This window comes from Scyliorhinus torazame, chromosome 23, assembly GCF_047496885.1.
Source record: "Scyliorhinus torazame isolate Kashiwa2021f chromosome 23, sScyTor2.1, whole genome shotgun sequence".
In the NCBI taxonomy this organism is placed as follows: Eukaryota; Metazoa; Chordata; class Chondrichthyes; order Carcharhiniformes; family Scyliorhinidae; genus Scyliorhinus; species Scyliorhinus torazame.
In genome coordinates this window covers 76,406,543-76,478,631 of record NC_092729.1, presented here as the reverse complement: position 1 = coordinate 76,478,631, position 72,089 = coordinate 76,406,543, and positions in this window count along the sequence as shown.

Sequence of the window (72,089 nt, the reverse complement as noted above, 5' to 3'; positions counted from 1 at the left end):
TACTGTAAATAAAGATAAACCACACAGGGACCGCTGTAAATAAAGATAAACTGCACGGGGACCACTGTAAATAAAGATAAACCACCCAGGAACCACTGTAAATAAAGATAAACCACCCGGGGAATACTGTAAATAAAGATAAACTGCCCGGGACCACTGTAAATAAAGATAAACCACACAGGAACCACTGTAAATAAAGTTAAACCACCCGGGGACCACTGTAAATAAAGATAAACCACCCGGGAACCACTGTAAATAAAGATAAACGACCCGGGGACCACTGTAAATAAAGATAAACCACCCGGGGACCACAGTAAATAAAGATAAACAACCCAGGGACCAATGTAAATAAAGATAAACCTCCCAGGGACCACTGTAAATAAAGATAAACCACCCAGGGACCACTGTAAATAAAGATAAACCACACAGGGACCACTGTAAATAAAGATAAATGACCCGGGGACCACTGTAAATAAAGATAAATCACCCAGAGACCACAGTAAATAAAGATAAACCACCCAGGGACCATTGTAAATAAAGATAAACCACCCAGGGCCCACTGTAAATAAAGATAAACCACCCGGGGACCAATGTAAATAAAGATAAATGACCCGGGGACCACTGTAAATAAAGATAAACCACCCAGAGACCACAGTAAATAAAGATAAACCACCCAGGGACCACTGTAAATAAAGATAAACCACCCGGGGACCACAGTAAATAAAGATAAACAACCCAGGGACCAATGTAAATAAAGATAAACCTCCCAGGGACCACTGTAAATAAAGATAAACCACCCAGGGACCAGTGTAAATAAAGATAAACCACACAGGGACCACTGTAAATAAAGATAAATGACCCGGGGACCACTGTAAATAAAGATAAACCACCCAGAGACCACAGTAAATAAAGATAAACCACCCAGGGACCACTGTAAATAAAGATAAACCACCCAGGGCCCACTGTAAATAAAGATAAACCACCCGGGGACCAATGTAAATAAAGATAAATGACCCGGGGACCAATGTAAATAAAGATAAACCACCCGGGGACCACTGTAAATAAAAATAAACCACCCAGGAACCACTGTAAATAAAGATAAACCATACAGGGACCACTGTAAATAAAGATAAACCACCCAGGGACCACTGTAAATAAGGATAAACCACCCAGGGTCCACTGTAAATAAAGATAAACCATACGGGGACCACTGTAAATAAAGATAAACCACTCAGGGACCACTGTAAATAAAGTTAAACCATCCAGAGACCACTGTCAATAAAGATAAACCACCCGGGAACCACTGTAAATAAAGATAAACCACACAGGGATCATTGTAAATAAAGATAAACCACCCATGGACCACTGTAAATAAAGATAAACCACCCAGGGACCACTGTGAATAAAGATAAACCACCCAGAGACCACTGTAAATAAAGATAATCCACCCATGGACCACTGTAAATAAAGATAAACCACCCAGGGACCACTGTAAATAAAGATAAACCACCCAGGGACCACTGTAAATAAAGATAAACCACACGGGGACCACTGTAAATAAAGATAAACCACCCAGGAACCACTGTAAATAAAGATAAACCACACGGGGACTACTGTAAATAAAGATAAACCACCCAGGAACCACTGTAAATAAAGATAAACCACCCGGGGACCACTGTAAATTAAGATAAACCACCCAGGGACCACTGTAAATAAAGATAAACTACCCAGGGACCACTGTAAATAAAGATAAACCACCCGGGACCACAGTAAATAAAGATAAACCACCCGGGGGACCGCTGTAAATAAAGATCAACGACCCGGGGACAACTGTAAATGAAGATAAACCACCCAGGGACCATTGTAAATAAAGATAAACCACCCAGAGACCACTGTGAATAAAGATAAACCACTCAGAGACCACTGTAAATAAAGATAAACCACCCAGGGACCACTGTAAATAAAGATACACCACCCAGAGACAACTGTAAATACAGATAAACCACCCAGGGACCATTTTAAATAAAGATAAACCACCCAGGGACCACTGTAAATAAACATAAACCACCCAGAGACCACTGTGAATACAGATAAACCACCCAGGGACCACTGTAAATAAAGATACACCACCCAGAGACAACTGTAAATACAGATAAACCAACCAGAGACCACTGTAAATAAAGATAAACCACTCAGAGACCACTGTAAATAAAGATAAACCACCCAGTGTCCACTTTAAATAAAGACAAACCACCCAGGGACCACTGTAAATAAAGATAAACCACCCGGGGACCACAGTAAATAAAGATTAACAACCCAGGGACCAATGTAAATAAAGATAAACCTCCCAGGGACCACTGTAAATAAAGATAAACCACCCAGGGACCACTGTAAATAAAGATAAACCACACAGGGACCACTGTAAATAAAGATAAATGACCCGGGGACCACTGTAAATAAAGATAAACCACCCAGAGACCACAGTAAATAAAGATAAACCACCCAGGGACCACTGTAAATAAAGATAAACCACCCAGGGCCCACTGTAAATAAAGATAAACCACCCGGGGACCAATGTAAATAAAGATAAATGACCCGGGGACCACTGTAAATAAAGATAAACCACCCAGAGACCACAGTAAATAAAGATAAACCACCCAGGGACCACTGTAAATAAAGATAAACCACCCAGGGACCACTGTAAATAAAGATAAACCACCCGGGGACCACAGTAAATAAAGATAAACAACCCAGGGACCAATGTAAATAAAGATCAACGACCCGGGGACAACTGTAAATGAAGATAAACCACCCAGGGACCATTGTAAATAAAGATAAACCACCCAGAGACCACTGTGAATAAAGATAAACCACTCAGAGACCACTGTAAATAAAGATAAACCACCCAGGGACCACTGTAAATAAAGATACACCACCCAGAGACAACTGTAAATACAGATAAACCACCCAGGGACCATTTTAAATAAAGATAAACCACCCAGGGACCACTGTAAATAAACATAAACCACCCAGAGACCACTGTGAATACAGATAAACCACCCAGGGACCACTGTAAATAAAGATACACCACCCAGAGACAACTGTAAATACAGATAAACCAACCAGAGACCACTGTAAATAAAGATAAACCACTCAGAGACCACTGTAAATAAAGATAAACCACCCAGTGTCCACTTTAAATAAAGACAAACCACCCAGGGACCACTGTAAATAAAGATAAACCACCCGGGGACCACAGTAAATAAAGATAAACAACCCAGGGACCAATGTAAATAAAGATAAACCTCCCAGGGACCACTGTAAATAAAGATAAACCACCCAGGGACCACTGTAAATAAAGATAAACCACACAGGGACCACTGTAAATAAAGATAAATGACCCGGGGACCACTGTAAATAAAGATAAACCACCCAGAGACCACAGTAAATAAAGATAAACCACCCAGGGACCACTGTAAATAAAGATAAACCACCCAGGGCCCACTGTAAATAAAGATAAACCACCCGGGGACCAATGTAAATAAAGATAAATGACCCGGGGACCACTGTAAATAAAGATAAACCACCCAGAGACCACAGTAAATAAAGATAAACCACCCAGGGACCACTGTAAATAAAGATAAACCACCCAGGGACCACTGTAAATAAAGATAAACCACCCGGGGACCACAGTAAATAAAGATAAACAACCCAGGGACCAATGTAAATAAAGATAAACCTCCCAGGGACCACTGTAAATAAAGAAAAACCACCCAGGGACCAGTGTAAATAAAGATAAACCACACAGGGACCACTGTAAATAAAGATAAATGACCCGGGGACCACTGTAAATAAAGATAAACCACCCAGAGACCACAGAAAATAAAGATAAACCACCCAGGGACCACTGTAAATAAAGATAAACCACCCAGGGCCCACTGTAAATAAAGATAAACCACCCGGGGACCAATGTAAATAAAGATAAATGACCCGGGGACCAATGTAAATAAAGATAAACCACCCGGGGACCACTGTAAATAAAAATAAACCACCCAGGAACCACTGTAAATAAAGATAAACCATACAGGGACCACTGTAAATAAAGATAAACCACCCAGGGACCACTGTAAATAAGGATAAACCACCCAGGGTCCACTGTAAATAAAGATAAACCATACGGGGACCACTGTAAATAAAGATAAACCACTCAGGGACCACTGTAAATAAAGTTAAACCATCCAGAGACCACTGTCAATAATGATAAACCACCCGGGAACCACTGTAAATAAAGATAAACCACACAGGGATCATTGTAAATAAAGATAAACCACCCATGGACCACTGTAAATAAAGATAAACCACCCAGGGACCACTGTGAATAAAGATAAACCACCCAGAGACCACTGTAAATAAAGATAATCCACCCAGGGACCACTGTAAATAAAGATAAACCACCCAGGGACCACTGTAAATAAAGATAAACCACCCAGGGACCACTGTAAATAAAGATAAACCACACGGGGACCACTGTAAATAAAGATAAACCACCCAGGAACCACTGTAAATAAAGATAAACCACACGGGGACTACTGTAAATAAAGATAAACCACCCAGGAACCACTGTAAATAAAGATAAACCACCCGGGGACCACTGTAAATTAAGATAAACCACCCAGGGACCACTGTAAATAAAGATAAACTACCCAGGGACCACTGTAAATAAAGATAAACCACCCGGGACCACAGTAAATAAAGATAAACCACCCGGGGGACCGCTGTAAATAAAGATCAACGACCCGGGGACAACTGTAAATGAAGATAAACCACCCAGGGACCATTGTAAATAAAGATAAACCACCCAGAGACCACTGTGAATAAAGATAAACCACTCAGAGACCACTGTAAATAAAGATAAACCACCCAGGGACCACTGTAAATAAAGATACACCACCCAGAGACAACTGTAAATACAGATAAACCACCCAGGGACCATTTTAAATAAAGATAAACCACCCAGGGACCACTGTAAATAAACATAAACCACCCAGAGACCACTGTGAATACAGATAAACCACCCAGGGACCACTGTAAATAAAGATACACCACCCAGATACAACTGTAAATACAGATAAACCAACCAGAGACCACTGTAAATAAAGATAAACCACTCAGAGACCACTGTAAATAAAGATAAACCACCCAGTGTCCACTTTAAATAAAGACAAACCACCCAGGGACAACTGTAAATAAAGATAAACCACCCAGGGCCCACTGTAAATAAAGAAAAACCACCCAGAGACCACTGTAAATAAAGATAAACCATACAGGGACCACTGTAAATAAAGATAAACCACCCGTGGACCACTGTAAATAAAGATAAACCACTCAGGGACCACTGTAAATAAAGATAAACCACCCGGGAACCACTGTAAATAAAGATAAACCACCCAGGGGCCAGTGTAAATAAAGATAAAGCACCCGAGGACCACTGTAAATAACGATAAACCACCCAGGGACCACTGTAAATAAAAGTCAACCACCCAGGGACCACTGTAAATAAAGATAAACCACCCAGGGACCACTGTAAATAAAGGTAAACCACCCAAAGACCACTGTAAATAAAGATAAACCGCTCGGGACCACTGTAAATAAAGATAAACCACCCAGGAACCACTGTAAATAAAGATAAACCACTCAGGGACCACTGCAAATAAAGTTAAACCACCCGGGGACCACTGTAAGTAAAGATAAACCACCCGGGAACCACTGTAAATAAAGATAAACCACCCAGGGACCACTGTAAATAAAGATAAACCACCCAGAGACCATTGTAAATAAAGATAAACGACCCGGGGACCACTGTAAATAAAGATAAACCACCCAGAGACCACAGTAAATAAAGATAAACAGCCCAGGGACCACTGTAAATAAAGATAAACCACCCAGCGACCACTGTAAATAAAGATAAACCACCCAGAGACCACTGTAAATAAAGATAAACCACCCAGGGACCACTGTAAATAAAGATAAACCACCCAGGGACCATTGTAAATAAAGATAAACCACCCAGGGACCACTGTAAATAAAGATAAACCACCCAGGGACCACTGTAAATAAAGATAAACCACCCAGGGACCACTGTAAATAAAGATAAACCACCCAGGGACCACTGTAAATAAAGATAAACCACCCAGGGACCATTGTAAATAAAGATAAACCACCCGGGGACCACTGTAAATAAAGATAAACCACCCAGGGACCATTGTAAATAAAGATAAACCACCCAGGAACCACTGTAAATAAAGATAAACCATCCAGGGACCACTGTAAATGAAGATAAACCAACGAGGGACCACTGTAAATAAGGATAAACCACCCAGGGACAACTTTAAATAAAGATAAACCATACGGGGACCACTGTAAATAAAGATAAACCACTCAGGGACCACTGTAAATAAAGTTAAACCACACAGAGACCACTGTAATTAAAGATAAACCACCCAGGGACCACTGTAAATAAAGATAAACCACCCGGGGACCACTGTAAATAAAGATAAACCACCCAGAGACCACTGTCAATAAAGATAAACCACCCGGGAACCACTGTAAATAAAGATAAACCACACAGTGACCATTGTAAATAAAGATAAACCACCCAGGGACCACTGTAAATAAAGATAAACCACCCAGGGACCACTGTGAATAAAGATAAACCACCCAGAGACCACTGTAAATAAAGATAATCCACCCAGGGACCACTGTAAATAAAGATAAACCACCCAGGGACCACTGTAAATAAAGATAAACCACCCAGGGACCACTGTAAATAAAGATAAACCACCCAGGAACCACTGTAAATAAAGATAAACCACCCGGGGACTACTGTAAATAAAGATAAACCACCCAGGAACCACTGTAAATAAAGATAAACCACCCAGGGACCACTGTAAATTAAGATAAACCACCCAGGGACCACTGTAAATAAAGATAAACTATACAGGGACCACTGTAAATAAAGATAAACCACCCAGGAACCACTGTGAATAAAGATAAACCACCCGGGGACTACTGTAAATAAAGATACACCACCCAGGAACCACTGTAATAAAGATAAACCACCCAGGGACCACTGTAAATAAGGATAAACCACCCGGGGACCACTGTAAATAAAGATAAACCACACGGGCCCTACTGTAAATAAAGATAAACCACACAGGGACCGCTGTAAATAAAGATAAACTACACGGGGACCACTGTAAATAAAGATAAACCACCCAGGAACCACTGTAAATAAAGATAAACCACCCGGGGACCACTGTAAATAAAGATAAACCACCCAGAGACCACAGTAAATAAAGATAAACAACCCAGGGACCACTGTAAATGAAGATAAACCACCCAGAGACCACAGTAAATAAAGATAAACAACCCAGAGACCACTGTAAATAAAGATAAACCACCCGGGGACCACTGTAAATAAAGATAAACCACCCAGAGACCACACTAAATAAAGATAAACAACCCAGGGACCACTGTAAATAAAGATAAACCACCCAGAGACCACAGTAAATAAAGATAAACAACCCAGAGACCACTGTAAATAAAGATAAACCACCCAGCGACAACTGTAAATAAAGATAAACCACCCAGAGATCACTGTAAATAAAGATAAACCACCCAGGGACCACTGTAAATAAAAATAAACCACCCAGGAACCACTGTAAATAAAGATAAACCATCCAGGGACCACTGTAAATAAAGATAAACCACCCAGGGACCACTGTAAATAAGGATAAACCACCCAGGGTCCACTGTAAATAAAGATAAACCATACGGGGACCACTGTAAATAAAGATAAACCACTCAGGGACCAGTGTAAATAAAGATAAACCACCCAGGGACCACTGTGAATAAAGATAAACCACCCAGAGACCGCTGTAAATAAAGATAAACCACCCAGGGACCACTGTAAATAAGGATAAACCACCCAGGGTCCACTGTAAATAAAGATAAACCACCCAGGGTCCACTGTAAATAAAGATAAACCATACGGGGACCACTGTAAATAAAAATAAACCACCCAGGAACCACTGTAAATAAAGATAAACCATCCAGGGACCACTGTAAATAAAGATAAACCACCCAGGGACCACTGTAAATAAGGATAAACCACCCAGGGTCCACTGTAAATAAAGATAAACCATACGGGGACCACTGTAAATAAAGATAAACCACTCAGGGACCACTGTAAATAAAGATAAACCACCCAGGGACCACTGTGAATAAAGATAAACCACCCAGAGACCGCTGTAAATAAAGATAATCCACCCAGGGACCACTGTAAATAAAGATAAACCACCCAGGGACCACTGTAAATAAAGATAAACCACCCAGGGACCACTGTAAATAAAGATAAACCACACGGGGACCACTGTAAATAAAGATAAACCACCCAGGAAACACTGTAAATAAAGATAAACCACACGGGGACTACTGTAAATAAAGATAAACCACCCAGGAACCACTGTAAATAAAGATAAAACACCCGGGGACCACTGAAAATTAAGATAAACCACCCAGGGACCACTGTAAATAAAGATAAACGACACAGGGACCACTGTAAATAAAGATAAACCACCCAGGAACCACTGTAAATAAAGATAAACCACCCGGGGACTACTGTAAATAAAGATAAACCACCCAGGAACCACTGTAAATAAAGATAAACCACCCAGGGACCACGGTAAATAAAGATAAACCACCCAGGGACCACTGTAAATAAAGATAAACCACACAGGGACCGCTGTAAATAAAGATAAATCACCCGGGGACTACTGTAAATAAAGATAAACCACCCAGGAACCACTGTAAATAAAGATAAACCACCCAGGGACCACTGTAAATAAAGATAAACCAACCAGGGACCACTGTAAATAAAGATAAACCACCCAGAGACCACTGTAAATAAAGATAAACTACACAGGGACCAATGTAAATAAAGATAAACCACCCAGGGACCGCTGTAAATAAAGATAAACCACCCGGGGACTACTGTAAATAAAGATAAACCACCCAGGAACCACTGTAAATAAAGATAAACCACCCAGGGTCCACGGTAAATAAAGATAAACCACCCAGGGCCCACTGTAAATAAAGATAAACCAACCAGGGACCACTGTAAATAAAGATAAACCACCCAGAGACCACTGTAAATAAAGATAAACTACACAGGGACCAATGTAAATAAAGATAAACCACCCAGGGACCGCTGTAAATAAAGATAAACCAACCAGGGACCACTGTAAATAAAGATAAACCACCCAGGGACCACTGTAAATAAAGATAAACTACACAGGGACCACTGTAAATAAAGATAAACCACCCAGGGACCACTGTAAATAAAGATACACCACCCGGGGACCACTGTAAATAAATATAAACCACCCGGGGACTACTGTAAATAAAGATAAACCACTCAGGGACCGCTGTAAATAAAGATAAACCTCCCAGGGACCACTGTAAATAAAGATAAACCAGCCAGGAACCACTGTAAATAAAGATAAACCACCCGGGGACCACTGTAAATAAAGATAATCCACCCAGGGACCACTGTAAATAAAGTTAAACCACCCAGGGACCACTGTAAATAAAGATAAACCACCCGGGGACTACTGTAAATAAAGATAAACCACACAGGGATCGCTGTAAATAAAGATAAACTACACGGGGACCACTGTAAATAAAGATAAACCACCCAGGAACCACTGTAAATAAAGATAAACCACCCGGGGACCACTGTAAATAAAGATAAACCACCCAGGAACCACTGTAAATAAAGATAAACCACCCAGGAACCACTGTAAATTAAGTTAAATCACCCGGGGACCACTGTAAATAAAGATAAACCACCCGGGAACCACTGTAAATAAAGATAAACGACACGGGGACCACTGTAAATAAAGTTAAACCACCCAGAGACCACAGCAAATAAAGATAAACCACCCAGGGACCACTGTAAATAAAGATAACCCACCCCGCGACAACGGTAAATAAAGATTATCCACCCAGAGACCACTGCAAATAAAGATAAACCTCCCAGGAACCACTGTAAATAAAGATAAACCACCCAGGGCCCACTGTAAAGAAAGATAAACCACCCGGGGACCAATGTAAATAAAGATAAACCACCCGGGGACCACTGTAAATAAAGATAAACCACCCAGGGACCACAGTAAATAAAGATAAACCACCCAGGGACCACTGTAAATAAAGATAACCCACCCAGCGACAACTGTAAATAAAGATAAACCACCCAGAGACCAATGTAAATAAAGATAAACCTCCCAGGGACCACTGTAAATAAAGATAAACCACCCAGGGCCCACTGTAAATAAAGATAAACCACCCGGGGACCAATGTAAATAAAGATAAACCACCCGGGGACCACTGTAAATAAAGATAAACCACCCAGGGACCACTGTAAATAAAGATAAACCACCTAGGGACCACTGTAAATAAAGATAAACCACCCAGAGACCACTGTAAATAAAGATAAACCACACAGGGAAAACTGTAAATTAAGATAAACCACCCGGGGACAACTGTAAATAAAGATAAACCACACAGGGACCACTTTAAATAAAGATAAACCATCCAGGGACCACTGTAAATACAGATAAACCACCCAGAGACCACTGTAAATAAAGATAAACCACCCACGAACCACTGTAAATAAAGATAAACCACCCGGGGACCACTGTAAATAAAGATTAACCACCCAGGGACCACTGTAAATAAAGATAAACCACCCGGGGACCACTGCAAATAAAGATAAACCACCCAGAGACCACTGTAAATAAAGATAAATCACACGGGAACCACTGTAAATAAAGATAAACCACCCAGGGACCACTGTAAATAAAGATAAACTACCCAGGGTCCACTGTAAATAAAGATAAACCACCCTGGGACCACTGTAAATAAAGATAAACCACCCAGGGGACCACAGTAAATAAAGATAAACCACGCAGGTACCACTGTAAATAAAGATAAACCACCCAGGGACCACTGTAAATAAAGATAAACCACCCAGGGACCACTTTAAATAAAGATAAACCATCCAGGGACCACTGTAAATAAAGATAAACCACCCAGAGACTTCTGTAAATAAAGATAAACCACCCAGGGACCACTGTAAATAAAGAAAAACCACTCAGAGACCACTGTAAATAAAAATAAACGACCCGGGGACCACTGTAAATAAAGATAAACCACACAGAGACCACTGTAAATAAAGATAAACCACCCAGGCACCACTGCATATAAAGATAAACCACTCAGAGACCACTGTAAATAAAGATAAACCACCCTGGGACCACTGTAAATAATGATAAACCACCCGGGAACCACTGTAAATAAAGATAAACCACCCAGAGACCACTGTAAATAAAGATAAACCACCCAGGGACCACTGTAAATAAAGATAAACCAACCAGAGACCACTGTAAATAAATATAAACGACCCAGGGACCAGTGTAAATAAAGATAAACCACCCGGGGACCACTGTAAATACAGATAAACCACCCAGGGACCACTGTAAATAAAAATAAACCACCCAGGGACCACTGTAAATAAAGATAAACCACCCAGGGACCACGGTAAATAAAGATAAACCACCCAGAGACCACTGTAAATAAAGATAAACCACCCGGGACCACTGTAAATAAAGATAAACCACCCAGGAACCACTGTAAATAAAGTTAATCCATCGGGGACCACTGTAAATAAAGATAAACCACCCGGGAACACTGTAAATAAAGATAAACCACTCAGGGACCACTGTAATTAAAGATAAACCACCCAGGGACCACTGTAAATAAAGATAAACCACGGAGGGACCACTGTAAATAAAGATAAACCACCCGGGAAACACTGTAAATAAAGATAAACGACCCGGGGACCACTGTAAATAAAGATAAACCACTCAGGGACCACTGTAAATAAAGATAAACCACCCAGGGACCACTGTAAATAAAGATAAACCACCCAGGAACCACTGTAAATAAAGAGAAACCACACAGAGACCACTGTAAATAAAGATAAACCACACAGGGCCACTGTAAATAAAGATAAACCACCCAGAGACAACTGTAAATAAAGATAAACCACCCAGGGACCACTGTAAATAAAGATAAACCATCCGGGGACAACTGTAAATAAAGATAAACCACCCAGGGACCACTTTAAATAAAGATAAACCACCCAGGGACCACTGTAAATAAAGGTAAACCACCCAGGAACCACTGTAAATAAAGATAAACCACCCAGAGACCAGTGTAAATAAAGGCAAACCACCCAGGGACAACTGTAAATAAAGATAAACCAACCGTGGACCACGGTAAATAAAGATAAACCACCCAGGGACCACTGTAAATAAAGATAAACCACCCGGGGACAACTGTAAATTTAGATAAAACACACAGGGACCAATGTAAATAAAGATAAACCACCCAGGGACCACTGTAAATAAAAGTCAACCACCCGGGGACAACTGTAAATAAAGAGAAACCACACAGACACCACTGTAAATAAAGATAAACCACCCAGGAACCACTGTAAATAAAGAGAAACCACCCAGGAACCACTGCAAATAAAGATAAAGCACCCGGGGACCACTGTATATAAAGATTAACCACACAGGGACAACTGTAAATAAAGATAAACCAACCGGGAACCACTGTAAATAAAGATAAACCACACAGAGACCACTGTAAAAAAAGATAAACCACCCAGGGACAACTGTAAATAAAGATAAACAACCCAGGGAAAACTGTAAATTAAGATAAACCACCCGGGGTTAACTGTAAATAAAGATAAACCACCCAGGGACTACTTTAAATAATGATAAACCACCCAGGGACCACTGTAAATAAAGATAAACCACCCAGAGACCACTGTATATAAAGATAAACCACCCAGGAACCACTGTAAATAAAGATAAACCACCCGGGGACCACTGTAAATAAAGATTAACCACCCAGGGACCACTGTAAATAAAGATAAACCACCCGGGAACCACTGTACATAAAGATAAACCACCCAGAGACCACTGTAAATAAAGATAAACCACCCAGGGACCACTGTAAATAAAGATAAACCACCCGGGGACCACTGTAAATAAAAATAAACCTCCCAGGGACCACTGTAAATAAAGATAAACCACCGGGGACCACAGTAAATAAAGATAAACCAACCAGGGACCATTGTAAATAAAGATAAACCACCCAGGAACCACTGCAAGTAAAGATATACCACCCAGGGACCACTGTAAATAAAGATAAACCATCCGGGGGCTACTGTAAATAAACATAAACCACCCAGGGACTATTGTAAATAAAGATAAACCACCCGGGGACCACTGTAAATAAAGAGAAACCACCCAGAGACCACTGTAAATAAAGATGAACCACCCAGGAACCACTGTAAATAAAGAAAACCACCGGGGAACACTGTAAATAAAGATAAACCACCCAGAGTCCACTGTCAATTAAGATAAACCACCCATGGACCACTGTAAATAAAGAGAAACCACCCAGGGACCACTGTAAATAAAGATAAACCACCCAGGGACCACTGTAAATAAAGAGAAACCACACAGGGACCACTGTAAATAAAGATAAATCACCCAGGGACCACTGTAAATAAAGATAAACCACCCAGGGACCACTGTAAATAAATATCAACCACCCAGAGACCACTGTAAATAAAGATAAACCACCCAGGGACCACTGTAAATAAAGAGAAACCACCCAGGGACCACTGTAAATAAAGGTAAACCACCCAGAGACCACTGTAAATAAAGATAAACCACCCAGGGACCACTGTAAATAAAGATAAACCACCTAGCGACGACTGTAAATTAAGATAAACCACCCGGGAACAACTGTAAATAAAGATAAACGACCCGGGGACCACTGTAAATAAAGATAAACCAGTCAGAGACCACTGTGAATAAAGAAAAACCATCAGGGACCACTGTAAATAAAGATAAACCACCCAGGAACCACTGTAAATAAAGACAAACCACCCAGGGACCACTTTAAATAAAGATAAACCACCCAGGGACCACTGTAAATAAAGATAAACCACCCAGCGACAACTGTAAATAAAGATAAACCACCCAAGGACCACTGTAAATAAAGATAAACCACCCGGGGACAACTGTAAATAAAGATAAACCACCCAGGGACCACTTTAAATAAAGATAAACCACCCAGGGACCACTGTAAATAAAGATAAACCACACAGAGACCACTGGAAATAAAGATAAACCACCCAGGAACCACTGTAAATAAAGATAAACCACCCGGGGACCACTGTAAATAAAGATTAACCACCCAGGGACCACTGTAAATAAAGATAAACCACCCGGGAACCACTGAAAATAAAGATAAACCACACAGAGACCACTGTAAATAAAGATAAACCACCCTGGGAACCACTGTAAATAAAGATAATCCACCCAGGGACAACTGTAAATAAAGATAAACCACCCAGGGACCACTGTAAATAAAGATAAACCACCAAGGTACCACTGTAAATAAAGATAAACCACCCAGAGACCACTGTAAATAAAGATAAACCACCCAAAGACCACTGTAAATTAAGATAAACCACCCGGGGACAACTGGAAATAAAGATAAACCACCCAGGGACCACTTTAAATAAAGATAAACCACCCAGGGACCACTGTGAATAAAGATAAACCACCCAGAGACCACTGTGAATAAAGATAAACCACCCAGGAACCACTGTAAATAAAGATAAACCACCCTGGGTCCACTGTAAATAAAGACAAACCACCCAGGGACCACTTTAAATAAAGATAAACCACCCAGGGACCACTGTAAATAAAGATAAACCACCCAGCGACAACTGTAAATAAAGATAAACCACCCAAGGACCACTGTAAATAAAGATAAACCACCCGGGGACAACTGTAAATAAAGATAAACCACCCAGGGACCACTTTAAATAAAGATAAACCACCCAGGGACCACTGTAAATAAAGATAAACCACACAGAGACCACTGTAAATAAAGATAAACCACCCAGGAACCACTGTAAATAAAGATAAACCACCCGGGGACCACTGTAAATAAAGATTAACCACCCAGGGACCACTGTAAATAAAGATAAACCACCCGGGAACCACTGCAAATAAAGATAAACCACACAGAGACCACTGTAAATAAAGATAAACCACCCAGGGAACCACTGTAAATAAAGATAATCCACCCAGGGACAACTGTAAATAAAGATAAACCACACAGGGACCACTGTAAATAAAGATAAACCACCCAGGTACCACTGTAAATAAAGATAAACCACCCAGAGACCACTGTAAATAAAGATAAACCACCCAGGGACCACTGTAAATTAAGATAAACCACCCGGGGACAACTGTAAATAAAGATAAACCACCCAGGGACCACTTTAAATAAAGATAAACCACCCAGGGACCACTGTGAATAAAGATAAACCACCCAGGGACCACTGTAAATAAAAATAAACCACCCAGGAACCACTGTAAATAAAGATAAACCATCCAGGGACCACTGTAAATAAAGATAAACCACCCAGGGACCACTGTAAATAAGGATAAACCACCCAGGGTCCACTGTAAATAAAGATAAACCATACGGGGACCACTGTAAATAAAGATAAACCACTCAGGGACCAGTGTAAATAAAGATAAACCACCCAGGGACCACTGTGAATAAAGATAAACCACCCAGAGACCGCTGTAAATAAAGATAAACCACCCAGGGACCACTGTAAATAAGGATAAACCACCCAGGGTCCGTAAATAAAGATAAACCACCCAGGGTCCACTGTAAATAAAGATAAACCATACGGGGACCACTGTAAATAAAAATAAACCACCCAGGAACCACTGTAAATAAAGATAAACCATCCAGGGACCACTGTAAATAAAGATAAACCACCCAGGGACCACTGTAAATAAGGATAAACCACCCAGGGTCCACTGTAAATAAAGATAAACCATACGGGGACCACTGTAAATAAAGATAAACCACTCAGGGACCACTGTAAATAAAGATAAACCACCCAGGGACCACTGTGAATAAAGATAAACCACCCAGAGACCGCTGTAAATAAAGATAATCCACCCAGGGACCACTGTAAATAAAGATAAACCACCCAGGGACCACTGTAAATAAAGATAAACCACCCAGGGACCACTGTAAATAAAGATAAACCACACGGGGACCACTGTAAATAAAGATAAACCACCCAGGAAACACTGTAAATAAAGATAAACCACACGGGGACTACTGTAAATAAAGATAAACCACCCAGGAACCACTGTAAATAAAGATAAAACACCCGGGGACCACTGAAAATTAAGATAAACCACCCAGGGACCACTGTAAATAAAGATAAACGACACAGGGACCACTGTAAATAAAGATAAACCACCCAGGAACCACTGTAAATAAAGATAAACCACCCGGGGACTACTGTAAATAAAGATAAACCACCCAGGAACCACTGTAAATAAAGATAAACCACCCAGGGACCACGGTAAATAAAGATAAACCACCCAGGGACCACTGTAAATAAAGATAAACCACACAGGGACCGCTGTAAATAAAGATAAATCACCCGGGGACTACTGTAAATAAATATAAACCACCCAGGAACCACTGTAAATAAAGATAAACCACCCAGGGACCACGGTAAATAAAGATAAACCACCCAGGGCCCACTGTAAATAAAGATAAACCAACCAGGGACCACTGTAAATAAAGATAAACCACCCAGAGACCACTGTAAATAAAGATAAACTACACAGGGACCAATGTAAATAAAGATAAACCACCCAGGGACCGCTGTAAATAAAGATAAACCACCCGGGGACTACTGTAAATAAAGATAAACCACCCAGGAACCACTGTAAATAAAGATAAACCACCCAGGGACCACGGTAAATAAAGATAAACCACCCAGGGCCCACTGTAAATAAAGATAAACCAACCAGGGACCACTGTAAATAAAGATAAACCACCCAGAGACCACTGTAAATAAAGATAAACTACACAGGGACCAATGTAAATAAAGATAAACCACACAGGGACCGCTGTAAATAAAGATAAACCAACCAGGGACCACTGTAAATAAAGATAAACCACCCAGGGACCACTGTAAATAAAGATAAACTACACAGGGACCACTGTAAATAAAGATAAACCACCCAGGGAACACTGTAAATAAAGATACACCACCCGGGGACCACTGTAAATAAAGATAAACCACCCGGGGACTACTGTAAATAAAGATAAACCACACAGGGACCGCTGTAAATAAAGATAAACTACACGGGGACCACTGTAAATAAAGATAAACCAGCCAGGAACCACTGTAAATAAAGATAAACCACCCGGGGACCACTGTAAATAAAGATAATCCACCCAGGGACCACTGTAAATAAAGTTAAACCACCCAGGGACCACTGTAAATAAAGATAAACCACCCGGGGACTACTGTAAATAAAGATAAACCACACAGGGATCGCTGTAAATAAAGATAAACTACACGGGGACCACTGTAAATAAAGATAAACCACCCAGGAACCACTGTAAATAAAGATAAACCACCCGGGGACCACTGTAAATAAAGATAAACCACCCAGGAACCACTGTAAATAAAGATAAACCACCCAGGAACCACTGTAAATTAAGTTAAATCACCCGGGGACCACTGTAAATAAAGATAAACCACCCAGGGACCACTGTAAATAAAGATAAACTACCCAGGGTCCACTGTAAATAAAGATAAACCACCCTGGGACCACTGTAAATAAAGATAAACCACCCAGGGGACCACAGTAAATAAAGATAAACCACGCAGGTACCACTGTAAATAAAGATAAACCACCCAGGGACCACTGTAAATAAAGATAAACCACCCTGGGACCACTTTAAATAAAGATAAACCATCCAGGGACCACTGTAAATAAAGATAAACCACCCAGAGACTTCTGTAAATAAAGATAAACCACCCAGGGACCACTGTAAATAAAGAAAAACCACTCAGAGACCACTGTAAATAAAAATAAACGACCCGGGGACCACTGTAAATAAAGATAAACCACACAGAGACCACTGTAAATAAAGATAAACCACCCAGGCACCACTGCATATAAAGATAAACCACTCAGAGACCACTGTAAATAAAGATAAACCACCCTGGGACCACTGTAAATAATGATAAACCGCCCGGGAACCACTGTAAATTAAGATAAACCACCCAGAGACCACTGTAAATAAAGATAAACCACCCAGGGACCACTGTAAATAAAGATAAACCACCCAGGAACCACTGTAAATAAAGATAAACCACTCGGGGACCACTGTAAATAAAGATTAACCACCCAGGGACCACTGTAAATAAAGATAAACCACCCGGGAACCACTGTACATAAAGATAAACCACCCAGAGACCACTGTAAATAAAGATAAACCACCCAGGGACCACTGTAAATAAAGATAAACCACCCGGGGACCACTGTAAATAAAAATAAACCTCCCAGGGACCACTGTAAATAAAGATAAACCACCGGCGACCACAGTAAATAAAGATAAACCAACCAGGGACCATTGTAAATAAAGATAAACCACCCAGGAACCACTGCAAGTAAAGATATACCACCCAGGGACCACTGTAAATAAAGATAAACCATCCGGGGACTACTGTAAATAAACATAAACCACCCAGGGACTATTGTAAATAAAGATAAACCACCCGGGGACCACTGTAAATAAAGATAAACCACTCAGAGACCACTGTAAATAAAGATGAACCACCCAGGAACCACTGTAAATAAAGAAAACCACCGGGGAACACTGTAAATAAAGATAAACCACCCAGAGTCCACTGTCAATTAAGATAAACCACCCGTGGACCACTGTAAATAAAGAGAAACCGCCCAGGGACCACTGTAAATAAAGATAAACCACCCAGGGACCACTGTAAATAAAGAGAAACCACACAGGGACCACTGTAAATAAAGATAAATCACCCAGGGACCACTGTAAATAAAGATAAACCACCCAGGGACCACTGTAAATAAATATAAACCACCCAGAGACCACTGTAAATAAAGATAAACCACCCAGGGACCACTGTAAATAAAGAGAAACCACCCAGGGACCACTGTAAATAAAGGTAAACCACCCAGAGACCACTGTAAATAAAGATAAACCACCCAGGGACCACTGTAAATAAAGATAAACCACCTAGCGACGACTGTAAATTAAGATAAACCACCCGGGAACAACTGTAAATAAAGATAAACGACCCGGGGACCACTGTAAATAAAGATAAACCAGTCAGAGACCACTGTGAATAAAGAAAAACCATCAGGGACCACTGTAAATAAAGATAAACCACCCAGGAACCACTGTAAATAAAGACAAACCACCCAGGGACCACTTTAAATAAAGATAAACCACCCAGTGACCACTGTAAATAAAGATAAACCACCCAGCGACAACTGTAAATAAAGATAAACCACCCAAGGACCACTGTAAATAAAGATAAACCACCCGGGGACAACTGTAAATAAAGATAAACCACCCAGGGACCACTTTAAATAAAGATAAACCACCCAGGGACCACTGTAAATAAAGATAAACCACACAGAGACCACTGGAAATAAAGATAAACCACCCAGGAACCACTGTAAATAAAGATAAACCACCCGGGGACCACTGTAAATAAAGATTAACCACCCAGGGACCACTGTAAATAAAGATAAACCACCCGGGAACCACTGAAAATAAAGATAAACCACACAGAGACCACTGTAAATAAAGATAAACCACCCTGGGAACCACTGTAAATAAAGATAATCCACCCAGGGACAACTGTAAATAAAGATAAACCACCCAGGGACCACTGTAAATAAAGATAAACCACCAAGGTACCACTGTAAATAAAGATAAACCACCCAGAGACCACTGTAAATAAAGATAAACCACCCAAAGACCACTGTAAATTAAGATAAATCACCCGGGGACAACTGTAAATAAAGATAAACCACCCAGGGACCACTTTAAATAAAGATAAACCACCCAGGGACCACTGTGAATAAAGATAAACCACCCAGAGACCACTGTGAATAAAGATAAACCACCCAGGAACCACTGTAAATAAAGATAAACCACCCTGGGTCCACTGTAAATAAAGACAAACCACCCAGGGACCACTTTAAATAAAGATAAACCACCCAGGGACCACTGTAAATAAAGATAAACCACCCAGCGACAACTGTAAATAAAGATAAACCACCCAAGGACCACTGTAAATAAAGATAAACCACCCGGGGACAACTGTAAATAAAGATAAACCACCCAGGGACCACTTTAAATAAAGATAAACCACCCAGGGACCACTGTAAATAAAGATAAACCACACAGAGACCACTGTAAATAAAGATAAACCACCCAGGAACCACTGTAAATAAAGATAAACCACCCGGGGACAAATGTAAATAAAGATTAACCACCCAGGGACCACTGTAAATAAAGATAAACCACCCGGGAACCACTGAAAATAAAGATAAACCACACAGAGACCACTGTAAATAAAGATAAACCACCCAGGGAACCACTGTAAATAAAGATAATCCACCCAGGGACAACTGTAAATAAAGATAAACCACACAGGGACCACTGTAAATAAAGATAAACCACCCAGGTACCACTGTAAATAAAGATAAACCACCCAGAGACCACTGTAAATAAAGATAAACCACCCAGGGACCACTGTAAATTAAGATAAACCACCCGGGGACAACTGTAAATAAAGATAAACCACCCAGGGACCACTTTAAATAAAGATAAACCACCCAGGGACCACTGTGAATAAAGATAAACCACCCAGAGACCACTGTGAATAAAGATAAACCACCCAGGAACCACTGTAAATAAAGATAAACCACCCTGGGTCCACTGTAAATAAAGATAATCCACCCAGGGACAACTGTAAATAAAGATAAACCACCCAGGGACCACTGTGAATAAAGATAAACCACCCAGAGACCACTGTGAATAAAGATAAACCACCCAGGAACCACTGTAAATAAAAATAAACCACCCTGGGTCCACTGTAAATAAAGATAAACCACCCAGGGACCACTGTAAATAAAGATGAACCACCCAGGGACCACGGTAAATAAAGATAAACCACCCAGAGACAACTGTAAATAAAGATAAACCACCCGGGACCACTGTAAATAAAGATAAACCACCCAGGAAGAACTGTAAATAAAGATAAACCACCCAGGGACCACTGTAAATAAAGTTAAACCACCGGGGACCACTGTAAATAAAGATAAACCACCCAGGGACCATTGTAAATAAAGATAAACCACCCAGGGACCACTGTAAATAAAGATAAACCACCCAGGGACCACTGTAAATAAAGATAAACCACTCAGGGACCACTGTAAATAAAGATAAACCTCCCAGGGACCACTGTAAATAAAGATAAACCACCCAGAGTCCACTGTAAATAAAGAGAAACCACACAGAGACCACTGTAAATAAAGATAAACCACCCAGGGACCACTGTAAATAAAGATAAACCACCCGGGACCACTGTAAATAAAGATAAACCACCCAGGGACAACTGTAAATAAAGATAAACCGCCCAGGGACCACTTTGAATAAAGACAAACCACTCAGGGACCACTGTAAATAAAGATAAACCACCCAGAGATCACTGTAAATAAAGAAAAACCACCCAAGGAACACTGTAAATAAAGATAAACCACCCGGGGACAACTGTAAATAAAGATAAACCACTCAGGGACCACTTTAAATAAAGATAAACCACGCAGGGACCACTGTAAATAAAGATAAACCACCCAGGGACCACTGTAATTAAAGATAAACCACCCAGCGACCACTGTAAACAAAGACAAACTACCCAGGGACCACTGTAAATAAAGATAAACCACCCAGAGACCACTGTAAATAAAGATAAATCACCCGGGAACCACAGTAAATAAAGATAAACCACCCAGGGTCCACTGTAAATTAAGATAAACCACCCAGGGACCACTGTAAATAAAGATAAACCACCCGGGAACCACTGTAAATAAAGATAAACCACCCAGAGTCCAGTGTAAATAAAGATAAACCACCCAGGGACCACTGTAAATAAAGATAAACCACCCGAGGACCACTGTAAATAAAAATAAACCTCCTGTGACCACTGTAAATAAAGATAAACCACCGGGGACCACTTTAAATAAAGATAAACCACCCAGAGACCACTGTAAATAAAGAAAAAACCACCCAGGGACCACTGTAAATAAAGATAAACCACCCAGAGACCACTGTAAATAAAGATAAACCACCCAGGGACCATTGTAAATAAAGATAAACCACCCAGGGACCACTGTAAATAAAGATAAACCATCCGGGGACTACTGTAAATAAAGATAAACCACCCAGGGACTATTGTAAATAAAGATAAACCACCCGGGAACCACTGTAAATAAAGATAAACCACACAGGGACTATTGTAAATAAAGATAAACCTCCCAGGGACCACTGTAAATAAAGATTAACCACCCAGGGACCACTGTAAATAAAGATAAACCACCCGGGAACCACTGTAAATAAAGATAAACCACCCAGAGACCACTGTAAATAAAGATAAACCACGCAGGGACCATTGTAAATAAAGATAAACCACCCATGAACCACAGCAAGTAAAGATAAACCACCCAGGGACCACTGTAAATAAAGATAAACCAGCGGGGACCACTGTAAGTAAAGATAAACCACCCAGGGACCACTGTAAATAAAGATAAACCATCCGGGGACTACTGTAAATAAAGATAAACCACCCAGGGACTATTGTAAATAAAGATAAACCACCCGGGGACCACTGTAAATAAAGATAAACCACCCAGAGACAACTGTAAATAAAGATAAACCACCCAGGAACCATTGTAAATAAAGATAAACCACCCATGAACCTCTGTAAATAAAGATAAACCACACAGGAACCACTGTAAATAAAGATAAACCACCCAGGGCCTTTTGTAAATAAAGATAAACCACCCGGGGACCACTGTAAATAAAGATAAACCACCCAGAGACCACTGTAAATAAAGATAAACTACCCAGGAACCACTGTAAATAAAGATAAACCACAAAGAGACCACTGTAAGTCAACTTAAACCACCCAGGCACCACTGTAAATAAAGATAAACCACCCGGGTCTACTGTAAATAAAGATAAATCCAGAGACCACTGTAAATAAATATAAACAATCCAGGGACCAGTGTAAATAAAGATAAATCACCCGGGGACCACTGTAAATAAAGATAAACCACCCAGGCACCACTGTAAATAAAAATAAACCACCCAGGGACCACTGTAAATAAAGATAAACAACCCAGGGACCACGGTAAATAAAGATAAACCACCCAGAGACCACTGTAAATAAAGATAAACCACCCGGGACCACTGTAAATAAAGATAAACCACCCAGGAACCACTGTAAATAAAGATAAACCACCCAGGGACCACTGTAAATAAAGTTAAACCACCGGGGACCACTGTAAATAAAGATAAACCACCCGGGAACCACTGTAAATAAAGATATACGACTCGGGGACCACTGTAAATAAAGATAAACCACTCAGGGACCACTGTAAATAAAGATAAACCTCCCAGGGCCCACTGTAAATAAAGATAAACCACCCAGAGTCCACTGTAAATAAATAGAAACCACACAGAGACCACTGCAGATGAAGATAAACCACCCAGGGACCACTGTAAATAAAGATAAACCACCCAGGGACAACTGTAAATAAAGATAAACCGCCCAGGGACCACATTGAATAAAGATAAACCACTCAGGGACCACTGTAAATAAAGATAAACCACCCAGAGACCACTGTAAATAAAGAAAAACCACCCAAGGACCACTGTAAATAAAGATAAACCACCCGGGGACAACTGTAAATAAAGATATACCACCCAGGGACCACTTTAAATAAAGATAAACCACGCAGGGACCACTGTAAATAAAGATAAACCACCCAGTGACCACTGTAAGTAAATATAAACCACCCAGCGACCACTGTAAACAAAGACAAACTACCCAGGGACCACTGTAAATAAAGATAAACCACCCAGAGACCACTGTAAATAAAGATAAATCACCCGGGAACCACTGTAAATAAAGATAAACCACCCAGGGTCCACTGTAAATTAAGATAAACCATCCGGGGACTACTGTAAATAAAGATAAACCACCCATGGACTATTGTAAATAAAGATAAACCACCCGGGGACCACTGTAAATAAAGATAAACCACCCAGGGACTATTGTAAATAAAGATAAACCTCCCAGGGACCACTGTAAATAAAGATAAACCACCCGGGAACCACTGTAAATAAAGATAAACCACCCAGAGACCACTGTAAATAAAGATAAACCACCCAGGGACAACTGAAAATAAAGATAAACCACCCGGGGACCACTGTAAATAAAAATAAACCATCCAGGGACCACTGAAAATAAAGGTAAACCAACCAGGGACCATTGTAAATAAAGATAAACCACCCAGGAACCACTGCAAGTATAGATAAACCACCCAGGGACCACTGTAAGTAAAGATAAACCACCCAGGGACCACTGTAAATAAAGATAAACCATCCGGGGACTACTGAAATAAAGATAAACCACCCAGGGACTATTGTAAATAAAGATAAACCACCCGGGGACCACTGTAAATAAAGATAACACACCCAGAGACAACTGTAAATAAAGATAAACCACCCAGGAACCATTGTAAATAAAGATAAACCACACAGGAACCTCTGTAAATAAAGATAAACCACACAGGAACCACTGTAAATAAAGATAAACCACCCAGGGACTTTTGTAAATAAAGATAAACCACCCGGGGACCACTGTAAATAAAGATAAACCACCCAGAGACCACTGTAAATAAAGATAAACTACCCAGGAACCACTGTAAATAAAGATAAACCACCAAGAGACCACTGTAAGTAAAGATAAATCACCCAGGCACCACTGTAAATAAAGATAAACCACCCGGGTCCACTGTAAATAAAGATAAATCCAGGGACCACTGTAAATAAAGATAAACCACCCAGGGACCACTGTAAATAAAGATAAACATCCCAGGGACCACTGTAAATAAAGATAAACCACCCAGGAACCACTGTAAATGAAGATAAACCATCCAGGGAACACTGTAAATAAAGATAAACCACCCAGAGAACCACTGTAAATAAAGATAAACCACCCGGGACCACTGTAAATAAAGATAAACCACCCGGGGGACCACTGTAAATAAAGATAAACCACCCAGGGACCACTGTAAATAAAGATAAACCACCCGGGAACCACTGTAAATAAAATAAACCACCCAGGGACTACTGTAAATAAAGATAAACCACCCAGGGACCACTGTAAATAAAGATAAACCACCCAGGGACCACTGTAAATAAAGATAAACCACCCAGGGACCACTGTAAATAAAGATAAACCACCCAGGGACCACTGTAAATAAAGATAAACCACCCAGGAACCACTGTAAATGAAGATAAACTATCCAGGGAACACTGTAAATAAAGATAAACCAACCAGAGAACGACTGTAAATAAAGATAAACCACCCGGGACCACTGTAAATAAAGATAAACCACCCAGGGACCACTGTAAATAAAGATAAACCACCCGGGGACCACTGTAAATAAAGATAAACCACCCAGGGTCCACTGTAAATAAAGATAAACTACCCAGGGACCACTGTAAACAAAGACAAACTACCCAGGGACCACTGTAAATAAAGATAAACCTCCCAGGGACCACTGTAAATAAAGATAAACCACCCAGAGTCCACTGTAAATAAAGAGAAACCACACAGAGACCACTGTAAATAAAGATAAACCACCCAGGGACCACTGTAAATAAAGATAAACCACCCGGGACCACTGTAAATAAAGATAAACCACCCAGGGACAACTGTAAATAAAGATAAACCGCCCAGGGACCACTTTGAATAAAGATAAACCACTCAGGGACCACTGTAAATAAAGATTAACCACCCAGAGACCACTGTAAATAAAGAAAAACCACCCAAGGACCACTGTAAATAAAGATAAACCACCCGGGGACAACTGTAAAAAAAGATAAACCACTCAGGGACCACTTTAAATAAAGATAAACCACCCAGGGACCACTGTAAATAAAGATAAACCACCCGGGAACCACTGTAAATAAAGATAAACCACCCAGAGTCCAGTGTAAATAAAGATAAACCACCCAGGGACCACTGTAAATAAAGATAAACCACCCGAGGACCACTGTAAATAAAAATAAACCTCCTGTGACCACTGTAAATAAAGATAAACCACCGGGGACCACTTTAAATAAAGATAAACCACCCAGAGACCACTGTAAATAAAGATAAACCACCCAGAGACCACTGTAAATAAAGATAAACCACCCAGGGACCATTGTAAATAAAGATAAACCACCCAGGGACCACTGTAAATAAAGATAAACCACCCAGAGACCACTGTAAATAAAGATAAACCACCCAGGGACCATTGTAAATAAAGATAAACCACCCAGGGACCACTGTAAATAAAGATAAACCATCCGGGGACTACTGTAAATAAAGATAAACCACCCAGGGACTATTGTAAATAAAGATAAACCACCCGGGGACCACTGTAAATAAAGATAAATCACACAGGGACTATTGTAAATAAAGATAAACCTCCCAGGGACCACTGTAAATAAAGATTAACCACCCAGGGACCACTGTAAATAAAGATAAACCACCCGGGAACCACTGTAAATAAAGATAAACCACCCAGAGACCACTGTAAATAAAGATAAACCACGCAGGGACCATTGTAAATAAAGATAAACCACCCAGGAACCACTGCAAGTAAAGATAAACCACCCAGGGACCACTGTAAATAAAGATAAACCAGCGGGGACCACTGTAAGTAAAGATAAACCACCCAGGGACCACTGTAAATAAAGATAAACCATCCGGGGACTACTGTAAATAAAGATAAACCACCCAGGGACTATTGTAAATAAAGATAAACCACCCGGGGACCACTGTAAATAAAGATAAACCACCCAGAGACAACTGTAAATAAAGATAAACCACCCAGGAACCATTGTAAATAAAGATAAACCACCCAGGAACCTCTGTAAATAAAGATAAACCACACAGGAACCACTGTAAATAAAGATAAACCACCCAGGGCCTTTTGTAAATAAAGATCAACCACCCGGGGACCACTGTAAATAAAGATAAACCACCCAGAGACCACTGTAAATAAAGATAAACTACCCAGGAACCACTGTAAATAAAGATAAACCACAAAGAGACCACTGTAAGTCAAGTTAAACCACCCAGGCACCACTGTAAATAAAGATAAACGACCCGGGTCCACTGTAAATAAAGATAAATCCAGAGACCACTGTAAATAAATATAAACGATTCAGGGACCAGTGTAAATAAAGATAAATCACCCGGGCACCACTGTAAATAAAGATAAACCACCCAGGGACCACTGTAAATAAAAATAAACCACCCAGGGACCACTGTGAATAAAGATAAACAACACAGGGACCACGGTAAATAAAGATAAACCACCCAGAGACCACTGTAAATAAAGATAAACCACCCGGGACCACTGTAAATAAAGATAAACCACCCAGGAACCACTGTAAATAAAGATAAACCACCCAGGGACCACTGTAAATAAAGTTAAACCACCGGGGACCAGTGTAAATAAAGATAAACCACCCGGGAACCACTGTAAATAAAGACATACGACCCGGGGACCACTGTAAATAAAGATAAACCACTCAGGGACCACTGTAAATAAAGATAAACCTCCCAGGGACCACTGTAAATAAAGATAAACCACCCAGAGACAACTGTAAATAAAGATAAACCACCCAGGAACCATTGTAAATAAAGATAAACCACACAGGAACCTCTGTAAATAAAGATAAACCACACAGGAACCACTGTAAATAAAGATAAACCACCCAGGGACTTTTGTAAATAAAGATAAACCACCCGGGGACCACTGTAAATAAAGATAAACCACCCAGAGACCACTGTAAATAAAGATAAACTACCCAGGAACCACTGTAAATAAAGATAAACCACCAAGAGACCACTGTAAGTAAAGATAAACCACCCAGGCACCACTGTAAATAAAGATAAACCACCCGGGTCCACTGTAAATAAAGATAAATCCAGGGACCACTGTAAATAAAGATAAACCACCCAGGGACCACTGTAAATAAAGATAAACATCCCAGGGACCACTGTAAATAAAGATAAACCACCCAGGAACCACTGTAAATGAAGATAAACCATCCAGGGAACACTGTAAATAAAGATAAACCACCCAGAGAACCACTGTAAATAAAGATAAACCACCCGGGACCACTGTAAATAAAGATAAACCACCCGGGGGACCACTGTAAATAAAGATAAACCACCCAGGGACCATTGTAAAAAAAGATAAACCACCCGGGAACCACTGTAAATAAAATAAACCACCCAGGGACTACTGTAAATAAAGATAAACCACCCAGGGACCACTGTAAATAAAGATAAACCACCCAGGGACCACTGTAAATAAAGATAAACCACCCAGGGACCACTGTAAATAAAGATAAACCACCCAGGGACCACTGTAAATAAAGATAAACCACCCAGGAACCACTGTAAATGAAGATAAACTATCCAGGGAACACTGTAAATAAAGATAAACCAACCAGAGAACGACTGTAAATAAAGATAAACCACCCGGGACCACTGTAAATAAAGATAAACCACCCAGGGACCACTGTAAATAAAGATAAACCACCCGGGGACCACTGTAAATAAAGATAAACCACCCAGGGTCCACTGTAAATAAAGATAAACTACCCAGGGACCACTGTAAACAAAGACAAACTACCCAGGGACCACTGTAAATAAAGATAAACCTCCCAGGGACCACTGTAAATAAAGATAAACCACCCAGAGTCCACTGTAAATAAAGAGAAACCACACAGAGACCACTGTAAATAAAGATAAACCACCCAGGGACCACTGTAAATAAAGATAAACCACCCGGGACCACTGTAAATAAAGATAAACCACCCAGGGACAACTGTAAATAAAGATAAACCGCCCAGGGACCACTTTGAATAAAGATAAACCACTCAGGGACCACTGTAAATAAAGATTAACCACCCAGAGACCACTGTAAATAAAGAAAAACCACCCAAGGACCACTGTAAATAAAGATAAACCACCCGGGGACAACTGTAAAAAAAGATAAACCACTCAGGGACCACTTTAAATAAAGATAAACCACCCAGGGACCACTGTAAATAAAGATAAACCACCCGGGAACCACTGTAAATAAAGATAAACCACCCAGAGTCCAGTGTAAATAAAGATAAACCACCCAGGGACCACTGTAAATAAAGATAAACCACCCGAGGACCACTGTAAATAAAAATAAACCTCCTGTGACCACTGTAAATAAAGATAAACCACCGGGGACCACTTTAAATAAAGATAAACCACCCAGAGACCACTGTAAATAAAGATAAACCACCCAGAGACCACTGTAAATAAAGATAAACCACCCAGGGACCATTGTAAATAAAGATAAACCACCCAGGGACCACTGTAAATAAAGATAAACCACCCAGAGACCACTGTAAATAAAGATAAACCACCCAGGGACCATTGTAAATAAAGATAAACCACCCAGGGACCACTGTAAATAAAGATAAACCATCCGGGGACTACTGTAAATAAAGATAAACCACCCAGGGACTATTGTAAATAAAGATAAACCACCCGGGGACCACTGTAAATAAAGATAAATCACACAGGGACTATTGTAAATAAAGATAAACCTCCCAGGGACCACTGTAAATAAAGATTAACCACCCAGGGACCACTGTAAATAAAGATAAACTACCCGGGAACCACTGTAAATAAAGATAAACCACCCAGAGACCACTGTAAATAAAGATAAACCACGCAGGGACCATTGTAAATAAAGATAAACCACCCAGGAACCACTGCAAGTAAAGATAAACCACCCAGGGACCACTGTAAATAAAGATAAACCAGCGGGGACCACTGTAAGTAAAGATAAACCACCCAGGGACCACTGTAAATAAAGATAAACCATCCGGGGACTACTGTAAATAAAGATAAACCACCCAGGGACTATTGTAAATAAAGATAAACCACCCGGGGACCACTGTAAATAAAGATAAACCACCCAGAGACAACTGTAAATAAAGATAAACCACCCAGGAACCATTGTAAATAAAGATAAACCACCCAGGAACCTCTGTAAATAAAGATAAACCACACAGGAACCACTGTAAATAAAGATAAACCACCCAGGGCCTTTTGTAAATAAAGATCAACCACCCGGGGACCACTGTAAATAAAGATAAACCACCCAGAGACCACTGTAAATAAAGATAAACTACCCAGGAACCACTGTAAATAAAGATAAACCACAAAGAGACCACTGTAAGTCAAGTTAAACCACCCAGGCACCACTGTAAATAAAGATAAACCACCCGGGTCCACTGTAAATAAAGATAAATCCAGAGACCACTGTAAATAAATATAAACGATCCAGGGACCAGTGTAAATAAAGATAAATCACCCGGGGACCACTGTAAATAAAGATAAACCACCCAGGGACCACTGTAAATAAAAATAAACCACCCAGGGACCACTGTGAATAAAGATAAACAACACAGGGACCACGGTAAATAAAGATAAACCACCCAGAGACCACTGTAAATAAAGATAAACCACCCGGGACCACTGTAAATAAAGATAAACCACCCAGGAACCACTGTAAATAAAGATAAACCACCCAGGGACCACTGTAAATAAAGTTAAACCACCGGGGACCAGTGTAAATAAAGATAAACCACCCGGGAACCACTGTAAATAAAGACATACGACCCGGGGACCACTGTAAATAAAGATAAACCACTCAGGGACCACTGTAAATAAAGATAAACCTCCCAGGGACCACTGTAAATAAAGATAAACCACCCAGGGACCATTGTAAATAAAGATAAGCCACGCAGGGACCACTGTAAATAAAGATAAACCATCCGGGGACCTCTGTAAATAAAGATAAACCACCCCGGGACCTCTGTAAATAAAGATAAACCACCCAGGGACCACTGTAAATAAAGATAAACCACCCAGGGACCACTGTAAATAAAGATAAACCACCCAGGGTCCACTGTAAATTAAGATAAACCACCCAGAGATCACTGTAAATAAAGATAAACCACCCAGGGACCACTGTAAATAAAGATAAACCACCCAGAGACCACTGTAAATAAAGATAAACCACCCGGGACCACTGTAAATAAAGATAAACCACCCAGGGACCACTGTAAATAAAGATAAACCACCCAGAGACCACTGTAAATGAAGATAAACCACCCGGGGACCTCTGTAAATAAAGATAAACCACCCCGGGACGTCTGTAAATAAAGATAAACCACCCAGGGACCACTGTAAATAAAGATAAACCACCCAGGGAACACTGTAAATAAAGATAAACCACCCAGGGCCCACTGGAAATTAAGATAAACCACCCAGAGATCACTGTAAATAAAGATAAACCACCCAGTGACCACTGTAAATAAAGATAAACCACCCAGGGACCACTGTAAATAAAGATAAACCACCCAGGGACCACTGCAAATAAAGATAAACCACCCAGGGACCACTGTAAATAAAGGTAAACCACCCAGGGACCACTGTAAATAAAGATATACCACACGGGGACCACTGTAAATAAAGATAAACCACCCAGGGACCACTGTAAATAAATATAAACCACCCAGGGACCACTGTAAATAAAGATAAACCACACGGGGACCACTGTAAATAAAGACAAACCACTCAGGGGCCACTGTAAATAAAGATAAACCACCCAGAGACCACTGTAAATAAAGGTAAACCACCCAGGGACCACTGTAAATAAAGATAAACCACTCAGAGTCCACTGTAAATAAGGATAAACCACCCAGAGACCACTGTAAATGAAGATAAACCACCCAGGGACCACTGTAAATAAAGATAAACCACCCGGGACCACTGTAAATAAAGATAAACCACCCAGAGACCACTGTAAATAAAGATAAACCACGCAGAGACCACTGTAAATAAAGATAAACCACACAGGGACCACTGTAAATAAAGATAAACCACCTAGGGACAACTGTAAATAAAGATAAACCACCCAGGGGCCACTGTAAATAAAAATAAACCACCCAGGGACCACTGTAAATAAAGATAAACCACCCAGAGACCACTGTAAATAAAGATAAATCACCCAGACACCACTGTAAATAAAGATAAACCACCCAGAGACCACTGTACATAAAGATAAACCTCCCAGAGACCACTGTAAATAAAGATAGACCACCCGGGGACCACTGTAAATAAAGATAAACCACCCGGGAACCACTGTAAATAAAGATAAACCACACATGGAACACTCTAAATAAAGGTAAACCACACAGAGACCACTCTAGATAAAGATAAACCACCCAGGGACCACTGTAAATAAAGTTAAACCACCCAGAGACCACTGTAAATAAAGATAGACCACCCAGAGACCACTGTAAATAAAGATAAACCACCCAGGGACCACAGTAAATAAAGATAAACCCCCCAGAGACCACTGTAAATAATGTTAAACCACCCGGGGACCACTGTAAATAAAGATAAACCACCCGGGAACCATTGTAAATAAAGATAAACCACCCGGGGTCCACTGTAAATAAAGATAAACCACCCAGGGACCACTGCAAATAAAGATAAACCACCCAGGGACCACTGTAAATAAAGATAAACCACCCAGAGACCACTGTAAGTAAAGATAAACCACCCGGGACCACTGTAAATAAGGATAAACCACCCAGGGACCACTGTAAATGAAGATAAACCACCCGGGGACCACTGTAAATAAAGATAAACAACCCAGGGACCACTGTAAATAAAGATAAACCACCCGGGACCACTGTAAATAAGGATAAACCACCCAGGGACCACTGTAAATGAAGATAAACCACCCGGGGACCTCTGTAAATAAAGATAAACCACCCAGGGACCACTGCAAATAAAGATAAACCACCCAGGGACCACTGTAAATTAAGATAAACCACCCAAAGATCACTGTAAATAAAGATAAACCACCCAGTGACCACTGTAAATAAAGATAAACCACCCAGGGACCACTGTAAATAAAGATAAACCACCCAGGGACCAGTGTAAATAAAGATAAACCACCCAGGGACCACTGTAAATAAAGGTAAACCACCCAGGGACCACTGTAAATTAAGATAAACCACACGGGGACCACTGTAAATAAAGATAAACCACCCAGGGACCACTGTAAATAAAGATAAACCACCCGGGGACCACTGTAAATAAAGATAAACCACCCAGGGACCACTGTAAATAAAGATAAACCACCCCGGGACCACTGTAAATAAAGATAAACCACCCAGGGACCACTGTAAATAAAGGTAAACCACCCAGGGACCACTGTAAATAAAGATAAACCACCCCGGGACCACTGTCAATAAATATAAACCACCCAGGGACCACTGTAAATAAAGATAAACCACCCAGAGACAACTGTAAATAAAGATAAACCACCCGGGACCACTGTAAAAAAAGATAAACCACCCAGGGACCACTGTAAATAAAGATAAACCACCCAGAGACCACTGTAAATGAAGATAAACCACCCGGGGACCTCTGTAAATAAAGATAAACCACCCCGGGACCTCTGTAAATAAAGATAAACCACCCAGGGACCACTGTAAATAAAGATAAACCACCCAGGGACCACTGTAAATAAAGATAAACCACCCAGGGCCCACTGTAAATTAAGATAAACCACCCAGAGATCACTGTAAATAAAGATAAACCACCCAGTGACCACTGTTAGTAAAGATAAACCACCCAGGGACCACTGTAAATAAAGATAAACCACCCAGGGACCAGTGTAAATAAAGATAAACCACCCAGGGACCACTGTAAATAAAGGTAAACCACCCAGGGACCACTGTAAATAAAGATAAACCACACGGGGACCACTGTAAATAAAGATAAACCACACAGGGACCACTGTAAATAAATATAAACCACCCAGGGACCACTGTAAATAAGGATAAACCACACGGGGACCACTGTAAATAAAGACAAACCACTCAGGGGCCACTGTAAATAAAGATAAACCACCTAGAGACCACTTTAAATAAAGGTAAACCACCCAGGGACCACTGTAAATAAAGATAAACCACCAGGGAATCACTGTAAATAACGATAAACCACCCAGGGACCATTGTAAATGAAGATAAACCAACCAGAGACCACTGTCAATAAAGATAAACCACCAGGGAACCACTGTAAATAAAGATAAACCACCCAGGGACCACTGTAAATAAAGATAAACAGCCCAGGGAACACTGTAAATAAAGATGAACCACCCGGGACCACTGTAAATAAAGATAAACCCCCCGGGAACCACTGTAAATAAAGATAAACCACCCAGGGACCACTGTAAATAAAGATAAACCACCCAGGGACCACTGTAAATAAAGAGAAACCACCCAGGGACCACTGTAAATAAAGATAAAACACCCAGAGACCACTGTAAATAAAGATAAACCACCCAGGGACCACTGTAAATAAAGATAAACCACCCAGAGACCACAGTAAATAAAGATAAACCACCCGGGGACCACTGTAAATAACGATAAACCACCCAGAGACCATTGTAAATAAAGATAAACCAGCCAGGGACCACTGTAAATAAAGATAAACCACCCAGAGACCATTGTAAATAAAGATACACCACCCAGGGACCACTGCAAATAAAGATAAACCTCCCAGGGACCACTGTAAATAAAGATAAACCACCCAGGGATCACTGTAAATAAAGATAAACCACCCAGGGACCACTGTACATAAAGATAAACCACCCAGGGACCACTGTAAATAAAGATAAACCACCCGGGGACCACTGTAAATCAAGAAAAACCACTCGGGAACCACTGTAAATAAAGATAAACCACCCAGAGACCACTGTAAATAAAGATAAACCACTCAGGGACCACTGTAAATAAAGATTAACCACCCAGGGACCACTGTAAATAAAGATAAATCACCCAGAGACCACTGTAAATAAAGATAAACCACCCAGGGACCACTGTAAATAAAGATAAGCCACCCGGGACCACTGTAAATAAAGATAAACTACCCAGAGACCACTGTAAATAAAGATCAACCACGCAGAGACCACTGTAAATAAAGATAAACAACCCAGGGACCACTGTAAATAAAGATAAACCACCCAGGGACCACTGTAAATAAAGATAAACCACCCAGGGACCACTGTAAATAAAAATAAACCACCCAGGGACCACTGTAAATAAAGATAAACCACCCAGAGACCACTGTAAATAAAGATAAACCACCCAGACACCACTGTAAATAAAGAAAAACCACCCAGACACCACTGTAAATAAAGATAAACCTCCCAGAGACCACTGTAAATAAAGATAAACCACCCGGGGACCACCGTAAATAAAGATAAACGACCCAGAGACCACTGTAAATAAAGATAAACCACACATGGAACACTCTAAATAAAGATAAACCACCCAGAGACCACTGTAAATAAAGATAAACCACCCAGGGACCACTGTAAATAAAGATAAACCACCCAGAGACCACTGTAAATAAAGATATACCACCCAGAGACCACTGTAAATAAAGATAAACCACACAGGGACCACAGTAAATAAAGATAAACCACCCAGAGACCACTGTAAATAATGTTAAACCACCCGGGAACCTCTGTAAATAAAGATAAACCACCCGGGGTCCACTGTTAATAAAGATAAACCACCCAGGGACCACTGTAAATAAAGATAAACCACCCAGGGACCACTGTAAATAAAGATAAACCACCCAGAGACCACTGTAAATAAAGACAAACCACCCAGAGACCACTGTAAATAAAGATAAACCACCCAGGGACCACTGTAAATAAAGATAAACCACCCAGGGACCACTGTAAATAAAGATAAATCACCAGAGACCACTGTAAATAAAGATAAACCACCCGGGACCACTGTAAATAAAGATAAACCACCCAGGGTCCACTGTAAATAAAGATAAACCACCCAGAGACCACTGTAAATGAAGATAAACCACCCGGGGACCTCTGTAAATAAAGGTAAACCACACCGGGACCACTGTAAATAAAGGTAAACCACCCAGGGACCACTGTAAATAAAGATAAACCACACGGGGACCACTGTAAATAAAGATAAACCACCCAGGGACCACTGTAAATAAATATAAACCACCCAGGGACCACTGTAAATAAAGATAAACCACACGGGGACCACTGTAAATAAAGACAAACTACTCAGGGGCCACTGTAAATAAAGGTAAACCACCCAGAGACCACTGTAAATAAAGATAAACCACCCAGAGACCACTGTAAATAAAGATAAACCACACGGGGACCACTGTAAATAACGATAAACCACCCAGGGACCATTGTAAATGAAGATAAACCAACCAGAGACCACTGTCAATAAAGATAAACCACCAGGGAACCACTGTAAATAAAGATAAACCACCCAGGGACCACTGTAAATAAAGATAAACAGCCCAGGGAACACTGTAAATAAAGATGAACCACCCGGGACCACTGTAAATAAAGATAAACCCCCCGGGAACCACTGTAAATAAAGATAAACCACCCAGGGACCACTGTAAATAAAGATAAACCACCCAGGGACCACTGTAAATAAAGAGAAACCACCCAGGGACCACTGTAAATAAAGATAAAACACCCAGAGACCACTGTAAATGAAGATAAACCACCCAGGGACCACTGTAAATAAAGATAAACCACCCAGAGACCACTGTAAATAAAGATAAACCACTCAGGGACCACTGTAAATAAAGATAAACCATCCAGGGACCACAGTAAATAAAGATAAACGACCCGGGGACCACTGTAAATAAAGATAAACCACCCAGGGACCACTGTAAATAAAGATAAACCACCCAGAGACCACTGTAAATAAAGATAAACCACCCAGGGGCCACTGTAAATAAAGAGAAACCACACGGGGACCACTGTAAATAACGATAAACCACCCAGAGACCATTGTAAATAAAGATAAACCAGCCAGGGACCACTGTAAATAAAGATAAACCACCCAGAGACCACTGTAAATAAAGATAAACCACCCGGGGTCCACTGTAAATAACGATAAACCACCCAGAGACCATTGTAAATAAAGATAAACCAGCCAGTGACCACTGTAAATAAAGATAAACCACCCAGAGACCATTGTAAATAAAGATACACCACCCAGGGACCACTGCAAATAAAGATAAACCTCCCAGGGACAACTGTAAATAAAGATAAACCACCCAGGGATCACTGTAAATAAAGATAAACCACCCAGGGACCACTGTACATAAAGATAAACCACCCAGGGACCACTGTAAATAAAGATAAACCACCCGGGGACCACTGTAAATTAAGATAAACCACTCGGGAACCACTGTAAATAAAGATAAACCACCCAGAGACCACTGTAAATAAAGATAAACCACTCAGGGACCACTGTAAATAAAGATTAACCACCCAGGGACCACTGTAAATAAAGATAAATCACCCAGAGACCACTGTAAATAAAGATAAACCACCCAGGGACCACTGGAAATAAAGATAAACCACCCGGGACCACTGTAAATAAAGATAAACTACCCAGAGACCACTGTAAATAAAGATCAACCACGTAGAGACCACTGTAAATAAAGATAAAAAACCCAGGGACCACTGTAAATAAAGAAAACCACCCAGGGACCACTGTAAATAAAGATAAACCACCCAGGGACCACTGTAAATAAAAATAAACCACCCAGGGACCACTGTAAATAAAGATAAACCACCCAGAGACCACTGTAAATAAAGATAAACCACCCAGACACCACTGTAAATAAAGAAAAACCACCCAGACACCACTGTAAATAAAGATAAACCTCCCAGAGACCACTGTAAATAAAGATAAACCACCCGGGGACCACTGTAAATAAAGATAAACGACCCAGAGACCACTGTAAATAAAGATAAACCACACATGGAACACTCTAAATAAAGATAAACCACCAAGAGACCACTGTAAATAAAGATAAACCACCCAGGGACCACTGTAAATAAAGATAAACCACCCAGAGACCACTGTAAATAAAGATATACCACCCAGAGACCACTGTAAATAAAGATAAACCACACAGGGACCACAGTAAATAAAGATAAACCACCCAGAGACCACTGTAAATAATGTTAAACCACCCGGGAACCTCTGTAAATAAAGATAAACCACCCGGGATCCACTGTTAATAAAGATAAACCACCCAGGGACCACTGTAAATAAAGATAAACCACCCAGGGACCACTGTGAATAAAGATAAACCACCCAGAGACCACTGTAAATAAAGACAAACCACCCAGAGACCACTTTATATAAAGATAAACCACCCAGGGACCACTGTAAATAAAGATAAACCACCCAGGGACCACTGTAAATAAAGATAAATCACCAGAGACCACTGTAAATAAAGATAAACCACCCGGGACCACTGTAAATAAAGATAAACCACCCAGGGACCACTGTAAATAAAGATAAACCACCCAGAGACCACTGTAAATGAAGATAAACTACCCGGGGACCTCTGTAAATAAAGGTAAACCACACCGGGACCTCTGTAAATAAAGATAAACCACCCAGGGACCACTGTAAATAAAGATAAACCACACAGGGACCACTATAAATAAAGATAAACCACCCAGGGTCCACTGTAAATTAAGATAAACCACCCAGAGATCACTGTAAATAAAGATAAACCACCCAGTGACCACTGTAAATAAAGATAAACCACACAGGGACCACTGTAAATAAAGGTAAACCACCCAGAGACCATTGTAAATAAAGATACACCACCCAGGGACCACTGCAAATAAAGATAAACCTCCCAGGGACCACTGTAAATAAAGATAAACCACCCAGGGATCACTGTAAATAAAGATAAACCACCCAGGGACCACTGTACATAAAGATAAACCACCCAGGGACCACTGTAAATAAAGATAAACCACCCGGGGACCACTGTAAATCAAGATAAACCACTCGGGAACCACTGTAAATAAAGATAAACCACCCAGAGACCACTGTAAATAAAGATAAACCACTCAGGGACCACTGTAAATAAAGATTAACCACCCAGGGACCACTGTAAATAAAGATAAATCACCCAGAGACCACTGTAAATAAAGATAAACCACCCAGGGACCACTGTAAATAAAGATAAACCACCCGGGACCACTGTAAATAAAGATAAACTACCCAGAGACCACTGTAAATAAAGATCAACCACGTAGAGACCACTGTAAATAAAGATAAACAACCCAGGGACCACTGTAAATAAAGAAAACCACCCAGGGACCACTGTAAATAAAGATAAACCACCCAGGGACCACTGTAAATAAAAATAAACCACCCAGGGACCACTGTAAATAAAGATAAACCACCCAGAGACCACTGTAAATAAAGATAAACCACCCAGACACCACTGTAAATAAAGAAAAACCACCCAGACACCACTGTAAATAAAGATAAACCTCCCAGAGACCACTGTAAATAAAGATAAACCACCCGGGGACCACTGTAAATAAAGATAAACGACCCAGAGACCACTGTAAAAAAAAAAAACCACACATGGAACACTCTAAATAAAGATAAACCACCAAGAGACCACTGTAAATAAAGATAAACCACCCAGGGACCACTGTAAATAAAGATAAACCACCCAGAGACCACTGTAAATAAAGATATACCACCCAGAGACCACTGTAAATAAAGATAAACCACACAGGGACCACAGTAAATAAAGATAAACCACCCAGAGACCACTGGAAATAATGTTAAACCACCCGGGAACCTCTGTAAATAAAGATAAACCACCCGGGGTCCACTGTTAATAAAGATAAACCACCCAGGGACCACTGTAAATAAAGATAAACCACCCAGGGACCACTGTAAATAAAGATAAACCACCCAGAGACCACTGTAAATAAAGACAAACCACCCAGAGACCACTGTAAATAAAGATAAACCTCCCAGGGACCACTGTAAATAAAGATAAACCACCCAGGGACCACTGTAAATAAAGATAAATCACCAGAGACCACTGTAAATAAAGATAAACCACCCGGGACCACTGTAAATAAAGATAAACCACCCAGGGACCACTGTAAATAAAGATAAACCACCCAGAGACCACTGTAAATGAAGATAAACTACCCGGGGACCTCTGTAAATAAAGGTAAACCACACCGGGACCTCTGTAAATAAAGATAAACCACCCAGGGACCACTGTAAATAAAGATAAACCACACAGGGACCACTATAAATAAAGATAAACCACCCAGGGTCCACTGTAAATTAAGATAAACCACCCAGAGATCACTGTAAATAAAGATAAACCACACAGTGACCACTGTAAATAAAGATAAACCACACAGGGACCACTGTAAATAAAGATAAACCACATAGGGACCAGTGTAAATAAAGATAAACCACCCAGGGACCACTGTAAATAAAGATAAACCACCCAGGGACCACTGTAAATAAAGATAAACCACACGGGGACCACTGTAAATAAAGACAAACCACTCAGGGGCCACTGTAAATAAAGATAAACCACCCAGAGACCACTGTAAATAAAGGTAAACCACCCAGGGACCACTGTAAATAAAGATAAACCACCAGGGAACCACTGTAAATAAAGATAAACAGCCCAGGGACCACTGTAAATAAAGATAAACCACCCAGGGACCATTGTAAATGAAGATAAACCACCCAGGGACCACTGTAAATAAAGATAAACCACCCAGGGACCACTGTAAATAAAGATAAACCACCCAGGGACCAGTGTAAATAAAGATAAACCACCCAGGGACCACTGTAAATAAAGATAAACCACCCAGGGACCACTGTAAATAAAGATAAACCACACGGGGACCACTGTAAATAAAGACAAACCACTCAGGGGCCACTGTAAATAAAGATAAACCACCCAGAGACCACTGTAAATAAAGGTAAACCACCCAGGGACCACTGTAAATAAAGATAAACCACCAGGGAACCACTGTAAATAAAGATAAACCACACAGGGACAACTGTAAATAAAGATAAACAGCCCAGGGACCACTGTAAATAATGATAAACCACCCGGGACCACTGTAAATAAATATAAACCACCCGGGACCCACTGTAAATAAAGATTAACCACCAAGGGACCACTGTAAATAAAGATAAACCACCCAGGGACCACTGTAAATAAAGATAAACCACCCGGGGACCACTGTAAATAAAGATAAACCACCCAGGCACCAGTGTAAATAAAGATAAACCACCCAGGGACGACTGTAAATAAAGATAAACCACCCAGGGACCACTGGAAATAAAGATAAACCACCCAGGGACCACTGTAAATAAAAATAAACCACCCAGGGACCACTGTAAATAAAGATAAACCACCCGGGGACCACTGTAAATAAAGATAAACCACCCAGGGACCACTGTAAATAAAGATAAACAGCCCAGGGGCCACTGCAAATAAAGATAAACCATCCGGGGACCACTGTAAATAAAGATAAACCACCCGGGAACCACAGTAAATAAAGATAAACCACCCAGGGAACACTTTAAATAAAGATAAACCACCTAGGGACCATTGTAAATAAAGATAAACCACCAGGGAACCACTGTAAATAAAGATAAACAGCCCAGGGAACACTGTAAATAAAGATGAACCTCCCGGGACCACTGTAAATAAAGATAAACCACCCAGGGACCATTGTAAATGAAGATAAACCACCCAGGGACCACTGTAAATAAAGATAAACCACCCAGAGACCATTGTAAATAAAGATACACCACCCAGGGACCACTGTAAATAAAGATAAACAGCCCAGGGGCCACTGCAAATAAAGATAAACCACCCGGGAACCACAGTAAATAAAGATAAACCACCCAGGGACCACTGTAAATAAAGATAAACCACCCAGGGAACACTTTAAATAAAGATAAACCACCTAGGGACCACTGAAAATAAAGATAAACCACCCAGGGACCATTGTAAATGAAGATAAACCAACCAGAGACCACTGTCAATAAAGATAAACCACCAGGGAACCACTGTAAATAAAGATAAACCACCCAGGGACCACTGTAAATAAAGATAAACAGCCCAGGGAACACTGTAAATAAAGATGAACCTCCCGGGACCACTGTAAATAAAGATAAACCACCCAGGGACCACTGTAAATAAAGATAAACAGCCCAGGGACCACTGTACATAAAGATAAACCACCCAGGGGCCACTGCAAATAAAGATAAACCAACCGGGGACCACTGTAAATAAAGATAAACCACCCGGGAACCACAGTAAATAAAGACAAACCACCCAGGGACCACTTTAAATAAAGATAAACCACCTAGGGACCACTGAAAATAAAGATAAACCAGCCAGGGACCACTGTAAATAAAGATAAACTACACAGGGAACCACTGTAAATTAAGATGAACCACCCGGGGATCACTGTAAATAAAGATAAACCACCCAGGGACCAGTGTAAATAAAGATAAACCACCCAGGGACCACTGTAAATAAAGATAAACCACCCGGGGACCACTGTAAATAAAGATAAACCACCCAGAGATCACTGTAAATAAAGATAAACCACCCAGTGACCACTGTAAATAAAGATAAACCACCCAGGGACCACTGTAAATAAAGATAAACCATCCAGGGACCACTGTAAATAAAGATAAACCACCCAGGGACCACTGAAAATAAAGATAAACCACCCAGGGACCATTGTAAATGAAGATAAACCAACCAGAGACCACTGTCAATAAAGATAAACCACCAGGGAACCACTGTAAATAAAGATAAACCACCCAGGGACCACTGTAAATAAAGATAAACAGCCCAGGGAACACTGTAAATAAAGATGAACCTCCCGGGACCACTGTAAATAAAGATAAACCACCCAGGGACCACTGTAAATAAAGATAAACAGCCCAGGGACCACTGTAAATAAAGAGAAACCACCCAGGGGCCACTGCAAATAAAGATAAACCAACCGGGGACCACTGTAAATAAAGATAAACCACCCGGGAACCACAGTAAATAAAGACAAACCACCCAGGGACCACTTTAAATAAAGATAAACCACCTAGGGACCACTGAAAATAAAGATAAACCAGCCAGGGACCACTGTAAATAAAGAAAATCCACCCAGGGACCACTGTAAATAAAGATAAACTACACAGGGAACCACTGTAAATAAAGATAAACCACCCAGAGACCATTGTAAATTAAGATAAACCACCCGGGGACCACTGTAAATAAAGATAAACCACCCAGGGACCAGTGTAAATAAAGATAAACCACCCAGGGACCACTGTAAATAAAGATAAACCACCCGGGAACCACTGTAAATAAAGATAAACCACCCAGGGACCATTGTAAATAGAGATAAACTACACAGGGAACCACTGTAAACTAAGATAAACCACCCGGGGACCACTGTAAATAAATATAAACCACCCAGGGACCACTGTAAATAAAGATAAACAACCCAGGAACCACTGTAAATAAAGATAAACCACCCGGGGACCACTGTAAATAAAGATAAACCACACAGAGATCACTGTAAATAAAGATAAACCACCCAGTGACCACTGTAAATAAAGATAAACCACCCAGGGACCACTGTAAATAAAGATAAACCATCCAGGGACCACTGTAAATAAAGATAAACCACCCAGGGACCACTGTAAATAAAGATAAACCACTCAGAGACCAGTGTAAATAAAGATAAACCACCCAGGGACCCCTGTAAATAAAGATAAACCACACAGGAACCAGTGTCAATAAAGATAAACCACCCAGGGACCACTGTAAATAAAGATAAACCACCCAGGGACCACTGTAAATAAAGATAAACCACCCGGGGACCACTGTAAATAAAGATAAACCACCCAGGGACCACTGTAAATAAATATAAACCACCCAGGGACCACTGTAAATAAAGATAAACCACACGGGGACAACTGTAAATAAAGATAAACAACTCAGGGGCCACTGTAAATAAAGATAAACCACCCAAAGACCACTGTAAATAAAGGTAAACCACCCAGGGACCACTGTAAATAAAGATAAACCACCCAGGGACCATTGTAAATAAAGATAAACAGCCCAGGGACCACTGTAAATAAAGATAAACCAACCGGGGACCTCTGTAAATAAAGATAAACCACCCAGGGACCACTGTAAATAAAGATAAACCACCCAGGGACCAGTGTAAATAAAAATAAACCACCCAGGGACCACTGTAAATAGAGATAAACCACCCAGGGACCACTGTAAATAAAGATAAACCAACCGGGGACCACTGTAAATAAAGAGAAACCACCCAGGGACCACTGTAAATAAAGATAAACCACCCAGGGACCACTGAAAATAAAGATAAACCACCCAGGGACACACTGTAAATAAAGATAAACAGCCCAGGGACCACTGTAAATAAAGATAAACCACCCAGGGACCACTGTAAATAAAAATAAACCACCCAGGGACCACTGTAAATAAAGATAAACCACCCAGAGACCACTGTAAATAAAGATAAACCACCCGGGACCACTGTAAATCAAGATAAACCACCCAGGGACCACTGTAAATAAAGATAAACCACCCAGAGACCACTGTAAATGAAGATAAACCACCCGGGGACCTCTGTAAATAAAGATAAACCACCCCGGGACCGCTGTAAATAAAGATAAACCACCCAGGGACCACTGTAAATAAAGATAAACCACCCAGGGACCACTGTAAATAAAGATAAACCACTCAGGGGCCACTGTAAATAAAGATAAACCACCCAGAGACCACTGTAAATAAAGGTAAACCACCCAGGGACCACTGTAAATAAAGATAAACCACCAGGGAATCACTGTAAATAACAATAAACCACCCAGGGACCATTGTAAATGAAGATAAACCACTCAGAGACCATTGTAAATAATGATAAACCAGCCAGGGACCACTGTAAATAAAGATAAACCACCCAGAGACCATTGTAAATAAAGATACACCACCCAGGGACCACTGCAAATAAAGATAAACCTCCCAGGGACCACTGTAAATAAAGATAAACCACCCAGGGACCACTGTAAATAAAGATAAACCACCCAGGGACCACTGTACATAAAGATAATCCACCCAGGGACCACTGTAAATAAAGATAAACCACCCGGGGGCCACTGTAAATCAAGATAAACCACTCGGGAACCACTGTAAATAAAGATAAACCACCCAGAGACCACTGTAAATAAAGATAAACCACTCAGGGACCACTGTAAATAAAGATTAACCACCCAGGGACCACTGTAAATAAAGATAAATCACCCAGAGACCACTGTAAATAAAGATAAACCACCCAGGGACCACTGTAAATAAAGATAAACCACCCGGGACCACTGTAAATAAAGATAAACTACCCAGAGACCACTGTAAATAAAGATAAACCACGCAGAGACCACTGTAAATAAAGATAAACAACCCAGGGACCACTGTAAATAAAGATAAACCACCCAGGGACCACTGTAAATAAAGATAAACCACCCAGGGACCACTGTAAATAAAAATAAACCACCCAGGGACCACTGTAAATAAAGATAAACCACCCAGAGACCACTGTAAATAAAGATAAACCACCCAGACACCTCTGTAAATAAAGAAAAACCACCCAGACACCACTGTAAATAAAGATAAACCTCCCAGAGACCACTGTAAATAAAGATAAACCACCCGGGGACCACTGTAAATAAAGATAAACGACCCAGAGACCACTGTAAATAAAGATAAACCACACATGGAACACTCTAAATAAAGATAAACCACCCAGAGACCACTGTAAATAAAGATAAACCACCCAGGGACCACTGTAAATAAAGATAAACCACCCAGAGACCACTATAAATAAAGATATACCACCCAGAGACCACTGTAAATAAAGATAAACAACACAGGGACCACAGTAAATAAAGATAAACCACCCAGAGACCACTGTAAATAATGTTAAACCACCCGGGAACCTCTGTAAATAAAGATAAACCACCCGGGGTCCACTGTTAATAAAGATAAACCACCCAGGGACCACTGTAAATAAAGATAAACCACCCAGGGACCACTATAAATAAAGATAAACCACCCAGAGACCACTGTAAATAAAGACAAACCACCCAGAGACCACTGTAATTAAACATAAACCACCCAGGGACCACTGTAAATAAAGATAAACCACCCAGGGACCACTGTAAATAAAGATAAACCACCCAGGGACCACTGTAAATAAAGATAAACCACCCAGAGACCACTGTAAATAAAGATAAACAGCCCAGGGACCACTGTAAATAAAGAATAACCACCCAGGGACCACAGTAAATAAAGATAAACCACCCAGGGACCACTGTAAATAAAGATAAACCACCCAGGGACCAGTGTAAATAAAAATAAACCACCCAGGGACCACTGTAAATAGAGATAAACCACCCAGGGACCACTGTAAATAAAGATAAACCACCCAGAGACCACTGTAAATAAAGAATAACCACCCAGGGACCACTGTAAATAAAGATAAACAGCCCAGGGACCACTGTAAATAAAGATAAACCACCCAGGGACACACTGTAAATAAAGATAAACAGCCCAGGTACCACTGTAAATAAAGATAAACCACCCAGGGACCACTGTAAATAAAGATAAACCACCCAGGGGCCACTGTAAATAAAGATAAACCACCCAGGGACACACTGTAAATAAAGATAAACAGCCCAGGGACCACTGTAAATAAAGATAAACCACCCAGGGACCACTGTAAATTAAGATAAACCACCCAGGGACCACTGTAAATAAAGATAAACCACTCAGGGACCAGTGTAAATAAAAATAAACCACCCAGGGACCACTGTAAATAGAGATAAACCACCCAGGGACCACTGTAAATAAAGATAAACCACACGTGGAACACTGTAAATAAAGATAAACCACCCAGGGACCACTGTAAATAAAGATAAACCTCCCAGGGACCACTGTAAATAAAGATAAACCACACGGGGACCACTGTAAATAAAGATAAACCAGCCAGGGACCACTGTAAATAAAGATAAACCACCCAGGGACCAGTGTAAATAAAAATAAACCACCCAGGGACCATTGTAAATAAAGATAAACAGCCCAGGGACCACTGTAAATAAAGATAAACCAACCGGGGACCTCTGTAAATAAAAATAAACCACCCAGGGACCACTGTAAATAAAGAATAACCACCCAGGGACCACTGTAAATAAAGATAAACCACCCAAGGACCACTGTACATAAAGATAAACAACACGGGGACCACTGTAAATAAAGATAAACCACCCAGAGACCACTGTAAATAAAGATAAACCACCCAGGGACCACTGTAAATAAAGATAAACCACCCAGGGACCACTGTAAATAAAGATAAACCACCCAGAGACCACTGTAAATAAAGATAAACCACCCAGGGACCACTGTAAATAAAGATAAACCACCCAGGGACCACTGTAAATAAAGGTAAACCACACAGGGACCACTGTAAATAAAGATAAACCACCCAGGGACCACTGTAAATAAAGATAAACCACCCAGAGACCACTGTACATAAAGATAAACAACACGGGGACCACTGTAAATAAAGATAAACCACCCGCGGACCACTGTAAATAAAGATAAACCACCCAGGGACCACTGTAAATAAAGATAAACCACCCAGGGACCAGAGTAAATAAAAATAAACCACCCAGGGACCACTGTAAATAAAGATAAACCAACCGGGGACCACTGTAAATAAAGATAAACCACCCGGGGACCACTGTAAATAAAGATAAACCACCCAGGGACCACTGTAAATAAAGATAAACCACCCAGAGACCACTGTAAATTAAGATAAACCACCCAGGGACCACTGTAAATAAAGATAAACCACCCAGGGACACACTGTAAATAAAGATAAACCACCCGGGAACCACTGTCAATAAAGATAAACCAGACAGGGACCACTGTAAATAAAGATAAACCACCCAGGGACACTGTAAATAAAGATAAACCACCCAGGGACCACTGTAAATAAAGATAAACCAACCGGGGACCACTGTAAATAAAGATAAACCACCCAGAGACCACTGTAAATAAATATAAACCACCCAGGGACCACTGTAAATAAAGAATAACCACCCGGGGACACACGCACTCCAGGCCACTCCCGGCCAGCCCACACACACACTCCAGGCCACTCCCGGCCAGCCCACACACACACTCCAGGCCACTCCCGGCCAGCCCACACACACACTCCAGGCCACTCCCGGCCAGCCCACACACACACTCCGGGCCACTCCCGGCCAGCCCACACACACACTCCAGGCCACTCCCGGCCAGCCCACACACACACTCCAGGCCACTCCCGGCCAGTCCACACACACACTCCAGGCCACTCCCGGCAAGCCCACACACACACTCCAGGCCACTCCCGGCCAGCCCACACACACACTCCAGGCCACTCCCGGCCAGCCCACACACACACTCCGGGCCACTCCCGGCCAGCCCACACAAACACTCCAGGTCCCTCCCGGCCAGCCCACTCACACACTCCAGGCCTCTCCCGGCCAGTCCACACACACACTCCAGGTCACTCCCGGCCAGCCCACGCACACACTCCAGACCAGGCCACTCCCGGCCAGCCCACACACACACTCCAGGCCAGCCCACACACACACTCCAGGGCACTGCCGGCATGCCCACACACACACTCCAGTGGAACCCTTTCTTCTCACTCTCTCTAAACCCCTTCCTAATTTGGAGTCCTCTGTGAAATTGCTCTTTACCTTAAACTGATCTACAGATTACAATTCCAGTTCACTAATCCCCATATTCAACTGAAATCCTCCATCCCTGACAACACTCCATTAAATACCCTTTGTTTTGTCTCCAAGATCCTCACATCCTTTTGTATATTTAGCGGCAGATCAAGAAGCAATTATTCAGCTATGTTCCTCTCTATAAACCTGGTTATAACTCTATAGGCTATTGGCAAAGTATTAGAAAGTGGGATTCAAATACTCATGTGGTTGTTTTTGACCTGCCCAGTCCAGATGGGCCGAATGACCTTTCTGTGCTCTGGACCTCGATGACTCTATGATCCTAACATCCTTCTTTTCGGAGTCTCCGCCTCTATTGATCAAGTTAAATATCTTCTGAGGATTTTCCAATCTTATCACCATGACCTTCCATTGCAAAGTGTGGACATGTCCCCGCTCCCTTCCTGTACACTTTTTAAACTTGTCCCGTTTAGTTTATATTTCCTGTCCTCTGCCCTCCTCCCTAATGCATTACCCACACGACAGTGATTTAAATTTACTTTCCCCGTGACCCTCCCTTTCACAGATCTGGGAACATGCTGCTGAAGATTGCTGCTCCCCTGCTCACTGTGTCATTGCTGAGTGTCTGTCATTTGTGAATGTTGAAATTCTTTCCATTGAAGCCTATCGCAGTGAATTGTATCTTGAAGAGCAATTGTCCTCATGTGGACCCCGAGTGAACATCAATGTCTCCTCCCCTCCTCTCTGAACAACTATCATTCACCGCTTCTCTCTGCTTTCTGTTTCTTAGCCAATATCACATTCTCACTGTCACAGACCCTTTAATCCACGGCTTTGGGACTCGAGAACAACTCTAATAAATGACATTTGATCACAACATGTCCCAGTACATAAATTCATTTCAGTTCCCTCATTAATCCTGCAGTTATTTTGAAATATAACTGCAATAACAACATGCGATGTGATTTCCCACGAATATCGCCGTGTTTCTGGTCACATAACACCATTTCCTCGCGAAGGAGCAATATTCCTGTTGCCCAGTCTGCCCTAGAAATGTCCTGGTGACTAACATTATACTGACTGCTCTGTCCCTCCAGGGTCTATCCCTCTCTCTCCTTTTATAAACAGGATGGGACAGTGAAAATGCCCCAGTCCCCAGGAACCACTCAGATATCAATGAGGATTGAGTATCAGGGTCAGTGTGTCCACTATTTCCACACTCCATCCCTCAGTCACTGTCACACAGCCAATCCAGACCCGGCTAATCTTCTCTTTCATTGTGATATAAAAAGTATTGGATTGAAAGGGGTTAACTGAGCCTGTTTGTTTAGTGACTGTGATTAATGTCAGTCTCTATGGATCTAACCGTGTCACTGGAGGGTTTGTCTCTGCTATTAAAAAGCGATTCCTTTCACTGTGTTATCCCAAACTGTCAGCGGGAGCGTCAATTCCAACACTGCCAGAGATCAGCGGCTCCAGAGAGGCCGAGAGGAGGGATCAGAATCTGGGAACTACCCACAGGAACGTTACAGCAATGGATCAGAATCTGGGAACTATCCACAGGAACGTTACAGCAATGGATCAGAATCTGGGAACTATCCACAGGAACGTTACAGCAATGGATCAGAATCTGGGAACTATCCACAGGAACGTTACAGCAATGGATCAGAATCTGGGAACTATCCACAGGAACGTTACAGCAATGGACAAGAGTTTATCCTGGGGTATTTACTATATGTCTCACCAGTCTTTACCATGGCGGATCTGGGGCGCACTGATGATAATTCAAGCGGGTTACTATCCCCTCCTGGCTGTTGTCGGTGTCCCTGGTAAGTCTCCCTGTCCAGTTATTTATTGTATAAACCACTTTAAGTGTATTATTGCTCTGGTCATTTGCATCTTGGAAAGATTGAATCCACGGTTTTCAGTTCAGAAGTTTGTAAGTTTTCAGGTCCAGGAGCAGAATGAGGCTATTTAGCCCCTCGCGTCTGCTCCGTCATTCGGTCTTGGCTGATCTCATCCTCGGCTTAACGCCGCCGCCCTGCCCATTATCCAAAATTCTCACCCCATTCCCAATTCAAAATCTATATAACTGCTCCTTAAATTTACTCACTGTCCCAGCATGCACCGCACTCTAGATCGCGAATTCCACAGGTTCACATCCCATTGGGAGAAGTAGTTTCTCCTCAGCTCTGATTCACATTTGCTGCCTGTTATCCTGAGATTCTGACCTCTCGTTCCAGAACGCCCCACAAGAGGAAGCATCCGCTCCACTTCCACTTCACCCACTCCTTTTATCATCTTATAAACCACAATTGGATCTCTACACCTTCTTAACAACTCTCTTGATAAGACAAAGCCCTCATCTCTGCGGTCAGTCTCGTCAACCTCCTCTGAACTGCCTCTAAAGCCCCTACATCTTTCCTCAAATCAGGGGCCAGGACTGTGCAATACTCCAGGTGCGGTCTGACCAACATCTGGAATAGTGGGAATAACACTTCCTTACCTTGAAGCTCTGTGCCTTTAGCTATAAATATCAAAATCGATTCCAGTCACTGAGGTCATTCCCGATCCAGTGGCTCCACTCGCTCCCTGGTTACTATCGGAGGCTGATCACCATTCATTCTTCACCACTCCCGAGAGTACAGGAGCAGAGTGTGGGGCAAATCTGATATAACAAGGAGCTGGTTACAGAACGGTGTCACCTCCTTCAGCACGGCCTGGAGCCTGACACCAGGCTGTGGATGGTCCTGTCAAATCTGATACAACAAGGTGCTGGTTACAGAACGGTGTCGCCTCCTTCAGCACGGCCTGGAGCCTGACACCAGGCTGTGGATGGTCCTGTCAAATCTGATATAACAAGGAGCTGGTTACAGAACGGTGCCGCCTCCTTCTGCACAGCCTGGAGCCTGACACCAGGCTGTGGATGGTCCTGTCAAATCTGATATAACAAGGAGCAGGTTACAGAACGATGTCGCCTCCTTCAGCACGGCCTGGAGCCTGACACCAGGCTGTGGATGGCCTTGTCAAATCTGATATAACAAGGTGCTGGTTACAGAACGGTGTCGCCTCCTTCAGCACGGCCTGGAGCCTGACACCAGGCTGTGGATGGTCCTGTCAAATCTGATATAACAAGGAGCTGGTTACAGAACGGTGTCGCCTCCTTCAGCACGGCCTGGAGTCTGACACCAGGCTGTGGATGGTCCTGTCAAATCTGATATAACAAGGAGCTGGTTACAGAACGGTATCGCCTCCTTCAGCACGGCCTGGAGCCTGACACCAGGCTGTGGATGGTCCTGTCAAATCTGATATAACAAGGAGCTGGTTACAGAACGGTGTCGCCTCCTTCAGCACGGCCTGGAGCATGACACCAGGCTGTGGATGGTCCTGTCAAATCTGATACAACAAGGTGCTGGTTACAGAATGGAGTCACCTCCTTCAGCACGGCCTGGAGCCTGAGACCAGGCTGTGGATGGGCCTGTCAAATCTGATATAACAAGGAGCTGGTTACAGAACGGTGTCGCCTCCTTCAGCATGGCCTGGAGCCTGACACCAGGCTGTGGATGGTCCAGTCAAATCTGATACAAGAAGGAGGTGGTTACAGAACGGTTTCGCCTCCTTCAGCACGGCCTGGACACTGACACCAGGCTGTGGATGGTCCTGTCAAATCTGATATAACAAGGAGCTGGTCACAGAATGGTGTCGCCTCTTTCAGCACAGCCTGGAGCCTAACACCAGGCTGTGGATGGCCATGTCAAATCTGATATAACAAGGCCTGGTTACAGAACGGTGTCACCTCCTTCAGCACGGCCTGGAGCCTGACACCAGGCTGTGGATGGTCCTGTCAAATCTGATATAACAAGGAGCTGGTTACAGAACGGTGTCGCCTCCTTCAGCACGGCCTGGAGCCGGACACCAGGCTGTGGATGGTCCTGTCAAATCTGATACAACAAGGATCATTTTACAGAACGGTGTCGCCTCCTTCAGCACGTCCTGGAGCCTGACACCAGGCTGTGGATGGTCCTGTCAAATCTGATATAACAAGGAGCATTTTACAGAACGGTGTCGCCTCCTTCAGCACGTCCTGGAGCCTGACACCAGGCTGTGGATGGTCCTGTTAAATCTGATATAACAAGGAGCTGGTTACAGAACGGTGTCGCCTCCTTCAGCACGGCCTGGAGCCTGACACCAGGCTGTGGATGGTCCTGTCAAATCTGATACAACAAGGAGCTGGTTACAGAACAGTGTCGCCTCCTTCAGCACGGCCTGGAGCCTGACACCAGGCTGTGGATGGTCCTGTCAAATCTGATACAACAAGGAGCTGGTTACAGAACGGTGTCGCCTCCTTCAGCACGGCCTGAAGCCTGACACCAGGCTGTGGATGGTCCTGTCAAATCTGATATAACAAGGTGCTGGTTACAGAACGGTGTCGCCTCCTTCAGCACGGCCTGGAGCCTGACACCAGGCTGTGGATGGTCCTGTCAAATCTGATATAACTAGGAGCTGTTTACAGAACGGTGTCACCTCCTTCAGCACGGCCTGGAGCCTGACACCAGACTGTGGATGTTCCTGTCAAATCTGATATAACAAGGAGCTGGTTACAGAACAGTGTCGCCTCCTTCAGCACGGCCTGGAGCCTGACACCAGGCTGTGGATGGTCCTGTCAAATCTGCTATAACTAGGAGCTGGTTACAGAACTGTGTCGCCTCCTTCAGCACGGCCTGGAGCCTGACACCAGGCTGTGGATGGTCCTGTCAAATCTGATATAACAAGGAGCTGGTTACAGAACGGTGTCGCCTCCTTCAGCACGGCCTGGAGCCTGACACCAGGCTGTGGATGGTCCTGTCAAATCTGATATAACAAGGAGCTGGTTACAGAACGGTGTCACCTCCTTCAGCACGGCCTGGAGCCTGACACCAGGCTGTGGATGGTCCTGTCAAATCTGATATAACAAGGAGCTGGTTACAGAACGGTGTCGCCTCCTTCAGCACGGCCTGGAGCCTTACACCAGGCTGTGGATGGTCCTGTCAAGTCTGATATAACAAGGAGCTTGTTAAAGAAAGTTGTCGCCACCTTCAGCACGGCCTGGAGCCTGACACCAGGCTGTGGATGGTCCTGTCAAATCTGATACAACAAGGTGCTGGTTACAGAACGGTGTCGCCTCCTTCAGCACGGCCTGGAGCCTGACACCAGGCTGTGGATGGTCCTGTCAAATCTGATACAACAAGGAGCTGGTTACAGAACGGTGTCGCCTCCTTCAGCACGGCCTGGAGCCTGACACCAGGCTGTGGATGGTCCTGTCAAATCTGATACAACAATGAGCTGGTTACAGAACGGTGTCGCCTCCTTCAGCACGGCCTGGAGCCTGACACCAGGCTGTGTATGGTCCTGTCAAATCTGATACAACAAGGTGCTGGTTACAGAACGGTGTCGCCTCCTTCAGCACGGCCTGGAGCCTGACACCAGGCTGTGGATGGTCCTGTCAAATCTGATACAACAAGGTGCTGGTTACAGAACGGAGTCACCTCCTTCAGCACGGCCTGGAGCCTGACACCAGGCTGTGGATGGTCCTGTCAAATCTGATATAACAAGGAGCTGGTTACAGAACGGTGTCACCTCCTTCAGCGCGGCCTGGAGCCTGACACAAGGCTGTGGATGGTCCTGTCAAATCTGATATAACAAGGAGCTGGTTACAGAACGGTGTCATCTCCTTCAGCACGGCCTGGAGCCTGACACCAGGCTGTGGATGGTCCTATCAAATCTGATATAACAAGGAGATGATTACAGAACGGTGTCGCCTCCTTCAGCACGGCCTGGAGCCTGACACCAGGCTGTGGATGGGCCTGTCAAATCTGATATAACAAGGAGCTGGTTACAGAACGGTGTCGCCTCCTTCAGCACGGCCTGGAGCCTGACACCAGGCTGTGGATGGTCCTGTCATATCTGATATAACAAGGAGCAGGTTACAGAACGGTGTCGCCTCCTTCAGCACGGCCTGGAGCATGACACCAGGCTGTGAATGGTCCTGTCAAACCTGATATAACAAGGAGCTGGTTACAGAACGGTGTCGCCTCCTTCAGCACGGCCTGGAGCCTGACACCAGACTGTGGATGGTCCTGTCAAACCTGTTATAACAAGGAGCTGGTTACAGAACGGTGTCGCCTCCTTCAGCACGGCCTGGAGCTGGACACCAGGCTGTGGATGGTCCTGACAAATCTGATACAACAAGGAGCTGGTTACAGAACGGTGTCGCCTCCTTCAGCACGGCCTCGAGCCTGACACCAGGCTGTGGCTGGTTCTGTCAAATCTGATATAACAAGGAGCAGGTTACAGAACGGTGTCGCCTCCTTCAGCACGGCCTGGAGCCTGATACCAGGCTGTGGATGGTCCTGTCAAATCTGATATAACAAGGAGCTGGTTACAGAACGGTGTCGCCTCCTTCAGCACGGCCTGGAGCCTGACACCAGGCTATGGATGGTCCTGTCAAATCTGATATAACAAGGAGCTGGTTAGAGAACAGAGTCGCCTCCTTCAGCACGGCCTGGAGCCTGACACCAGGCTGTGGATGGTCCTGTCAAATCTGATATAACAAGGAGCTGGTTACAGAACGGTGTCGCCTCCTTCAGCACGGCCTGGAGCCTGACACCAGGCTGTGGATGGTCCTGTCAAATCTGATACAGCAAGCAGCTGGTTACAGAACGGTGTCACCTCCTTCAGCACAGCCTGGAGCCTGACACCAGGCTGTGGATGGTCCTGTCAAATCTGATATAACAAGGAGCTGGTTACAGAACGGTGTCACCTCCTTCAGCACGGCCTGGAGCCTGACACCAGGCTGTGGATGGTCCTGTCAAATCTGATATAACAAGGAGGTGGTTACAGAACGGTGTCACCTCCTTCAGCACGGCCTGGAGACTGACACCAGGCTGTGGATGGTCCTGTCAAATCTGATATAACAAGGAGCTGGTTACAGAATGGTGTCGCCTCCTTCAGCACGGCCTGGAGCCTGACACCAGGCTGTAGATGGTCCTGTCAAATCTGATACAACAAGGAGCTGGTTACAGAACAGTGTCGCCTCCTTCAGCACGGCCTGGAACCTGACACAAGGCTGTGAATGGTCCTGTCAAATCTGATATAACAAGGAGCTGGTTACAGAATGGTGTCATCTCCTTCAGCACGGCGTGGAGCCTGACACCAGGCTGTGGATGGTCCTGTCAAATCTGATATAACAAGGAGCTGGTTACAGAACGGTGTCGCCTCCTTCAGCACGGCCAGGAGCCTGACACCAGGCTGTGGATGGTCCTGTCAAATCTGATATAACAAGGAGCAGGTTACTGAACGGTGTCGCCTCCTTCAGCACGGCCTGGAGCCTGACACCAGGCTGTGGATGGTCCTGTCAAATCTGATATAACAAGGAGCTGGTTACAGAACGGTGTCGCCTCCTTCAGCACGGCCTGGAGCCTGACACCAGGCTGTGGATGGTCCTGTCAAATCTGATATAACAAGGAGCTGGTTACAGAACGGTGTCACCTCCTTCAGCACGGCCTGGAGCCTGACACCAGGCTGTGGATGGTCCTGTCAAATCTGATATAACAAGGAGCTGGTTACAGAACGGTGTCGCCTCCTTCAGCACGGCCTGGAGCCTGACACCAGGCTGTGGATGGTCCTGTCAAATATGATATAACAAGGTGCTGGTTACAGAACGGTGTCACCTCCTTCAGCACGGCCTGGAGCCTGACACCAGTCTGTGGATGGTCCTGTCAAATCTGATATAACAAGGAGCTGGTTACAGAACGGTGTCGCCTCCTTCAGCACGGCCTGGAGCCTGACACCAGACTGTGGATGGTCCTGTCAAATCTGAGATAACAAGGTGCTGGTTACAGAACAGTGTCGCCTCCTTCAGCACGGCCTGGAGCCTGACACCAGGCTGTGGATGGTCCAGTCAAATCTGATATAACAAGGTGCTGGTTACAGAACGGTGTCGCCTCCTTCAGCACGGCCTGGAGCCTGACACCAGACTGTGGATGGTCCTGTCAAATCTGAGATAACAAGGTGCTGGTTACAGAACAGTGTCGCCTCCTTCAGCACGGCCTGGAGCCTGACACCAGGCTGTGGATGGTCCTGTCAAATCTGATATAACAAGGAGCTGGTTACAGAACGGAGTCACCTCCTTTAGCACCGCCTGGAGCCTGACACCAGGCTGTGGATGGTCCTGTCAAATCTGATATAACAAGGTGCTGGTTACAGAACGGTGTCGCCTCCTTCAGCACGGCCTGGAGCCTGACACCAGGCTGTGGATGGTCCAGTCAAATCTGATATAACAAGGTGCTGGTTACAGAACGGTGTCGCCTCCTTCAGCACGGCCTGGATCCTGACACCAGGCTGTGGATGGTCCTGTCAAATCTGGGATAACAAGGAGCTGGTTACAGAACGATGTCGCCTCCTTCAACACGGCCTGGAGCCTGACACCAGGCTCTGGATGGTCCTGTCAAATCTGATATAACAAGGAGCTGGTTACAGAACGGTTTCACCTCCTTCAGCACGGCCTGGAGCCTGACACCAGGCTGTGGTTCCTGTCAAATCTGATACAACATGGAGCTGGTTACAGAACGGTGTCGCCTCCTTCAGCACGGCCTGGAGCATGACACCAGGCTGTGGATGGTCCTGTCAAATCTGATATAACAAGGAGCTGGTTACAGAACGGTGTCGCCTCCTTCAGCACGGCCTGGAGCCTGACACCAGGCTGTGGATGGTCCTGTCAAATCTGATATAACAAGGAGCAGGTTACTGAACGGTGTCGCCTCCTTCAGCACGGCCTGGAGCCTGACACCAGGCTGTGGATGGTCCTGTCAAATCTGATATAACAAGGAGCTGGTTACAGAACGGTGTCGCCTCCTTCAGCACGGCCTGGAGCCTGACACCAGGCTGTGGATGGTCCTGTCAAATCTGATATAACAAGGAGCTGGTTACAGAACGGTGTCGCCTCCTTCAGCACGGCCTGGAGCCTGACACCAGGCTGTGGATGGTCCTGTCAAATCTGATATAACAAGGTGCTGGTTACAGAACGGTGTCACCTCCTTCAGCACGGCCTGGAGCCTGACACCAGTCTGTGGATGGGCCTGTCAAATCTGATACAACAAGGAGCTGGTTACAGAACGGTGTCGCCTCATTCAGCACGGCCTGGAGCCTGACACCAGGCTGTGGTTCCTGTCAAATCTGATATAACAATGAGCTGGTTACAGAACGGTGTCGCCTCCTTCAGCATGGCCTGGAGCCTGACACCAGGCTGTGGATGGTCCTGTCAAATCTGATATAACAATGAGCTGGTTACAGAACGGTGTCGCCTCCTTCAGCACGGCCTGGAGCCTGACACCAGGCTGTGGTTCCTGTCAAATCTGATATAACAAGGTGCTGGTTACAGACAGTGTCACCTCCTTCAGCACGGCCTGGAGCCTGACACCAGGCTGTGGATGGTCCTGTCAAATCTGATATAACAAGGAGCAGGTTACAGAACGGTGTCCCCTCCTTCAGCACGGCCTGGAGCCTGACACCAGGCTGTGGAAGGTCTTGTCAAATCTGATATAACAATGAGGTGGTTACAGAACGGTTTCACCTCCTTCAGCACGGCCTGGAGCCTGACACCAGGCTGTGGATGGTCCTGTCAAATCTGATATAACAAGAGGCTGGTTACAGAACCGAGTCACCTCCTTCAGCACGGCCTGGAGCCTGACACCAGGCTGTGGATGGTCCTGTCAAATCTGATATAACAAGGAGCTGGTTACAGAACGGTGTCGCCTCCTTCAGCACGGCCTGGAGCCTGACACCAGACTGTGGATGGTCCTGTCAAATCTGAGATAACAAGGTGCTGGTTACAGAACAGTGTCGCCTCCTTCAGCACGGCCTGGAGCCTGACACCAGGCTGTGGATGGTCCTGTCAAATCTGATATAACAAGGAGCTGGTTACAGAACGGAGTCACCTCCTTTAGCACCGCCTGGAGCCTGACACCAGGCTGTGGATGGTCCTGTCAAATCTGATATAACAAGGTGCTGGTTACAGAACGGTGTCGCCTCCTTCAGCACGGCCTGGAGCCTGACACCAGGCTGTGGATGGTCCAGTCAAATCTGATATAACAAGGTGCTGGTTACAGAACGGTGTCGCCTCCTTCAGCACGGCCTGGAGCCTGACACCAGACTGTGGATGGTCCTGTCAAATCTGAGATAACAAGGTGCTGGTTACAGAACAGTGTCGCCTCCTTCAGCACGGCCTGGAGCCTGACACCAGGCTGTGGATGGTCCTGTCAAATCTGATATAACAAGGAGCTGGTTACAGAACGGAGTCACCTCCTTTAGCACCGCCTGGAGCCTGACACCAGGCTGTGGATGGTCCTGTCAAATCTGATATAACAAGGTGCTGGTTACAGAACGGTGTCGCCTCCTTCAGCACGGCCTGGAGCCTGACACCAGGCTGTGGATGGTCCAGTCAAATCTGATATAACAAGGTGCTGGTTACAGAACGGTGTCGCGTCCTTCAGCACGGCCTGGATCCTGACACCAGGCTGTGGATGGTCCTGTCAAATCTGGGATAACAAGGAGCTGGTTACAGAACGATGTCGCCTCCTTCAACACGGCCTGGAGCCTGACACCAGGCTGTGGATGATCCTGTCAAATCTGATATAACAAGGAGCTGGTTACAGAACGGTTTCACCTCCTTCAGCACGGCCTGGAGCCTGACAACAGGCTGTGGTTCCTGTCAAATCTGATACAACATGGAGCTGGTTACAGAACGGTGTCGCCTCCTTCAGCACGGCCTGGAGCATGACACCAGGCTGTGGATGGTCCTGTCAAATCTGATATAACAAGGAGCTGGTTACAGAACGGTGTCGCCTCCTTCAGCACGGCCTGGAGCCTGACACCAGGCTGTGGATGGTCCTGTCAAATCTGATATAACAAGGAGCAGGTTACTGAACGGTGTCGCCTCCTTCAGCACGGCCTGGAGCCTGACACCAGGCTGTGGATGGTCCTGTCAAATCTGATATAACAAGGAGCTGGTTACAGAACGGTGTCGCCTCCTTCAGCACGGCCTGGAGCCTGACACCAGGCTGTGGATGGTCCTGTCAAATCTGATATAACAAGGAGCTGGTTACAGAACGGTGTCGCCTCCTTCAGCACGGCCTGGAGCCTGACACCAGGCTGTGGATGGTCCTGTCAAATCTGATATAACAAGGTGCTGGTTACAGAACGGTGTCACCTCCTTCAGCACGGCCTGGAGCCTGACACCAGTCTGTGGATGGGCCTGTCAAATCTGATACGACAAGATGCTGGTTACATAACGGTGTCGCCTCCTTCAGCACGGCCTGGAGCCTGACACCAGGCTGTGGTTCCTGTCAAATCTGATATAACAATGAGCTGGTTACAGAACGGTGTCGCCTCCTTCAGCATGGCCTGGAGCCTGACACCAGGCTGTGGATGGTCCTGTCAAATCTGATATAACAAAGAGCTGGTTACAGAACGGTGTCGCCTCCTTCAGCACGGCCTGGAGCCTGACACCAGGCTGTGGTTCCTGTCAAATCTGATATAACAAGGTGCTGGTTACAGACGGTGTCACCTCCTTCAGCACGGCCTGGAGCCTGACACCAGGCTGTGGATGGTCCTGTCAAATCTGATATAACAAGGAGCAGGTTACAGAACGGTGTCCCCTCCTTCAGCACGGCCTGGAGCCTGACACCAGGCTGTGGAAGGTCTTGTCAAATCTGATATAACAATGAGGTGGTTACAGAACGGTTTCACCTCCTTCAGCACGGCCTGGAGCCTGACACCAGGCTGTGGATGGTCCTGTCAAATCTGATATAACAAGAGGCTGGTTACAGAACCGAGTCACCTCCTTCAGCAAGGCCTGGAGCCTGACACCAGGCTGTGGATGGTCCTGTCAAATCTGATATAACAAGGAGCTGGTTACAGAACGGTGTCGCCTCCTTCAGCACGGCCTGGAGCCTGACACCAGACTGTGGATGGCCCTGTCAAATCTGAGATAACAAGGTGCTGGTTACAGAACAGTGTCGCCTCCTTCAGCACGGCCTGGAGCCTGACACCAGGCTGTGGATGGTCCTGTCAAATCTGATATAACAAGGAGCTGGTTACAGAACGGAGTCACCTCCTTTAGCACCGCCTGGAGCCTGACACCAGGCTGTGGATGGTCCTGTCAAATCTGATATAACAAGGTGCTGGTTACAGAATGGTGTCGCCTCCTTCAGCACGGCCTGGAGCCTGACACCAGGCTGTGGATGGTCCAGTCAAATCTGATATAACAAGGTGCTGGTTACAGAACGGTGTCGCCTCCTTCAGCACGGCCTGGATCCTGACACCAGGCTGTGGATGGTCCTGTCAAATCTGGGATAACAAGGAGCTGGTTACAGAACGATGTCGCCTCCTTCAACACGGCCTGGAGCCTGACACCAGGCTGTGGATGGTCCTGTCAAATCTGATATAACAAGGAGCTGGTTACAGAACGGTGTCACCTCCTTCAGCACGGCCTGGAGCCTGACACCAGGCTGTGGTTCCTGTCAAATCTGATACAACATGGAGCTGGTTACAGAACGGTGTCGCCTCCTTCAGCACGGCCTGGAGCATGACACCAGGCTGTGGATGGTCCTGTCAAATCTGATATAACAAGGTGCTGGTTACAGAACGGTGTCGCCTCCTTCAGCACGGCCTGGAGCCTGACACCAGGCTGTGGATGGTCCAGTCAAATCTGATATAACAAGGTGCTGGTTACAGAACGGTGTCGCCTCCTTCAGCACGGCCTGGATCCTGACACCAGGCTGTGGATGGTCCTGTCAAATCTGGGATAACAAGGAGCTGGTTACAGAACGATGTCGCCTCCTTCAACACGGCCTGGAGCCTGACACCAGGCTGTGGTTCCTGTCAAATCTGATACAACATGGAGCTGGTTTCAGAACGGTGTCGCCTCCTTCAGCACGGCCTGGAGCATGACACCAGGCTGTGGATGGTCCTGTCAAATCTGATATAACAAGGAGCTGGTTACAGAACGGTGTCACCAACTTCAGCACGGCCTGGAGCCTGACACCAGGCTGTGGATGGTCCTGTCAAATCTGATAGAACAAGGAGCTGGTTACAGAACGGTGTCACCTCCTTCAGCACGGCCTGGAGCCTGACACCAGGCTGTGGATGGTCCTGTCAAATCTGATATAACACGGTGCTCGTTGCAGAACGGGGTTGCCTCCTTCAGCACGGCCTGGAGCCTGATACCAGGCTGTGGATGGTCCTGTCAAATCTGATACAAAAAGGAGCTGGTTGCAGAACGGTGTCGCCTCCTTTAGCACGGCCTGGAGCCTGACACCAGGCTGTGGATGGTCCTGTCAAATCTGATATAACAAGGAGCTGTTTACCGTGCGGTGTCGCCTCCTTCAGCACGGCCTGGAGCCTGACACCAGGCTGTGGATGGTCCTGTCAAACCTGATATAACAAGGAGCTGGTTACAGAACGGTGTCGCCTCCTTCAGCACGGCCTGGAGCCTGACACCAGGCTGTGGATGGTCCTGTCAAATCTGATATAACAAGGTGCTGGTTACAGAACGGTGTCACTTCCTTCAGCACGGCCTGGAGTCTGACACCAGGCTGTGGATGGTCCTGTCAAATCTGATACAACAAGGAGCTGGTTACAGAACGGTGACGCCTCCTTCACCACTGCCTGGAGCCTGACACCAGGCTGTGGATGGTCCTGTCAAATCTGACATAACAAGGAGCTGGTTACAGAACGGTGTCACCTCCTTCAGCACGGCCTGGAGCTTGACACCAGGCTGTGGATGGTCCTGTCAAATCTGATATAACAAGGAGCTGGTTACAGAACGGTGTCGCCTCCTTCAGCACGGCCTGTAGCCTGACACCAGGCTGTGGATGGTCCTGTCAAATCTGATATAACAAGGAGCTGGTTACAGAACGGTGTCGCCTCCTTCAGCACGGCCTGGAGCCTGACACCGGGCTGTGGATGGTCCTGTCAAATCTGATATAACAAGGAGCTGGTTACAGAACGGTGTCGCCTCCTTCAGCACGGCCTGGAGCCTGACACCAGGCTGTGGATGGTCCTGTCAAATTTGATATAACAAGGAGCTGGTTACAGAACGGTGTCCCCTCCTTCAGCACGGCCTGGAGCCTGACACCAGACTGTGGATGGTCCTGTCAAATCTGATATAACAAGGTGCTGGTTACAGAACAGTGTCGCCTCCTTCAGCACGGCCTGGAGCCTGACACCAGGCTGTGGATGGTCCTGTCAAATCTGATATAACAAGGAGCTGGTTACAGAACGGAGTCACCTCCTTCAGCACGGCCTGGAGCCTGACACCAGGCTGTGGTTCCTGTCAAATCTGATATAACAAGGTGCTGGTTACAGACGGTGTCACCTCCTTCAGCACGGCCTGGAGCCTGACACCAGGCTGTGGATGGTCCTGTCAAATCTGATATAACAAGGAGCAGGTTACAGAACGGTGTCCCCTCCTTCAGCACGGCCTGGAGCCTGACACCAGACTGTGGATGGTCCTGTCAAATCTGATATAACAAGGTGCTGGTTACAGAACAGTGTCGCCTCCTTCAGCACGGCCTGGAGCCTGACACCAGGCTGTGGATGGTCCTGTCAAATCTGATATAACAAGGAGCTGGTTACAGAACGGAGTCACCTCCTTCAGCACCGCCTGGAGCCTGACACCAGGCTGTGGATGGTCCTGTCAAATCTGATATAACAAGGTGCTGGTTACAGAACGGTGTCGCCTCCTTCAGCACGGCCTGGAGCCTGACACCAGGCTGTGGATGGTCCAGTCAAATCTGATATAACAAGGTGCTGGTTACAGAACGGTGTCGCCTCCTTCAGCACGGTCTGGATCCTGACACCAGGCTGGGAATGGTCCTGTCAAATCTGATATAACAAGGAGCTGGTTACAGAACGGTGTCACATCCATCAACACGGCCTGGAGCCTGACACCAGGCTTTGGATGGTCCTGTCAAATCTGGTATAACAAGGAGCTGGTTACAGAACGATGTCGCCTCCTTCAACACGGCCTGGAGCCTGACACCAGGCTGTGGATGGTCCTGTCAAATCTGATAGAACAAGGAGCTGGTTACAGAACGGTGTCACCTCCTTCAGCACGGCCTGGAGCCTGACACCAGGCTGTGGTTCCTGTCAAATCTGATACAACATGGAGCTGGTTACAGAACGGAGTCGCCTCCTTCAGCACGGCCTGGAGCCTGACACCAGGCTGTGGATGGTCCTGTCAAATCTGATAGAACAAGGAGCTGGTTACAGAACGGTGTCGCCTCCTTCAGCACGGCCTGGAGCCTGACACCAGGCTGTGGATGGTCCTGTCAAATCTGATAGAACAAGGAGCTGGTTACAGAACGGTGTCGCCTCCTTCAGCACGGCCTGGAACCTGACACCAGGCTGTGGATGGTCCTGTAAAATCTGAAATAACACGGAGCTGGTTACAGAACGGTGTCGCCTCCTTCAGCACGGCCTGGAGCCTGACACCAGGCTGTGGATGGTCCTGTCAAATCTGATATAACAAGGAGCTGGTTACAGAACGGTGTCGCCTCCTTCAGCACGGCCTGGAGCCTGACACCAGGCTGTGGATGGTCCTGTCAAATCTGATATAACAAGAGCTGGTTACAGAACGGTGTCGCCTCCTTCAGCACGGCCTGGAGGCTGACACCAGGCTGTGGATGGTCCTGTCAAATCTGATATAACATGGTGCTCGTTGCAGAACGGGGTTGCCTCTTTCAGCACGGCCTGGAGCCTGACACCAGGCTGTGGATGGTCCTGTCAAATCTCATATAACATGGTGCTCGTTGCAGAACGGGGTTGCCTCCTTCAGCACGGCCTGGAGCCTGACACCAGGCTGTGGATGGTCCTGTCAAATCTGATATAACAAGGAGCTGGTTACAGAACGGTGTCGCCTCCTTCAGCAAGGCCTGGAGCCTGACACCAGGCTGTGGATGGTCCTGTCAAATCTGCTACAACAAGGTGCTGGTTACAGAACGGTGTCGCCTCCTTCAGCAGGGCCTGGAGCCTGACACCAGGCTGTGGATGGTCCTGTCAAATCTGATATAACACGGTGCTCGTTGCAGAACGGGGTTGCCTCCTTCAGCACGGCCTGGAGCCTGACACCAGGCTGTGGATGGTCCTGTCAAATCTGATACAACAAGGAGCTGGTTGCAGAACGGTGTCGCCCCCTTCAGCACGGCCTGGAGCCTGACACCAGGCTGTGGAATGTCCTGTCAAATCTGATATAACAAGGAGCTGGATACAGAACGGTGTCGCCTCCTTCAGCACGGCCTGGAGCCTGACACCAGGCTGTGGATGGTTCTGTCAAATCTGATATAACAAGGTGCTGGTTACAGAACGGTGTCACCTCCTTCAGCACGGCCTGGAGCCTGACACCAGGCTGTGGATGGTCATGTCAAATCTGGTATAACAAGGAGCTGGTTACAGAACGGTGTCGCCTCCTTCAGCAAGGCCTGGAGCCTGACACCAGGCTGTGGATGGTCCTGTCAAATCTGATATAACAAGGAGCTGGTTACAGAACGGTGTCGCCTCCTTCAGCACGGCCTGGAGCCTGACACCAGGCTGTGGATGGTCCTGTCCAATCTGATATAACAAGGAGCTGGTTACAGAACGGTGTCACCTCCTTCAGCACGGCCTGGAGCCTGACACCATGCTGTGGATGGTCCTGTCAAATCTGATACAACATGGAGATGGTTACAGAACGGTGTCACCTCCTTCGGCACGGCCTGGAGCCTGACACCAGGCTGTGGATGGTCCTGTCAAATCTGATATGACAAGGTGCTGGTTACAGAACGGTGTCGCCTCCTTCAGCATGGCCTGGATCCTGAACCCAGGCTGTGGATGGTCCTGTCGAATCTGATATAACAAGGAGCTGGTTACAGAATGGTGTCGCCTCCTTCAGCAGGGCCTGGAACCTGACACCAGTTTGTGGATGGTCCTGTCAAATCTGAAATAACACGGAGCTTGTTACAGAACGGTGTCGCCTCCTTCAGCACGGCCTGGAGCCTGACACCAGGCTGTGGATGGTCCTGTCAAATTTGATATAACAAGGAGCTGGTTACAGAACGGTGTCACCTCCTTCAGCACGGCCTGGAGCCTGACACCAGGCTGTGGATGGTCCTGTCAAATCTGCTACAATAAGGTGCTGGTTACAGAACGGTGTCGCCTCCTTCAGCACGGCCTGGAGCCTGACACCAGGCTGTGGATGGTCCTGTCAAATCTGATATAGCACGGTGCTCGTTGCAGAACGGGGTTGCCTCCTTCAGCACGGCCTGGAGCCTGACACCAGGCTGTGGATGGTCCTGTCAAATCTGATACAACAAGGAGCTGGTTGCAGAGCGGTGTCGCCTCCTTCAGCACGGCCTGGAGCCTGACACCAGGCTGTGGATGGTCCTGTCAAATCTGATATAACAAGGAGCTGTTTACAGTGCGGTGTCGCCTCCTTCAGCACGGCCTGGAGCCTGACACCTGGCTGTGGATGGTCCTGTCAAATCTGATAGAACAAGGAGCTGGTTACAGAACGGTGTCGCCTCCTTCAGCACGGCCTGGAGCCTGACACCAGGCTGTGGATGGTCCTGTCAAATCTGATACAACAAGGAGCTGGTTACAGAACGGTGTAGCCTCCTTCAGCACGGCCTGGAGCCTGACACCAGGTTGTGGATGGTCCTGTCAAATCTGATACAACAAGGAGCTGGTTACAGAACGGTGTCGCCTCCTTCAGCACGTCCTGAAGCCTGACACCAGGCTGTGGATGGTGCTGTCAAATCTGATACAACAAGGAGCTGATTACAGAACGGTGTCGCCTCCTTCAGCACGGCCTGGAGCCTGACACCAGGCTGTGGAAGGTCCATCAAATCTGATATAACAAGGAGCTGGTTACAGAACGGTGTCGCCTCCTTCAGCAAGGCCTGGAGCCTGACACCAGGCTGTGGATGGTCCTGTCAAATCTGCTACAACAAGGTGCTGGTTACAGAACGGTGTCGCCTCCTTCAGCAGGGCCTGGAGCCTGACACCAGGCTGTGGATGGTCCTGTCAAATCTGATATAACACGGTGCTCGTTGCAGAACGGGGTTGCCTCCTTCAGCACGGCCTGGAGCCTGACACCAGGCTGTGGATGGTCCTGTCAAATCTGATACAACAAGGAGCTGGTTGCAGAACGGTGTCGCCTCTTTCAGCACGGCCTGGAGCCTGACACCAGGCTGTGGATGGTCCTGTCAAATCTGATATAACAAGGAGCTGGATACAGAACGGTGTCGCCTCCTTCAGCACGGCCTGGAGCCTGACACCAGGCTGTGGATGGTCCTGTCAAATCTGATATAACAAGGTGCTGGTTACAGAACGGTGTCACCTCCTTCAGCACGGCCTGGAGCCTGACACCAGGCTGTGGATGGTCATGTCAAATCTGGTATAACAAGGAGCTGGTTACAGAACGGTTTCGCCTCCTTCAGCAAGGCCTGGAGCCTGACACCAGGCTGTGGATGGTCCTGTCAAATCTGATATAACAAGGAGCTGGTTACAGAACGGTGTCGCCTCCTTCAGCACGGCCTGGAGCCTGACACCAGGCTGTGGATGGTCCTGTCCAATCTGATATAACAAGGAGCTGGTTACAGAACGGTGTCACCTCCTTCAGCACGGCCTGGAGCCTGACACCATGCTGTGGATGGTCCTGTCAAATCTGATACAACATGGAGATGGTTACAGAACGGTGTCACCTCCTTCGGCACGGCATGGAGCCTGACACCAGGCTGTGGATGGTCCTGTCAAATCTGATATGACAAGGTGCTGGTTACAGAACGGTGTCGCCTCCTTCAGCATGGCCTGGATCCTGAACCCAGGCTGTGGATGGTCCTGTCAAATCTGATATAACAAGGAGCTGGTTACAGAATGGTGTCGCCTCCTTCAGCAGGGCCTGGAACCTGACACCAGTCTGTGGATGGTCCTGTCAAATCTGAAATAACACGGAGCTTGTTACAGAACGGTGTCACCTCCTTCAGCACGGCCTGGAGCCTGACACCAGGCTGTGGATGGTCCTGTCAAATCTGCTACAATAAGGTGCTGGTTACAGAACGGTGTCGCCTCCTTCAGCACGGCCTGGAGCCTGACACCAGGCTGTGGATGGTCCTGTCAAATCTGATATAGCACGGTGCTCGTTGCAGAACGGGGTTGCCTCCTTCAGCACGGCCTGGAGACTGACACCAGGCTGTGGACGGTCCTGTCAAATCTGATACAACAATGAGCTGGTTACAGAACGGTGTCGCCTCCTTCAGCACGGCCTGGAGCCTGACACCAGGCTGTGGATGGTCCTGTCAAATCTGATATAACAAGGAGCTGGTTACAGAGCGGTGTCGCCTCCTTCAGCACGGCCTGGAGCCTGACACCAGGCTGTGGATGGTCCTGTCAAACCTGATATAACGAGGAGCTGGTTACAGAACGGTGTCGCCTCCTTCAGCACGGCCTGGAGCCTGACACCAGGCTGTGGATGGTCCTGTCAAATCTGATATAACAAGGTGCTGGTTACAGAACGGTGTCACCTCCTTCAGCACGGCCTGGAGCCTGACACCAGGCTGTGGATGGTCCTGTCAAATCTGATACAACAAGGAGCAGGTTACAGAACGGTGTCGCCCCCTTTAGCACGGCCTGGAGCCTGACACCAGGCTGTGGATGGTCCTGTCAAACCTGATATAACAAGGAGATGGTTACAGAACGGCGTCGCCTCCTTCAGCACGGCCTGGAGCCTGACACCAGGTTGTGGATGGTCCTGTCAAATCTGATACAACAAGGAGCTGGTTACAGAACGGTGTCGCCTCCTTCAGCACGGCCTGAAGCCTGACACCAGGCTGTGGATGGTGCTGTCAAATCTGATACAACAAGGAGCTGATTACAGAACGGTGTCGCCTCCTTCAGCACGGCCTGGAGCCTGACACCAGGCTGTGGATGGTCCTGTCAAATCTGATATAACACGGTGCTCGTTGCAGAACGGGGTTGCCTCCTTCAGCACGGCCTGGAGCCTGACACCAGGCTGTGGATGGTCCTGTCAAATCTGATACAACAAGGAGCTGGTTGCAGAACGGTGTCGCCTCCTTCAGCACGGCCTGGAGCCTGACACCAGGCTGTGGATGGTCCTGTCAAATCTGATATAACAAGGAGCTGGATACAGAACGGTGTCGCCTCCTTCAGCACGGCCTGGAGCCTGACACCAGGCTGTGGATGGTCCTGTCAAATCTGATATAACAAGGTGCTGGTTACAGAACGGTGTCACCTCCTTCAGCACGGCCTGGAGCCTGACACCAGGCTGTGGATGGTCCTGTCAAATCTGATATAACACGGTGCTCGTTGCAGAACGGGGTTGCCTCCTTCAGCACGGCCTGGAGCCTGACACCAGGCTGTGGATGGTCCTGTCAAATCTGATACAACAAGGAGCTGGTTGCAGAACGGTGTCGCCTCCTTCAGCACGGCCTGGAGCCTGACACCAGGCTGTGGATGGTCCTGTCAAATCTGATATAACAAGGAGCTGGATACAGAACGGTGTCGCCTCCTTCAGCACGGCCTGGAGCCTGACACCAGGCTGTGGATGGTCCTGTCAAATCTGATATAACAAGGTGCTGGTTACAGAACGGTGTCACCTCCTTCAGCACGGCCTGGAGCCTGACACCAGGCTGTGGATGGTCATGTCAAATCTGGTATAACAAGGAGCTGGTTACAGAACGGTTTCGCCTCCTTCAGCAAGGCCTGGAGCCTGACACCAGGCTGTGGATGGTCCTGTCAAATCTGATATAACAAGGAGCTGGTTACAGAACGGTGTCGCCTCCTTCAGCACGGCCTGGAGCCTGACACCAGGCTGTGGATGGTCCTGTCCAATCTGATATAACAAGGAGCTGGTTACAGAACGGTGTCACCTCCTTCAGCACGGCCTGGAGCCTGACACCATGCTGTGGATGGTCCTGTCAAATCTGATACAACATGGAGATGGTTACAGAACGGTGTCACCTCCTTCGGCACGGCCTGGAGCCTGACACCAGGCTGTGGATGGTCCTGTCAAATCTGATATGACAAGGTGCTGGTTACAGAACGGTGTCGCCTCCTTCAGCATGGCCTGGATCCTGAACCCAGGCTGTGGATGGTCCTGTCAAATCTGATATAACAAGGAGCTGGTTACAGAATGGTGTCGCCTCCTTCAGCAGGGCCTGGAACCTGACACCAGTCTGTGGATGGTCCTGTCAAATCTGAAATAACACGGAGCTTGTTACAGAACGGTGTCGCCTCCTTCAGCACGGCCTGGAGCCTGACACCAGGCTGTGGATGGTCCTGTCAAATTTGATATAACAATGAGCTGGTTACAGAACGGTGTCACCTCCTTCAGCACGGCCTGGAGCCTGACACCAGGCTGTGGATGGTCCTGTCAAATCTGCTACAATAAGGTGCTGGTTACAGAACGGTGTCGCCTCCTTCAGCACGGCCTGGAGCCTGACACCAGGCTGTGGATGGTCCTGTCAAATCTGATACAACAATGAGCTGGTTACAGAACGGTGTCGCCTCCTTCAGCACGGCCTGGAGCCTGACACCAGGCTGTGGATGGTCCTGTCAAATCTGATATAACAAGGAGCTGGTTACAGAGCGGTGTCGCCTCCTTCAGCACGGCCTGGAGCCTGACACCAGGCTGTGGATGGTCCTGTCAAACCTGATATAACGAGGAGCTGGTTACAGAACGGTGTCGCCTCCTTCAGCACGGCCTGGAGCCTGACACCAGGCTGTGGATGGTCCTGTCAAATCTGATATAACAAGGTGCTGGTTACAGAACGGTGTCACCTCCTTCAGCACGGCCTGGAGCCTGACACCAGGCTGTGGATGGTCCTGTCAAATCTGATACAACAAGGAGCAGGTTACAGAACGGTGTCGCCCCCTTTAGCACGGCCTGGAGCCTGACACCAGGCTGTGGATGGTCCTGTCAAACCTGATATAACAAGGAGATGGTTACAGAACGGCGTCGCCTCCTTCAGCACGGCCTGGAGCCTGACACCAGGCTGTGGATGGTGCTGTCAAATCTGATACAACAAAGAGCTGGTTACAGAACGGTGTCGCCTCCTTCAGCACGGCCTGGAGCCTGACACCAGGCTGTGGATGGTCCTGTCAAATCTGATAGAACAAGGAGCTGGTTACACAACGGTGTCGCCTCCTTCAGCACGGCCTGGAACCTGACACCAGGCTGTGGATGGTCCTGTAAAATCTGAAATAACACGGAGCTGGTTACAGAACGGTGTCGCCTCCTTCAGCACGGCCTGGAGCCTGACACCAGGCTGTGGATGGTCCGGTCAAATCTGATATAACAAGGAGCTAGTTACAGAACGGTGTCGCCTCCTTCAGCACGGCCTGGAGCCTGACACCAGGCTGTGGATGGTCATGTCAAATCTGATATAACAAGGAGCTGGTTACAGAACGGTGTCACCTCCTTCAGCATGGCCTGGAGCCTGATACCAGGCTGTGGATGGTCCTGTCAAATCTGATACAACAAGGAGCTGGTTACAGAACGGTGTAGCCTCCTTCAGCACGGCCTGGAGCCTGACACCAGGCTGTGGATGGTCCTGTCAAATCTGATACAACAAGGAGCTGGTTACAGAACGGTGTCGCCTCCTTCAGCACGGCCTGAAGCCTGACACCAGGCTGTGGATGCTGCTGTCAAATCTGATACAACAAGGAGCTGGTTACAGAACGGTGTCGCCTCCTTCAGCACGGCCTGGAGCCTGACACCAGGCTGTGGAAGGTCC